Source organism: Indicator indicator, assembly GCF_027791375.1.
Source record: "Indicator indicator isolate 239-I01 chromosome W unlocalized genomic scaffold, UM_Iind_1.1 iindW_random_scaffold_140, whole genome shotgun sequence".
NCBI lineage: Eukaryota > Metazoa > Chordata > Aves > Piciformes > Indicatoridae > Indicator > Indicator indicator.
Window position 1 is genome coordinate 23,821 of NW_026539079.1, and position 67,180 is coordinate 91,000.

At 41.0% G+C, this 67,180-nt stretch overlaps 1 protein-coding gene across 1 annotated transcript; it reads left to right on the forward strand.

Annotated features, from left to right (window-relative positions):
• Nucleotides 1-6,913: 6,913 nt before the first annotated feature.
• LOC128979916 (nipped-B-like protein) lies at nucleotides 6,914-60,738 on the forward strand (the record flags this gene model as incomplete). Its single annotated transcript, XM_054398312.1, has 9 exons — nucleotides 6,914-6,977; nucleotides 10,082-10,247; nucleotides 11,404-11,534; nucleotides 16,025-16,124; nucleotides 17,771-17,922; nucleotides 19,658-19,818; nucleotides 24,079-24,172; nucleotides 33,328-33,960; nucleotides 59,236-60,738. Coding segments are annotated over exons 1-9 (3,004 nt in total), but the record flags the coding sequence as incomplete, so codon positions are not given.
• Nucleotides 60,739-67,180: the final 6,442 nt, after the last annotated feature.

Consider the following 67,180-nt stretch of genomic DNA (forward strand, 5'->3'; position numbering starts at 1 on the left):
CCACCCCTGGGGGAGACGATTCCATTGATATTGGACACCTCTCCAGGTGAAAGCAAACTCTGGCCTACATTCTTCTGCAATGGGAATGGAGAAGAAAGCATTAGCAATGTCTATTGTGGCATACCACTTGGCCACCTTCGATTCCAGTTCGTACTGGAGCTCCAACATGTCTGGCACAGCAACACTCATCGGAGGAGTTACTTCATTCAGGCCACGGTAGTCCACAGTCAATCTCCATTCCCCGTTTGCCTTCCGCACTGGCCATATTGGGCTGTTGAAGGGTGAATGAGCTTTGCTGATTACCTTCTGGCTCTCCAGTCATCGAATCAGTTGATGTATGGGATGCAGAGAGTCTCAGTTGGTCCTGTATTGCCTGCGATGCACTATGCGAGAAGCAATTGGTAACTTCAAATCCTGCACCTTATGGCTGCCAACTACGGAGGAGTCATCTGACAGCTCAGGCATGGCAGACAGCTGTTCCCTGTCTGCAGTCCCTACAGCTGCTACCCCAAATGCCCACTTGTGCCCCTTAGGGTCCTTAAAACATCCCTCCTGCAGAAAGTCAATGCCAAGAATGCAAGGTGCATCTGGACCAGTCACTATGGTGTGTTTTCCCCACTCATTCCCAGTCAGGCTTATCTCAGCCTGCAGTACAGTCAGATCTTGTGAGCCCTCTGTGATCCCTTGAATGGTTATGGGCTCGGTCCCTCTGTAGCTTGATGGTATTAGGGTGCATTGGGCCCCTGTGTCCACCAGAGCTCGGTACTTCAGGGCTTCTGAAGTGCCAGGCCATTTCACAAACACATCCCAGTACACTCTGTTGTCCCTGACCTCCACCTGGCTGGAGGCAGGGCACCTCTAATGCTGGCGGCGAAGCCCACATTTGTCACAGGGCCCTGTGTTACTGGGAGAAGGGTCTCTTGAACGGGAGGAACCACCCTGGGAAACTGGGGCTGCCCTTCTCCTGGGTGAGTTATTCCCATTGGGGCCACCTTGCAGTTGCCATACTCTGGCCCAGAGTGCAGAGGTGGGTTGGCCATCCCAGCGGTTCATGTTTTCCCCATGGTCACAGAGAATTCTCCTTAGAGACCCCCTCGACGTCCTCTGATTAGCTTGGGGTGATCTCCTAGGAGGAGGATGTTTATTCCTGATGTCTGAAACATGGATCCATTCTGAAGGAGAAGGTGAAGGGGGGAAAGAGGTGTCATCCCCCTTCTTCAATTCAGACATGGAGGCCTTAATCTCTTTGATGATGTCTTTAGTCATAGCCTCTATGGCTGAGATTACAGGCCTGTGACTGACACTGTCCTCATATTCCCTCAGGTCACTAGCAAACTCACCCACAGTTTTAGGACTTCCATCCTGTCCAGTCAGAAGCATCCCTCCTAGTGTGTGTGCATATCTTTGAGGGGCACCCTGGGTGAGTTTCTTTACTAAGGACCGTTTCATGGACACCTGATCTGGGTCCAAGGGGAGCTGGAATATAAACACAGTGTCAAGGAAAGATCTTGCAAAGTTCTTAGTTTGTGAGTAAGCCAAATATTTCTTCATAAAGTTTCTGTTGAGGTTTGTGCCAAACTGCCTGCTTGTGGGCTTGCTGGTCACCGACAATCACACACACACCCTCCCCTTTCTCTGCCTCTTTCCAAATTGATTTAGTTTCTAAATTTCTAGATCCCCTCAAGCTGTTCAAAGTGCCCAAATATATACATTCTGTAGAGATGGTTCTTCCAGGTGAATACTAGTACCTGTAAATATCAGCGGTAAATAACTTGTAGCATAGTTTGTACATAAATGAATTTAAAATCTCTATAAATATCTCTGCCATTCATTTCTTGGCCAAATCATTGAAAAACTGACCGAGTACATGATCAAGCTATGCCTTGAACCGACAGCAATAGCCGAGGAGAGGGTTGTTGCGATCGGGTCCTGCATAATGTGAGCACAAGATGAATTTATAGCGTTCAAGAAGGCCATTCCAGAACAGGTCAAACCAAAACAGACAGCAGAGGCAATCACGTGGCAGTATCTGGATAACTCTGCGTGATCAGTTTGGTGAGAACATGAACAGATGGGATGGTCAACCAACTTCTGATCTTTTCAGGAGGTTAACGGGAGCTGCAGAGGGGCAGATCCCGAGGTAGCAATACCAGGAGGGTAGCTGTCACTTCCTCAGTTTCCCAGAACAACTCTGATAGCTCCAACAGTGATCCTAATTCTGATGCTGGACGTTGTGCCAGCTGTACATGTGGAGGTAATCCCCACCATTAGGGGTGCTCTGCTTTTCTTCATCGCTGCCTGCCTGAAAGATCAGCAGTGGATCATGGTTCAAGGGCTGCACTAGGAAAGGAAGCTTTCTCCTCACATCACTAATCCAGGCCCCCAGGAGACAGCAGACTTCCCAAAGACATGGGTCTGGCCTGCATATCAGGCCTTGCACTCCCTTCAGAAGTGTCACCTATGACAATGACGCATATTTATTCTTTACTGAAGAGGTGTTGATGTGGGGTCTAGACTGACTAAACCTCGGCAGCTCCTCCAAGCCATCCATCACTCGTCATCATTCCCCCGTATCTGTTTTGCAAGGGCAGCTGGGAAGGTGAGGTAGTTACAGGGGGGACATCCTCATGGTGCCTATTGTGCTGAGCAGGAACCTGCTGCCATTACCTTTTGAGTCACTGAATTCAGCAAGGGGATGAGAGGACAGGGAGCTCTCCATAGCATGAGCTGTCAGCTTCTTGGGTTTCTGTCACCAGGGGGTGGGGTGGGGTGGGGTGGTGGTGGTGTCAGGGTGCCATGGGTTGAGTTGAACCTGCTGCTGTCACACCATGCTAGCTTCAAAAACGAAATTGCTAACTGAAGCAAAGTATTATGGGGCTTGAAGTTCAGATTGCAACATGGGAGGCTTCCTGCGCCGGTTGCTGCTTCTGGGTTCCAAGTTCTTGGCTCTTCCACAGGGATGGCAGCGAGATGAGTGGGAGTGGGATAGATCACTGGTTTTCTTTTATGCTTTTTTTCTTTTCCTGTATTTCACTGCACTTCTGCAAATATTATTAATTAGATTATTAGCTAAGGTAATTGTGCATTTATGTTATCTCATTTATTCAGTAAACTCTTCTCTCTTTATTTCAACCATGAGGTTTTGTGTGTTACTTTTCCCTCACATCTGTGTTGGGGGAATCAGGCGGGTTAACCCTTGTGTTAACCCATTACACCATGTAACTTAACTGTTAGACTATGTTTTGGGAACCATGTCTCCTTCCCTAGTATTTTTAAAAGTATATAAAAGCATTTCACTCTGAAAACTTTTAACGGAAGTGCTGTCATGTCAAACTGTAGCTCTGGTATGGAAATCGGAAATTTGCTGTCTTGTGAGTAAATTTGTATGATGTACTCAGTCACGGTATTTTATTTGAATGAGAACAAGAGGATATTAATTGATTCTCTTTTTGCCTCTCCCTCATTCTTTAAATGTTTTTGGTTTTTTAAAGGACAGTTTATGAAAGAAAAGTAGTTTATTGCAATATGTGGAAGTTTAAAACTGACTATCAGGCAAGGCTTCTTAAATTTATAGTTTGTCAATGCAATGCTATTCAACATATAAGAAATTAAAACCACTTAAAAATATGTTCATTCTAACTAAAGATTTAATAACATAAACTAAATAAAGCATAAGTGTATTTAAAGTATTCTATTTAATAGAATGCTTTAAAAAAACCCAATCTATAGAGACCTAATACCCTAGCCCTTCTTTAAAATTTAATTTTAATCCACCTAACTTTATCTCTAGTATTTTAAGAAATATATTGGGTTAGTCATATATAAGTTATTATTTAAATCTAAAGGTATAATAAGTTAAAGAATACCCTAGAGTATGGACAATGAAACATTTAAACATACATACCAAACTTCTGAATCTGAGGTGTGTTACTTATCTTTACATCACCACTGAGCTACTGTATTACTGCATATAAACGGATTATCTTTTTTCCCCCTTATTTTGTTTTCTACAATTCTCATGCACATGCATAGCTAAGCCATGGAAGAACTGGTATTTTTGTTGAGGAAACAATGTATTTCAACCAAAAGGAATGTTTCATAACTGCAGAGCTTGAACCTTTGTATGGTAGCTAGTTATCAGAGTCCTCTGGTCATTTTATTGATGGTCAGATTCTTTTTATTGGCTTTTTTTTGTGGGTGTATTTTTGTTTGACTTTTTTTTTTTTGTTGGTTTGTTTGTGTGGTGGTTTTGCTTGCTTGTTTTTCTTTCTTGGTTGTAGTCTATCTCTTCAGTGAATAGATTGTTCAGTTTATTTTCATCCTCTCTTCCTCCCTTAATTTTACCCATGTCTGTCCATTCTCTCTAAAGAGATTTTTTTTTCTTTGTATGTTAGTTTTCCACTCTACCATTAAGTCAGTACTGTGGTTAGAAACGCAGTATACATAGAGATGGAGGATCCATGCGATGTGGCCCAAACCTTGTGCCACTGAAGGCAGTCAGTATTTTCCATGTCCATATTATGGATTGTTTTACCAACCACATTGCCCTGGTTTTGGCTAGGATAAAGTAAATTTTCTTCCTAGTAGCTGGTACAGTGCTGTGTTTTGCATTTAGTGTGAGAATAATGTTGATAACACACTGATGGTTTAGTTGTTGCTGAGCAATGATTACGCTGTTAGGGACTTTGAGTTAATGAAAATCTCACCATGAGCCTACAATGGTCGCTTGCAGCCCAGAAGACAACCATGTCCTGGGCTGCATCTAAAGCAGTGAGCAGCAGGACAGGGAGGGGATTCTGCCCCTCTGTTCTGCTCTGATGAGACCCCACCTGCAGCACTGCCTCCAGCTCTGGGGCTCCCAACACAAGAAGGACATGGAACTGTTGGAGAGGGTCCAGGGGAGGTGATGAAGAGGGTTGGAGCACTTCCCCTATGGGGACAGGCTGAGACAGTTGGGGCTATTCAGCCTGGAGAAGAGAAGGCTCTGGGGAGACCTCAGAGCAGCCTTCCAGTACCTGAAGGGGACCTAACAAGAAAGCTGAGGAGGGACTTTTTACAAAGGCTTTGCAATGAAAACTTAAATTGTAAAAATTATGTTGGCTTTTGTGGATTTGCTGTTGCAGACTAATTGTGAGAAAAGTTAGGTGATTTTTATTTTTATTTTAGAATTGCTTTTTCATGGAACTAAGAAACCGTTGAAATTCTGTGTATATTAGTGTTTGTTTTAGGTAAAGAAGCTACAGAATCAAGTAGTATTTGAAACTGCTCTGGGAGTTCGAAGGCTGTTTTTTCCTGGATTAAAAAAGACCCTAAACACACAACCCACACAGCAGTTTCCTTAACTAGGTTTCTGCACCTGTAATGTACTATATTTTTAATGTAATTTAGTGGTGGGAACGAGCCTGTGGCAGGTGCAGCAAAGGAAGTCAATACATTATGAGTTCTGTTTAACCTCAGTGTTGGGTGAGGGTTGTTGTGTGTTGGTTGTGTTATCTCCATGATCCCCCACCCCCCTGAAGAATTCAGTTTTGTGTAGATAGGGACATTTTGAAAAGTTAGCTTCAGTGGTTCATGAATACTTTGAGCAGGAAAAAGAATTATAACATTCAGTTTCCTTGTCTTGCTTGGAATCTGTACATATATATTAACAATGGTGTCCTATATACTATTGTTGTAGCATGAGAAAGAATGAGATAAAAATTACTAAGGAAGTGACAGTGAAGTTTTGGGTTATGTGTATTGTATCTGTAATTTGAAAAAATGTTGGCTTGTAAAGTAAGCAAGCAAATCATGATTTTAAAATCTTTAGTAAACGTAAATGCTGACAGAAGAAATCTTTTTACTGTTTCACAAACTGTTAACACAGGAGGCTGTCTATAATAGGTAAATGTGTGTATATATATATCTCTATTTATATCTAAAGTTCCTTTCCTTTATTTTGTTTGTCTTCAGAAAATATTGTGCTCAATTTTTATCATTTCATTAGTATAACAATAGTAGATTTTAATGTCTCATCTTTGTATTTTTTTGTTGTTTTAGAACTGCAGTTAAAATTATTGTCGTCATCTTATTTGAGGGGGTTGCGGTGGTGTGTGGGCATTTTATTTGGTTTTAGTAGTGTGGACTTCCTTGCAATTGGGATTATTACAGTTAGTGAAAACTAGATGAACAAATTCCCTTTTAGAAGTTGAATATATAAACTGTACTGTTTTGCAGGAAATAAATGAGCTAGTTTAGTGGTGACTAAACCTTTTCTTTATGTAGAGGGGTGGAAACAGTTCCTTGTAGCAGTTTGACCAGAGTATTTAGTATTAGAAAGATATTTTTTCAGATCAATTTTGAAATAGCTACTGCTTTTAAAATATACTAAGATTTTGTATTTGTCACTCTTACTACCTGACTTTGCATCTGTAAACTATTCCATTCATTTTTGCTAGCTTCTTATATGAAAAATCTCTCCATCTCAAAAAAATTGAAAGTGAATATAGCAAATTGAACTGGTTATGGATTAAGTGCTGTCCACTGAAGTATGAACCAACAGAAGTTTTGTTACCAATTTTTGAGTTGTAACATCAATTTACTCAAGCTGACGAAATTTTCTTTTGATTGTCTTATCTTACATCTTTTTTGTATCTGAGACCAAAAGATTGCCTTTTGATTGCTTCATGCACCTTGGTATTTGTTTTATACATTGTTCTACCCACTTTTGACAAAATTTACTTAGTATGCAGCAGAGGTTATTGTCTGTGTTTCATTCATGTTATGGAATTTAAAAATATTTTAGGTAAAACAAGAATTTTAATTTTGTTTTGTGGTTTGTTTGTTTGTTTTAGTGTTTGGGACATGGGAAGTAATGATAGCCGGCACCTGAACTAATATATCTGTGTAGGCGCTACCATCCCAGAATTTCAGGATGAATGGGGATATGCCTCATGTTCCCATCACTACTCTTGCAGGGATTGCTAGCCTTACAGACCGTAAGTACTCTTAGGGTTTTTTAAAATTTTATTATATTCCCTTCTACTATTTCAAGGAAACACTTGCATTTTCAAAACACTAAAAATAGTTTTATTTTTAAAGTTCTTATAAGTAAATGTATTCAAAATCAGATTTGGTATTACAGAATCACAGAATCAACCAGGTTGGAAAAGACCTTCAAGATCATCTAGTCCAACCTATCACCCAACACCATCTAATCAACTAAACCATGGCACTAAGTCCCTCATCCAGTCTTGTCTTAAACACTTCCAGGGACAGTGACCACCACCTCCCTGGGCAGCTCATTCCCATGGCCAATCTCTCTTTCTGTGAAGAATTTCTTCCTAACACCCAGCCTAAACCTCCCCTGGCGCAGCTTGAGACTATGTCCTCTTGTTCTGGTGCTGGGTGCCTGGGGGAAGAGCCCAACCCCCTCCTGGCTACAACCTCCCTTCAGGTAGTTGTAGACAGCAATGAGGTCACCCCTGAGCCTCCTCTTCTCCAGGCTAAACAACCCCAGCTCCCTCAGCCTCTCCTCACAGGGCTGTGCTCCAGAGCCCTCCCCAGCTTTGTTGACCTTCTCTGGACACGTTTGAGCAACTCAACATCATTCTTGAATTGAGGAGCCCAGAACTGGACACAGTACTCAAGGTGTGGTCTAACCAGTGCTGAGTACAGGGGCACAATGACTTCCCTGCTCCTCCTGGCCACACTATTCCTGTTACAGGACAGGATGGCATTTGCCCTCCTGGCCACCTGGGCACACTGCTGGCTCATGTTCAGCCTACAGTCAACCAGTACCCCCAGGTCCCTTTCTGCCTGGCTGCTCTCCAGCCACTCTGACCCCAGCCTGTAGCTCTGCATGGGGTTGTTGTGGCCAAAGTGCAGCACCCGGCACTTGGATTTGTTGAATGCCATCCTGTTGGACTCTGCCCATCTCTCCAGCCTGTCAAGGTCCCTCTGCAGAGCCCTCCTACCCTCTAACAGATCAACACCTGCCCCCAGCTTGGTGTCATCTGCAAACTTACTGATGATGGACTCAATCCCCTCATCCAGATCATCAATAAAGATATTGAACAGGATGGGGCCCAGCACTGATCCCTGGGGGACACCACTAGTGACAGGCTGCCAGCTGGATGTGGCACCATTCACCACCACTCTCTGGGCTCGGCCCTCCAGCCAGTTCCTAACCCAGTGCAGAGTGCTGCTGTCCAAGCCACAGGCTGCCAGCTTGGCCAGGAGTTTGCTGTGGGGGACAGTGTCAAAGGCCTTGCTGAAGTCCAGGTAGACTACATCCACAGCCTTTCCTACGTCCACCAGGCTGGTCACCTGATCACAGAAGGAGATCAGGTTGGTCAGGCAGGACCTGCCCCTCCTAAATCTATTCCACCTGGGCTTGAATTAACATTAAAAATGTTAATTTTGTCATTGCTTAAATTAAAAAAATATTCAAATGAAATATAGTAATCTAAATGTGTAATGAAATGTAGTTTAAAAAAAAACCTTAAGTAAACCCAAAACATAAAATACAGGAATTAATTGTTTACTTGGAATATCATTCAGTAACATATCTGGGTATCCCACAAATAAACAAAAACATGTATGTTTATGGGTAGTTTATCATTTATCTTATTGTCTTCATTGAAGATAGAGAAAAGCTTAGATTCAAGCCAATCTAATGCAACTAATGAAAGCTAGATATTTTAGTCTATTATACACTTTTATTTAAATTACACTTTATTCTTAATAGAGTAATGAGATGCATTCTACAGGGGGAAAGCAATACTGGAATTCTGTCCTCCCTCCTCCCCTTATGTTTTTTTTTTAAGAATTTCAAAATGTGAGAGCACCAAAAGAGTCTATATTTCACAGTTGTGTTTTTTTTTTTTTTTTCCTGAAGCTATTTTTAATGTAATCAGTCTGGTAGATTGAAGTCAGCATCAGCTTGTTTTTGTGGACCCATGAAAGTGACTTTAGAAGATTGCTTACATAAAAATGAATACAGCAGAAGAATAAACTGAGAATTTAATTAGTGGCTTAAATTGGTTGTTGGGTTGCTTATTTTTTTTGGTTGGGTTTTTATTTGGTTGTTTTTTTTAATCTACCCTCACCATACAAAGTGGGAACGCTAATTAAATATGAAGGTCAGAATAAAACACAGTACTGCATGGAGTTACAAGGATTTTGCATTTTCTTCCTTCTCTTGATCCATGCTTTCACCTCCAATAGAAAACTGTCATAGCATTAAATAATATTCTGTAATATTTAAAAGTATGTTTTTATTCATAATATTTGACTTAGCACAGTTAAATATTTACAATAATATATTTTTGTAAATAATATAGTAGTATAATTTATGGACACTGTGTGTGTGTGCATGTTCATGATTAAATCAATTGTGGTGGTTTGGCCCTGGCCTGGAGGCCAGATGCTCACCAAAGCTGCTCTATCACTCCCCCTCTTAAATGGACAGGGGAGAGGGGAAAAAATATAATAAAAGCCAGTAATAAGATAGAAGTAATTTTAATAACAATAATAAGCAAAAAGCAATAGACTGCGCAGAAGCAAAAGGAGAGAGAGAGAGATGTTAGTCTCTACTTCCCATCAGCAGGACGATGGTCGGTCTCGGGAAGTAGGGCTCTCTAAGCTTGGTGGTTGCTTGGGAGGATAGACGCCATGGACAGATCCCCCCACTTCCTTCTTTTACTTCATTCTTATATCTGACCTGATGTCATATGGCATGGAATACCTCTCTGACCAGTCTGGGTCAGCTGGCTCAGCCATGTCCCCTCCCGAGATCTTGCCCACCCCTCAGTGTACTCTTGGGGCAGGGAAATGTTGAAAAAACACAGCCTGGATACTTATTCAACAGTAGCCAAAATACTGCTGTGTTATCAACTGCTGCTGCAAAACACAGCACTGGAAAGATTCCGTGAGGAGAATTAACTCCAGCTTGGCCAAACCTAATACATCAATCCAGAAATCTTTCCTATATTTCAAATGTAGTTGCCAAGTTTTCTTTCTTAATCACATGAGTAAGAAAGTGTCCATCTTTATATGCTCATGTTTAATGAAATAATTCTGAACTGTTTTCTTATAACAGTTTTGAACCAGCTGCCTCTTCCATCACCGTTACCTGCTACAACAACAAAAAGCCTGCTTTTCAATGGACGGATAGCTGAAGAGGTGAATTGCCTTCTGGCTTGCAGAGATGAAAATCTGGTTTCACAGCTTGTCCACAGTCTCAATCAGGTGTCAACAGATCACATGTATGTGTTTTGAACTTCAACTATATCAGATCACCATCATTGTTCCTTGAAATTAAAATTGAGAAGAGTGTTTGTGAGGATATGATATTCAGAATATGGAGGGTTTTTTATTAGGCTACTTTAGTGGATTACCACTGTAAATTGTTTCTGTCAATTGGTATGTTAGTAATTGTCAGACAACTATTATCCATAACTAATTTTATTATTTTTTAAAATATATAGGCTGCTTGTTGTGTTCTTGCTAGTTAGGAGTACAAACTGTGGTATTGATTGTACAATAGTAATTTGTGTTCCGCTTTTGTTAATAATGCACATAAAATATATACTCAGTATTACACAAAATGATACTTTTTTGGAGACACCTGTGTTAGTTCTGATTAGATATTGAATTTAAATATTTTAAGAATTGAACCAGCAAGTATGCTAATGAATTATCTTTTTGTTAATGTATTTTGGATTTTATCATTTTTCCCTCATGTCCTTTGAATTATCTTATGTTGACAGTCCTGTCTTTTTCCTACATGTTCCAATCAATTGATGGAAGTAGCTTTTAAAAGTCCTCAAAGCAAACAAGTGAAAGCACAGATTTATAGAAAATCCATTACATTTTTGATGGTTCAAAGGGAATCCTGTGATGTCAAAGATACGCCACTTTTCCTGTTTAAAAAAAAATAAATTCAAAGCATTGGGCTGCAACCTGAATGTTATACATTCGCACATATCTTATTTTCACTCCTACAGTAATACTTTCTTGATGTTATGCCAAAGTGTTCTTTTTTGGACAAGATCATGATACAAAAGTGGGCATAAGAAACTTTTAATATTATAGTCTGAAACTGACAGCCATATATATATAAGTGGTTATTAAGAGAAACTAATTCTGAATGCTAGTAGGAATGCCTGTTCTTCCATTCCTTAAAAAAAGAAACAGAGGCAGGGAACAGTGATTTTCATACTTAGTTTTTTCTATATTTTAATAGTAAATTGTCATCTTTTGTTTTGGGGTTTGGTGTGTGTGTGTTTGTGTATTTTTGTTTCTGTTATGTTTTTTTTGTTTGGTTGGGGTTTTTTGGTTGTTTTTTTATTTTACTTGACTCATGATTTCTTATAATTTGAAAATGTATTTGCTGCTATTTGCTTATTTCCACAATTACAGAGAATTGAAAGATAACCTTGGCAGTGATGATCCTGAGGGAGATATACCAGTCTTGCTGCAGGCTGTCCTGGCAAGGAATCCTAATGTTTTCAGGGAGAAAAGCATGCAAACCAGATATGGAGTACAAAGTGGTAAGAACTTTTGATTATTTATTGATTGTGTTTTATGTTGTTCTGTAAGTTTAGGGGACTGATACTAACCACAAATATATATGGTGCACAACTGTGATAGTTATGCCTTACCTTGTATTTGATAGTGATATAAATCTATGTATCTTGACATCTTCTAAGAGTGATTCTATTAGAATAAGCATGGAAATAAAATCTGTGTATTTTTGTAAAAAAATAATGTTTATTATCACTACAAAGTTCAATTTCTAGGATGAGTGATTGGATTTTATTTTAAAGTAAATTTTTATCTGAATTTCTTTATGGCTAAGTTCATATTTTTATCTTAGTAAATAGTTGAAGTTGGGAAAATATGCCTTGATCTTACTGAAAATCTGTTCAATTATAGTGTATCATCGTACTGGTATTTCTTAATAGTTCTGGGGCAATTTGTGGTGCCCTACAGATTTTCTTTTCTAAGGTTTAGCGGGATATACTGCTGAAAAACAAAGATGGAGGAAGAGACCAAGCTAAGGATTAATCAGACAGATTCTACTTGTAGATGTGAAAACTTTTTCATTTGAAACTGAAATATTTTCTTTAAATACTAAAAACTATGAAACAACTATAGGAGAATTTCCAGAGTTTTTGCAGTTTGAGGATAAAGCTTTTCTAGCTTTGTAGAGATACAGATAGAAGTGTTACTGGAGTCCATAGAGATAGAAAGTATAGGGTGTTTTTGGACAGTAAAAGTAATAAAATGAGATTATTAAATTTTTTCACCTAGGCTAGTTAGTAAAAAGCTATATGATATTTGAAAAGAACTTGCTAAGGACAGAACATGCAATGTTCCTTGAAAGAATGCAGAAATTTCCTGGAATGAAAACGTGAAAGGCAGTGCTATGTATTTAGTAGCTCATTGATACATATATCGTAAAATTCAAGCTGAAAACAGTCTCTAGATTCTGGGTTTGGTTGTAGTTATGGCAGAGCATGATTTTTCCAGCTGTGGGAAGAGTTGTGACTGTCCTGCCAGTTTTTGCAGAGTGGCAGAGTGGTTCCACAAAGAACATACTCTTGAATTGGTTTTCTACCAGGTTTGTAGAATAATTTTTTTTTTTTGCCAGTGCAAAAGGGGGACGTTGGTTTTGAAATTATTTGTTCCAACAGAGGCTTTTGAAAGAAAGAAGATAAAATGAGTTAATTTCTTTCTAATTTTTGCTAATTCTGTGCTTCAGAGGGGGAAACACTTTTGCAGCTTGGTTCAATAGGTTAAGAGTAAACTTTAATGAAATAAAAACACCTCTAGTAAATGTGCTTTGGCCTATGCTTGAAGGAAGGAACTAGTATAGAATTAAAAACAATTCAACATGAAACCTAAAAGAATAGTTGATGTTACTGCATTAAAGTGGTTTCAGAGAACCAGAAATGATCAGACTTACATAATTCTGAATGCTTTTACCAGTACAAACATTGCAATGTAAGTGTGAAATAAGAAAAACTGAAAGACAGGGAAGAGAGGAAAAGCATAGCTGTAGACCAAGTCTTTTGAGAGAAAGGCAGCCCTGGAATGAATATTTGGAAAAGCAGGGTAAAGTGTGACTTCATTTTTTATGGAAAAAGGCCACACTCTTACCTGGAAATAGGGGGAACTTTAAGGTAGATGCTGGCAAATTGTGGTAGCCTTATTAGTTGTCAATAGATCCCATTCAGATCTCCAAGGCCAAAGGAGGATATACTGATGTGTTCCAGAAGCAAAGCTTGGATTTTTTTCTGCTTTCTGAACAGATTTTATAATCTCTGTAGAGTCATGATTTGTAGAACAATTGGGGATTTGATAGAGATCTTCTGTAATACATTTTGACACCTAGAGGAATGAAATTTAGATATTTTTTAGTACTTCAAATTCATCTCTTCTGCTTCATCAGAAGATCATCCAGCCCCTGGACTTGAATCCTCTGGAAAACTTATTTGCTGGAAACTAGGTCATCAGCCCTAAACCTGTAACACAGCCTTCTCCATGTTTGTTGATACCAGCTCTCTATTCTCACTCTTCAGAGGGGGAACACTTTTTTAACCTTCCTTTGCTGGTTGATGTACCTGTAGAAGCCCTTCTTGTTATTCTTTGTGTCCCTTGCCAGGTTCAGCTCTAGCTGTGCTTTGGCCTTCCTGACCTCGTCCCTACACAACCAGGCAGTGTTACTATGCTCCTCTCAAGTTACCTGTCCCTGTTTCCACTGTCTGTGCAGTTCCCTCCTGCTCTTTATTTTCATCAGCAGGTCCCAATTCAGCTACACTGGTCTCTTCCCTTCCTTGCCTAATTTCTTACCCCTGGTGATTGAGAGGTCTTGAGCTCTATGGAAAGTGTCCTTAAAGGTTTGCCAGCTCTTTTCTGCTGCTGAGGATCATTTCCCAGGAGGCCCTACTATCCCATATCCCTTAGGACTGTGGACTCCATCAGTGCATGATCACTGCAGCCCAATCTGCCTCCAGTCTTGCCATCACTGATGAGTTCACTTGCATTTGTGACCATCAAGTCCAGTATCACATCCCCTAAGGTAGGGCTATCTATTATCTGGCTTAAGAAGTTATCCTTGAGGCACTGCAGGAGTCTCCTCAATTGCCTACAGCTTGCTGTGCTACTTTTCCAGCAGATGTTGGGGTGCTTGAAGTCCCTCAGCAGAATGAGAGCCTGTGAGTGTGAAGCCTCCTGTAGTTGGAGTAGGAAGGCTTCAGCAGGCTCCCCTTGGTCAGGCAGCCTGTAATAGATGCCAACCACAAGCTTCCCTTTGTTGCCTCTCTCTGATTCTTACCCATGAGCTCTCGACCTGTTCATGGCAGTTCTTCAGGGACAGTTCTTCACACTCTATCCATTTCCTGACATTGAGGGCAATGGCTCCACGCCTCCTTCTTTGCCTGTCTGTTCTGAACATCCCACCAAGTTTCAGTGATGGCTATCAGGTCACAGTTTTCTAGCCACACTGTAGCTTCCAACTCCTCCTGTTTGTTGCCCATACTGCATGTGTTCATGTAGAGGCTTCTGCTGGGCAGTTGGCTGCATCACTTTCTTAGCAGAGCTCCCCTTGATTCACTTGAGGTATTTCATGGGAGTTTCCTTGCTGGCTTCTACTGCCTCAAGAGCCCCCAGTGAGTTGATCCTGTTTATCACAGGCAAGTCTGATTTCTTCCCCCTTCACATCTAGTTTAAAGCCCTATCAATGAGTCCCACTAGTTCCTGAGCAAAGACCCTTCTTCCCCTTTGAGAAAGGTGGCTCCTATCTGGTGCCAGGTGACATGTATGCTGACCCATTATCAAAGAACCCAAACTTTCCATGCTGACACCAGTCATGGAGCCATGTATTAATGGAATGGATTTGCCTGCCCCTTCTGGTGTCTCTGCCCAGCACTGGAAGAAAGGAGGAAAAGATAACCTCTGCTCCAGATTCCCTCACTAGCTGTCATAGGGCCCTAAAGTCTCTTAATTGCCCTTGGGCTACATGTTACAGCTTCTTCACCACCCACATGGAAGAGCAGTAGTGGGTAGTAGTCTGAGGGTCTCACTAGGCTTGAGAGTTTCCTGGTGATATCTCTCATCTGGGCTCCTGTGAGGCAACAGACTTCCCTATGAGAAGGGTCTGCCAGGAAGATTGGACCCTCTGTTCCCTTCAAGAGGGAGTCTCCTATAACTGTAACTCTTCTTTGTGGAGGTGTTGGTAATAATACAGGAGGTAGTTCTTTCTGGTTTTAGTGACTCCTCCAGTGTGAATAAATTGACACCCACACCATTCACTGACTGGTCCTCTACCTCTAGAACCTCATATCTATTCTGCAGTGGCACCCAGGGAGGCACAGTGGGCAAAGATAGTAGTATTATTTATGTAATGCATTCTTTGGCATTTAGTAGTAATGATAAAATATATGTACATGTATGACTTTTTTTCCAAGCAGAAAAAAAATGTCAAGTCTTGGGAGTATGTATTAAGGAAACTCATTCTAGGAATGTTATTACTAGGATGATGTTTTCTCAAAACTGAACATTACCAACAATCAAAATAAATTTGCCTTTAAAAGAAATTCTTAAGTATTTTAAGGTATGGAAATGCACAGTAGAGCCACGAATCTTCTGCTCGGTGATATGTCAACAGTATAAAAAATGTGTGAAGATTCCAAATCTTTTACTTATTCACACAATGTGTACACACCAATCTGGGGCATGTAGTACACATCTTGTTATAAAATGTTTGTATTTTTGGCTAAGGAACAGAGGAAGGAACTACCATTGCGGTATTAATTCAATTTATAAACATCTTTAGGGAGCACTCTATATCATAATGTAAAATGGACATCTTACATGGAATTGATATATATTTTTTAATATTTTCTAACAGTTGTAGGTAGATGATGTTAATATCTGTAATATAATCTCTCTGTATAAAATAATTTCTGAAATGAGAGACATCATTCATTAAAAAGGAAATGTTTGTAAAGTAATGCTACTATCTTCTTCTTAACAGGAATGATGATGTCGCAGTTTAATATTTCTCAGAATTCCATGCGAGGTAGTCCTGCATCTTCCAATTATCAACAAACCACTATCTCACATAGCCCTTCCAGGTAATGCTTTCTTTTAAATGGGGTGGTATGGGCAGCAAACTGCTAATTATTCCTACAGTGGCAGTCAATTCTTGTTGCATGTATGTGAATGGAAAATGATCAGTGTCAAGACAAATTTTGCATGTCTGACAGCAGGGTGAGTTTCTTCAGTTGGCAAAGACAACATCTTAGTGAGTTAATTTTTGTATTCTGAGTAGTCATGATTCCCCATTCTCTCTCCTTCCCATAATTTTGGCAAACCTTCTTTCATGCTTAAGGAATCTCCCTGCTTCCTGCCACCCCTCCAGCTCTTCTCTACCTATGGCAGAGACTGAGACTGAGACTGGTGCAGGAGGATAAGAGAGAAGATGCTATGTGTTCTGGCATGTATTAACAGTACCAATGTGACAGAAGGGTGGGAAAGCAAGCTTGTAAAAGCATAGAGTGCTGCTCTAACAGCTATACAAAAGGCTGTTCAGAGGAGGGTAGGCCCAGTAGTTTGGCCAGTCTTCCAGCATCTTCCTCACCAACTTTCTTGTTCTTTTTCAAACTTTGAGTGTCAGCAAGTAGCATGTACCTATAATTCAGCCCTTTGTTAATATAATAAAGTACTCTGGACTAGAGGAAAGAGTTCTGCATGTAGTTTCAATCCAGTTACTGATCTTTAAAGGATTTCATCTCCAGTTATTAGATATCATTGTTAAAATAAACTTCTTTCACTTCAAGTTAGCATAATTGTTTTGGCAAACAAAATGCTCTGTATTTGCACAAAACACAGTATGAATTTTTACTTTTATATCTAAAAAGTGATCTCAAAGAGGTTTTTTGATTTGTGAATATTACAGTGTGCTAATTCTCAAAAACCTTGCAAAAGCCTTGTGTATATACTTTACTATTTCTTTCTGTGGACACTTGTCTTCGTAGAATTCCCATAGAGCTGAGGATTGCAAAAGCATGTATTGTACTTTCTGAAGTATTTATTTGATTTATTTTTATTTTTAAAAGTCCATATAAAAATGTAAGTTATAATATACCTGTTACTGTCACAAGCTTATTCTATTTTTATGACTTCCTGTCTTTAGCATGAGTCTAAGATAAAGCTAGTGAAAGAGTAAGTTGTATACAGTGGACTTTGGCTCAGGTCCTTACCTAACTGCCTATCATATACCTATCTCTTGGCAGTATAGTTATGTTAAATGTTTTTTGAAATTCTACTGGAAAAAAATGTATTTAAAGTAGATGGCTTCTTATTAATCCTAGCAAGCTAGTTTAATATGATAATTAAATCTTAGCTGTCACTTTCATTCAAACTTCTAGGACCAACTTTTGGAAATTGCATGTCTTGTATTAGTAAATGTGCAGATCTTATTTTAATAAATATTTGTGTTATAGCTTCATTTGCCTAGGTGGAGGTCTTATGAATGCTTTTTATTCTATGCTTTACTTTTACTAATGCAGTACCCAAACTGTGGCTCTTAAGTAATAATTGAAGTTGGGAAGGTATTGATAGCTTAAAATACAGATTTTAAAGGGGTTTCTTGGTTGCATTAGAATTTTGTCTCTTACAGAAGTTATAATGTTCCAAAGGTATAGTATTCTGAAAGAAATAATACATCTTGTCTATATTTCCTTTTCCAACTTTTAAAAACCGTTAATTTTATTTTTAGCCGGTTTGTGCCACCACAGACAAGCTCTGGTAACAGATTTTTGGCACAACAGAACAGTCCAGTGCCTAGTCCATATGCTCCTCAAAGTCCTGCAGGATACATGCCATATTCACATCCTTCTAGTTATACACCACATCCTCAGATGCAGCAAGGTAAGCCTGTAATGTTTGTTTGATTCTCCTATCTCACATCAGCTTTACCTTCATGTGTATGTTTCATGGCTCTCTAACTTCTTTGAAGGAGTCACATGCTTAATGAAAGTCTTTGAGTTGATAGGGTACGTTTTAGGTATCTTACTTTCCTGACTATACAGAGTTGCAGTATATACTTTTTTTTCCTTTTTTAAAGGAAATTGTAAAACACATGTTCATGTTACACTGCTCCTCCCTTATGCACATCCATTTTGCATAGTTGTCAGTTACGCTTGATAATAGAAATAACAAAACAAAAAATCTCCACTTTTATTCATTAGCTATGGCAATCATTGCTCTGTACTAGCAAAAACCTAATTTTGCCAGTGCAACATAAGTTTTGCTGCTAACATGTAGCTGTACCAAACCTTTGTAGTTTAGACTAAATTGGCTAGAATTATGCTCAAGTTATGCAGTAATTTGCAAAGATGACTTTCAGAATGAATGCATTTCTTTGTTTTTCCCTTTTCTTGAACAACATGAACATTAAGTATCTAGGCTTTTTTTTTTTTTTGTTATAAACAGAATTCTCTGAATTCTTTTAAATCATCCCTTCTTAAAGTTTAGTAGCATGCTTAGAATTTATATAGCTGTTCTGTATGCAATGTTGTGTGTTTAATGAATAGTATGGAAGTTTCTAAAGGTAGTAAATACAAATTATATCGAGGAAAATGAACTTTTCTATAACCTATAAGAATATGATACTGACTCTAGGATAGATGTGGAGTGAACCTTGGCTAATCTGTACATGGAATTTAGTTCTAAGTCCTCTTGAAAATTCAAACTGTAGATATCTAATTTTATTCAAGATATCTGTGGCAAAAGGATTCAATTAAGAAAGTTGAATTCTTGTTCAGATTCTAGACCTCTTGCATGCAACTCATTAATATCCACTTGTCAAGGGTTAGTGCTGGGCTGGGCCACCACTAAATGGGTGACAGATGCTCTCTATGAACCCCTATGCCTTCCTAAAGGGGAAGAGAAAGGGAATGAGTCTGATGAATTGGAAAACTAAAGCCAGTTTAATGAAAATAATAACAATAAAATGAAATAGATGCAAATAGATACAAAACCAATATTGAACCCAATCTCCTTGATGGCAATTACACCACCATCATTACTAATGCTGTGGGCAGGCACTGGGGAAGTCCCAGACTGGACTCAGTGGCAGATGGAAGCTGAATTCAGGAACTGGATTCAGGAACTAGATTCAGGAACTTATGGATTGGGATCGAAGACAGAATGGACAGAGTCCTCTTCTTTAAGAGGAGAGCTTGGCTTTTGTGATCCCTCGGCTTTATGCTGAATATGATGCATATGGAATGGAATCCCTTCTTGGTCAGTTTAGGGTCACCTGTCCTGTCCACTCCTCCCTGCATGTGTGGCCTTTTACTTATGGCACCCCAATGTGGGGCACAAGACTTAGCATTGACCTTGGCCTGCACGCCAGTCCTTGGTACTAACATTGAGAGTTATCACTGCTAGAAGCAGCACTGTCTGTGCAAACATGCTGTTAACTGCAGAAAGTGGTTATTGAGAAGAGATTGAGCTGAAAAGTAAAAATCACTGAACAGAATTAGTTCTGTTCTAGCTCAAACCAGGACACCACTATTATGATATTTTCTGTGAAATTTTTGCAAGTTAATGACTGTGTGACTATATCAGTATAGTTAGTTATAATTTTTTTGTATTTCAGCTTCAGTATCCAGTCCCATTGTCACAGCTGGGATGAGGACTCTCCATGAAAATAAAGTTTCAAGTCAACTGTCTGGAAATTCAGCTAATCATCATGCTGATAATTCTAGACATGGCTCAAATGATGACTATCTACAGATGGTGCATAGGCTAAGTAGTGATGTATGTTACCTAGATCACTTTATTATAATAAAGAATATACTTACTATGATAAAACAAGTATGTGTTTAGCTGCCTTAAGTCAGATATGTTATGATGTTATTATTGATGAATAAAACCACTAAAAATGTAATTCAGTTTTAGATGTGTCCACTCAACTCTGCAACTTTAATGTGCAAGTTTTAATTGTTTTCTAGCTCTCTCTTTCCTTTGGAACAGTTTGTAACATTGATGAAATTAGGGAAATTAAAAAATCTTATTGATGTGAGTTTGTTTTAAAGAAATGGTAGAGAGTCTCTGCAATTATTGTAGCAATATGTTGATGCAAACAATACTGGATTCTAAATAGGTGTAGAGTTAACTTTGCTTTCAGAAGAATCCCTTAACTGTCAATTAGACTTGATGTATTTAACCTATTGGGTAATATAGTAGTGTTGTCAAAGGCAAGAATTCCTTTTGACACTTTTTCCTTACTGGTCTGTTGTGGGCTTTTATGTTCTCTCTTTTTTTTTAATAAGATATTTTCCCATAGTGATTTCAGTTCATGTGGGAAAGATTCTTGCTGAAATTTTGAATCTAAAGGAAAAAACGCAGCAACTTTCTCCCTCAGTGCTGTGAATTTCTTAATAAGCATCTTAAGAGCACTTAAGGAGAAAGCACTTAAGTTTTATTTTTATTTTTTGACTGTAGCTCTTTGAACAGTGTGGTCATAATGATGCCTACAACAATAAGCATAACAGTAGTTAAAAAATTTCATCAAAACTTGGTGGCAAGTGGGCCTTTTCTTTTCTTTTTTCTTTTTAATGTATGTATATGTTTTATTGAGCTTACAGAAACTGTGGACAACTCTTGTCTTCCTAAATTAGCTTGTGGAAGCAAAAAAACAAGAAAGCATTGTATTCAACAAGTGTACTATTAACACCAACCTCCCTAAATCCCTTACCAGGATTAATACAGTAGAACTCCAAGTTATTAGATTTATTAGTTTGGGTTTTTTTAATGCAATAATTATGCTGATTAAAAATATTAAATAGGAAGTAGTATCTTAAGAGAGTTTTGTAATGAAGGAATCTATCAAAATACACAGTCATCATATGTTTTTCTCAGTCTGTACTCCACCAATGGAAATTCTTCAAAATAAGAAGCTGTTCTTGGTATTAAGTGTAGATGCACCCCCCCAACTATGTTAAAGGTACACTTTCAATAGAATCTTGGTTTTGTTAAAACAAGATTTTTGGACAACTTTAATATTAGGAGAATTTATTTCACAGTGTTTAATGAGGAAGCAATGCAACCACATCCTAGTTCATGAAAACTTAGAAATGAAACTCATTCAAAACTGGCATACTATGAAAACAAAGTATACCATCATTGTTTGGTTTAATTGGAGAAGTACTAAAGGCACAATGTAAATATACCTTTAAAAGAAGATTTTTAGAAGCTATCATGTAAAAAGCAGTTTGAAGAATTTGGAGTAATAAGCTTAATTAGAAGGGACCTTAATAATTTTGTAGCTTTTCAGAAGCAGTGTGACCTTTGGCACAGATAATTATGAATGAAGATTCTTCAATCATAAAACTTGAAAACTTTACTCATTGTTTAGTGTTTATCTTAGGATTTTTTTTATCTTTAAAAATTATGGATAGTTAGAGGATATTGTGTATTTGCAATATTATAATTTTACAAAATCAGCGAATATACTCTGGACATCTCACTGCATGTATACTCAATTTAAGGACCATTTGTTTATAAACTCAACAACATTCCTAGATTACAATTTTGTACTAATATTTCTCCATTTGATGAAGTTCTGAACTAGGAAACAGTAAACAAGCTCAAAAAACTTGTCAGCTCTGGTAGGAATGGCATGTGTATCTGAAAGGTCATCTACCTAGTTATTCTGTTTAGTTAATTTTATAAAAGGCACCTTTGCCTGTGTTCTTGGCAGTCACGGGTACAGGACCTCTTCTGTCTTAATAAAACATATTTTAAAAAAGTTACTAAGTTTCCCCCCTCCCAAGTATTGGAAGGATTTTGAGATTTATTACATTTCAAAGGATCAGTCAGCATGGATTTACCAAGGGGAAATCCTACTTGACTAATGTATCATTCTATGATGTCGTAACTGAATGGGTAGTTGCAGGGAGAGCAGTGGATGTAGTCTACCCTGACCTTAGTAAGGCTTTTGACGCTGCCTCCCATAACATCCTTGTGAGTAAGCTCAGGAGGTGTGGGACAGAAGAGCAGACAGTGAGATGGATTAGGAACTGGTTACAAAATAGAGTGCAAAGAGTGGTGGTCAATGGTGCCAAGTTCAGCTGGAGAGCTGTAACTAATGGAGTCCCCCAGGGATCAGTGCTGGGTGCAGTCCTGTTCAACATCTTCATCAATGCCATTGATGAGGGTCAGACAGACAGACAGACAGAGTCTGCTCTGCAGGTTTGCTGATGATACCAAACTGGAAGGCTTGACTGAGACACCTGAAGGCTGTGCAGCCATTCAGTGAGACCTGGACAGACTGAGAGCTGGGCAGAGAGGAACCTAAGGAAGTTCAGCAAGGATAAGTGCAGAGTCCTGCACCTGGGAAGGAAGAATAAACTGCACCAGTACAGGTTAGGAGTCGATCTGCTGGAGAGCAGCTTTGTGGAGAAGGACCTGGGAGTCCTGGTGGATAACAAGTTATCCATGGGACAGCAATGTGCCCTGGGGGCCAAGAAGGCCAATGGGGTCCTGGGGTGCATTCAGAGGAGGGTGTCCAGCAGATCAAGGGAGGTTCTCCTCCCCCTCTACACTGCCCTGGTGAGACCTCACCTGGAATATTGTGTCCAGTTTTGGGCTCCCCAGTTCAAGAGGGACAGGGATCTGCTGGAGAGAGTCCAACAGAGAGCTACCAGGATGATTGAGGGACTGGAGCACTGCCTGGGGAGGAGAGGCTGAGAGCCCTGGGGCTTTGTAGTCTGGAGAGGAGAAGACTGAGAGGGGATTTAATAAATGTTTATAAATATCTGAGGGCTGGGGGTCACGAAGGAAGGGACAGGGACAGGCTCTGCTCAGTTGCATCTTGTTCCTGTGTGACCTGTGCTGGATTCTATGGTCCTGATCTGGCAGGGGGGGTTGAACTCAATGATCCTTAGAGGCCCCTTCCAATCCCTAACATCCTGTGAGCCTGTGAGCCTGTGAAAGATAAGCCAGTTTTGAAAAATTTTGCTCTGTAATTTCAATGTATTAAATAAACAATTGACTTATACATCCAGAAATTAATTCATTTTGACTTGCTATAAAACACATGTACCTTTAAGATATATTTACTTTTATTGTATCAAATATTACTATTAGATTTCTGTGCACGTAAAACTCTACTCATGTGAGGCAACAAATCTTGCAAGCATTGTTGCTTTGCAACAATAAGTATAATTAATAGCACGGCATGAGTTTTAGATTAATTTTGCTGTGGGAGGGAGGAAGAAAAAGGTAATAGAACTTTTTTGTAAGTGTCCATGGATGGTGAAACTGATGAAATCTGGTATCTTACAGATTTATATTCTTTACCTTGTAAGCACCTTCATTCCATAAATGTCAAACGTTTTTTTCCCTTTCCCTAAGCAGAGTGAACTATGCCTTCACAAGTTGTAATGTGTAGAGTAGGTAGTCTACTGCTATGCATATGGAAATTGGCTGTTTGGCCATTGTCAGAGGGAGTGTGTAGCTACTATATCTCTCAGATGCTGCAATGGGAGTGCTACAAATTTTGTTCAGTCCTGATGTATGCTGGAGGTTGTAAATGCAAAGTGCTAGTTTGCTTAACTGAAAAAGTAATAAGGCATTCTAATAAACTTTAAGGGGTATGTTAAGTGAAAAAATAGTGAGTTCATTTTACAAAAAATACTCCGTTTCTTTCAGTTGATATTGTGTAGATTTAATCTTTTTGCTTTTCAGTTCTTTAACTATGAGTGTATGTAACAAAAAAATTCTAAATGGAATCTTAATTTCAACCAAAAGTGCTTATTTAGCTAGAAGACATATACATGTTTATTTCCATGTGCATAATCTGGTTCTAGATTCTTCATAAAACTGTGCTCTGGAATGTTGCCTATATAGTAGTCTAATAGCAGTCTAAATTGCAAAGATTTTTATATAAATATTTTTCTAATATTTGTTGTGTACTTTTTCATCCAATCCATTTTATCAGTATGTGTACTAATTTCAGTCTTTATTTTATCAAGTGATCATGTTCATAATATTTTTTCATCATTGTCACTTTAGGATGGAGATCCTTCAATAAGGAATGCTGCATCTTTTTCCTTGAGGTCACCACAGTCAGTCTGCTCTCCAGCTGGAAGTGATGGAACCCTTAAAGGTAGTCATATATATCAATGTATTTTTTCCCCTCAATTTTAAAGAACAGACATTTTAAAGAGATATTTAATGAGTTCTCCTGAATTCTTTATTTCAATAGTGCTAAAGAGTATGTCATTGAGTTTTGGATACAAAATTATTTTGATCCCAAATCCAGAAGAAATTTCTGTAGGTCCAAAAATTGACAAATAATACTTCAAAACAAAGCTCAAATTCGTGGAGGATAGAAGAATTTTGAATTCTTTTTAATATGAGGATTAAATTCTTTATAAGAATGATTTCAGTTGCTCTACATAAGAAATGGTTTAAAGGCAGCATTACGAGTATTGAACTCTTCACTAGCTCAAAAGTGTTTTAACATGCAGTGCTTGTCTTGATCGTGATCATCAGAACATGAAATTAAAAGCAGATCAATGAACACAATATAGCATAAATGAAGGCTGAAAGCCTTAGTTGTGGAGAAGGAATAGGGTGAACTGGCAGCTAAGAAAATAATTCATTAGAATCATAGAATGGTCTGTGCTGGAAAGGACCTCCAAAGGTCATCCAGTCCAACTGCCCCGCAGTCAGCAGGGACATCCCCAACTAGATCAGGCTGCCCAGGGCCTCGTCGAGCCTCACCTTGACTATCTCCAGGGATGGGGCCTCAACCACCTCCCTGGGCAACCTGTTCCAGTGTTCCACTACCCTCATAGTAAAGGACTTGTTCCTAACATCCAGTCTAAATCTGCTCTTCTCCAGCTTAAAGCCATTGCCCCTTGTCCTGTCACTGCAGGCCTTTGTAAACAGACAGGTACTGGCAGGCTGCTATTAGCTCTCCAAGGAGCCTCCTCTTTTCCAGGCTGAACACCCCCAGTTCCCTCAGCCTGTCCTCATAGCAGAGCTGCTCCAACCCCTTGATCATTCTCATGGCCTTCCTCTGGACCCGCTCCATCAGGTCCGTGTCCTTCCTATATTGAGGGCTCCAGACCTGTACACAGTACTCCAGGTGAGGTCTCACCAGAGCAGGGTGGCAGAATCACCTCTCTGGATCTGCTGGCAATGCTGCTTTGGATGCAGCCCAGGATGTGATTTGCCTTCTAGGCTGCAAGCACACACATTCCCGCTGCTTCGAGCATGAGGATTGATTGAAGACCACCCAAGGTCCCTTCTTAACTGAATTATCCTATGATCCTGTGACTGATAAATGATCTCTGTGGTTCATCTTCTGTAGGCATATACTGTGTTGAACAGTGATAGAAGAAGCGTGGCTCAAACGCAAGTGAGAAGTACTTGTATAGCATGCCAGCAGCATCAGTATTTTAGGAGGTCTTTTGCTAAAGGACATGTAAGACTTGTGTAAATGGCAAAGAATAAAGGTGGTGGTTGTTTTTTAACTTGGCACACAAAATACATTGTGAATCTGAGCTACTTCCACTCATATATATGATTACCACTCAGCCAGAAGAATATTTCTTTTTGTTTTGGTTTTTTTTCTTTTTTTGTTCAAGTTGCTGTTGTTTCAATTGATTGAACCTGTTTTGAAGGGGATACCTTTTCAGATTATTTCTGAAAACATTCTGATTTTACAGTTCAGATTATAACATTTCAGTGTTAGAGGAACTGAAATATGAGGAGATTATTGATTTATTTCCCTGTATGTTAGCTTTACTTTTCTCATTGATAAAGCACACAACTGAAATGCTGTTACTAATGGTGATACCATTTTGCCTTCTTGGAGATTAATGAACCCTGATTGAGAGAACCAGTTCTTGATGCTGCAAAAATCTTGCCAGACATTTACTTCCTCTAATTTTGCATTTCAGAAATGCATTAAAGAGAAGCGCATAATTACGGTGTTACTTAGAATATGTGATCCCTGACAGTGAGTTTTTGGCCTGGCATATGGAGGGAAAGCAAGTAGTTATGCTGATAAAATTTCCAGTGATAAACAAACAGCAAGTATCTACACTCAGTAGTCTTTGAAAGTTTGGTTGACAAGTCACAAACTTTGATAAAGAAAATTAGCAAAATATTTAATCATTTGCTTGGGAGGACAAAAATAATGGCAATAGACATCATCAGTCCAGAGAAAGATCACTGGAAGGAATGTTATAATATCTAAGCTTTCTTACATAACATAGAAATGTGAGGCAATTATCAAAGGTACAGACTGCATTTCTGTACTTTTTATATGGAAGTAGCAAGGACTTCTGCAGACTTGGAGAGTGCAATTGTACAGCCTTGAATTACTTTAAGACTAAATGATAGCTGTCTGATTGACAGAATCTAAATGAGGAATAAATCTTTTTTTGCAACTGAGGCAAATATTTGAGAGATGGCAGAAGTTGTATTTGTTCTTTTGGCTGGTGATTCAATTAATGAAGTAAAATTTCTCTGTTACAGAAATTTTTGCCTCACTTTTGCTTCAGTAAAGTTATCAGAGCAGCTCAAGTTTTATCCAGAAGTTCTAGATTGGTCTTTATCCATTCTTTTTAATGTAAATTTTATATTTCTAGATATGTAAACCAAATATTGGCTCTGCTTTCATCTTATCATCTGCTTTAATAGAAAACTCATTTCCATGTATGAAGAATTAACATGAAATATTTTCCTTCTGTTGAGCTCATTAAATATTCTGTGGGATCCATTACCCAAGATCAATTCCTCATCAAAATCCTTTATCCATTCATTCTACATTCCCATTTCTCTAGAATCTTAGAATAAAAAAGCCATCCACAAATCCATTGCTTTACAAAGAGAAGAGTTCATACATTTACTGTCCTGTTTCCATACAGTTTCCTAAATTCCTGGGAGAAATATCTGTAAGGAATAATAACAACCCTTGTGAAACTATGTAATTTGGCACTCTTTTTCCAAAAATAACTTTTATTCCCTCCAGAAATGGTTAATAGGAACCTCATTTTCTGAATAAATTGGAAAGATTAAATCCCTAAGAAAATAAAAGTATAGGACTTCTCCAGAGAGATTCTTCTGCACTTTGCCTTTGAATGTATAGTGGAGGTGGCAAGAAGAATTAGGAAGCTTCTCAAATCTGTAGTACAGACTTCAGTATTCTCAAAAGAACTTGTTAAAAATAATTATCACCTTGCCCTCTTCCCTTAAAAAAAAAAGGTAGAAGAAATTTATTCAAAGACATCACAGAATACATCTGTCTGGGAGAGACCTCAAAGATCATCCAGTCCAACCCTTCACCCAGCACTGAAGGGTCAACAATAAACCGTGTCCCTAAGTGCCAGATCCACAAACTGCATGAAGACCCCCAGGGATGGTGACTCCATCATACCTTGGGCAGCCCATTCCAATGTTTGAGAACCTTCTCTGTGAAGAAATATTTCCTAACATCCAGCCTGAACCTCCCCTGGTGCAGCTTGGAACCATTTCCTCTGGTCCTGTCGCTTGACACCAAGGAAGAGAGGCTGGACCCCTCCTCGCTCCAACTTCCTTTCAGGTAGTTGTAGAGAGCAATGAGGTCTCCTCTCAGCCTCCTCTTCTCCAGACTGAACACCCCCAGCTCCCTCAGGCACTCCTCGTAGGCCAGGTGCTCCAGGCCCTTCACCAGCCTCGTTGCCCTTCTCTGGACATGTTCCAGCCCCTCAATGTCTTTCCTACAGTGAGGGGCCCAGAACTGAACACAATAGTCAAGGTGTGTCTTCACCAGTGCTGAGTACAGGGGGATGATCACCTCCCTGTTCCTGCTGGCCACGGTGTTTCTAATCCAAGCCAGGATGCCATTGGCTTTCTTGGCTACCTGGGCACTGCTGACTCATGTTCAGTTGACTGCCAACCAACACCCCCAGGTCCCTCTCCGAGTCGCAGCTTTCCAACCACACATCCCCAAGTCTGTAGCTTACCATGGGGTGGTTGTGACCCAGTTGTAGGACCTGGCACTTGGCCTTGTTGAACTTCATACAATTAACCTCAGCCCATCCGTCTAACCTGTCTGGATCCCACTGTAAGGCTTCCCTACCCTCTAAGGGATCGACACAGCCACCCAGCTTGGTGTTATCTGCAAACATACTGAGAGTGCACTCAATCCCCTCATCCAGATCATGGATAAAGATATTAAAGAGGACAGGCCCCAGTACTGAACCCTGGGGGACACCACTGGTGACTGGGTGCCAGCCAGATTTAGCTCCATTCACCACCACTCTTTGGGCACAGCCATCCAGCCAGCTTTTTACCCAGTGCAGAGGTCACTGATCCAAGCCTTGTGCCATGAGTTTCTGAAGGAGAATGCTGTGGGAGACAGTGTCAAAGGCTTTACTAAAGTCCAGGTAGACAATGTCCACGGCCCTTCCCTCATCCACTATGTGGGTCACCTTATTGTCGAAGGAGATCAGGTTAGTCAGGCAGCAACTGCCTTTCATAAACCCCTGCTGACTGGGCCAAAACAAACATTCATTATTGTTTCTTTCTTTAAGTCTTAACTTTTTATATGATGAATCTTCTGAATACATCAATTCTATGATGGAACAGCCAAAGCTGAGGTTTTTCATGATAGTTTGAAGACATTACCCTCATCCTGTAACTCCTGTCACTACAAAGCCTACCCTCTTTCAGCTTAAAGCCACTACTCCTCATCCTCGCACTACATGCCTTTGTGAAAAGTCCCTCTCCAGCAATCCTTTAGGCCACCTTCAAATACTGGAAGGATGCTATAAGGTCTCCCCAGATCCTTCTCTTTTCCAGTCTGAACGATCCCAGCTTTCTCCCCCTGTCTTCATAAGAAAGATGCTCCAGCCCTCAGATCATCTTTGTGGCTTCCTCTGGACCTGCACCATGTTCTTCCTGTGTTGGGGGCTTCAGAGCTGGACACAATACTCCGGGTGAGGTGTCACCAGAGTGGAGCAGAGAAGAATCCCCTCCCTCAAACTGCTGGCCATACTTCTTTTGATGCAGCCCAGGATACGGTTGGCTTTCTGGGCTGTAAATCCAAAAATGCCACACGAATGTGTGTTTTTCTTTGTCTCCTATGCTATCCAATTAAGTTTGAAGTTTAAATTATGCCAATATAGTCTCTTAATCAAAATAAGTAATAATTTCTTTAGTACAAAACTTGGAAAGATTTCCAGAGGAAGATTCTGTGATTTTTGGAGAATACAGAAGGAAAGGTCTTGAGGGCTTCCTATCTTCTTTCTCTCATGTAGGATGAGCTGTGCCAGTATAACTCCCAATAACTTCCATCTATTTTTTTTGTTGTTATTAAAATGTCAGTAATGGAGTTTCCTTACTCTTGCCATGCAACCTGTTCAAATTGCTAGTGCTCGAAAGCTTTTCTTCTAATACTTAGCCTGAATAATTTTTATTGCTTGATACTTCTTGACTTCTTTTCCATGAGCAAGGAAAACCAATTCATATCCTTTTATTTATTTTTTTAAAAAGGAAATCCTATATCAAAGAATGTTACTGTATCTTGCACTAATCGAATCTTCTACAGACTGAACGGCACAGGTTCTTTATATTTTTACATAAGTAATAATTTTTGATCTTTTAATTATCTTTTTTTTAAAACTGAATTGTTATAGGTCTGCATTTATCTTGATGTTGTACTGTACTAAATTATAGATACAACTCTATCTGAAGATTTAAAAGCAGTCAGAAAAGTACTGTAGATGTGCTTGTATGTTACTGCTGTCATATATGAATGTAGCTGCTCTTTGGTGATAATAGATTCACGTTGCCAGTTTATAAACCATACCCAGGGCCTCTTACCTATTCTGTAAAGGTATCTTAGAGGGTAAGGAGGGGTTTCTCTTATGGCTTCATGCAGAGTATTGTGGCATAATTAGAAAGTGTGCAGACAGCAACTAGTAAGTTTTAGATGTTAGTAATGTGTGCAGTGTCCTGGACAGAAGTTTGTGGTGGTTACCCAAGTTACTGATGTACAATGAACAAGTGAAGCTGTTCCATGGTAAACAAACAAGAAGTGTTTTTGAAACTTTACATTTTTAAGAAGGCTAAGTTACTGTCAATGTGATGCATGTTATAGCTGCTTGCATTGTAAAGGATATGATAAGAAGTTGGTAAGAGTCACAGGAAAAAATGGTGTTTACAAATTGGTATGGTAGACAGTAGCTGATAAAATGTTTTTCATACTGAGTGCCATCTATCACTAGGAATCAGTAAGAAAACTATTTACTATGGATAACAAGTCCCAAAATTATCATGAGTGGTCAGGATCACTGTTACTGAAAGATTACGGAGTGTATTTGTTCTCTGTAGCGGCCTGCCTTGCTATGATTTTACCTGCTTCACAGCTACATTTGGCATTATCTGGATGGCCATCAGTATTTCCTGTTCAGTAGTGATACAGTGACCTTCCAAAATCAGTGGCAAATCTCTTTTTATCTCACAAGTTTTACATATTCCTGCCATACAAAATGAGTTTGGACAAAGTTTTTTTACTGATATTATAGAAAATCAACTGCAGAAAATCAGTTATTTTTTCCTGAATTACTGCATAGACTTAGATTTACACTCAAAATCTGTCTACATATTTCTCTGTTCAAAAAATATTCTGAAATTTCATTCATTTTGAAAGATAATTTCCAAAGATCATTGTGCAACTTACTATGTTGACAGCATATTGTAGAACAGACCTTTTCAACCATGGAATCTCTACAGGTTCAGCAAATGGGATCAAACCTGTCTGTGTCTGTGTTTTATCCATAAAAATGTTTCTTCTGTTATCAGCAAGTCTTCTAAGAGCTTTGTTCTTGGATGTATGATGGCTCAAGCCTTCTCCCATAGGAAATATTTCAGACTGACTCCAGCAGTAGTAGGCACAACTCTCTGTATCATGGGTAATGTTTTGTCTGAAGTCTAAGCGCCCAACAGAATGTGGTATATGTTCAAAACTGTTATGTCTGTAGTAGAACAGAACTGTTATAGAATGCTTCATCTTTTTCAATTTATTTTCACCTCAGTACATAGATATTGTAGCTTCTAAGCCCCTTTGTTGCCAGAGGCTTAGCCATCATTAGCCATATAGGAAACGTGAAATTATTGCCAGAAGATGTACTATTAAAATGCAACTTATATGCTCTACTATCAACAGTTTTCAGGAATTTCCTTCAGGAGGAGGATACTTTTGAATAGCTATTTGTAGTGCTGCTTAGGAGAAGGAAAGCTACTTTTTTTTTTTTCATTTACTTGATTCTAAGTATATTCAATGGAATGCACTTGAAATCCTTCTGACTTCCTGAAGTCTACCTAAAGATAGAAAGAACCACCTTATCTGATGCTGCACTCTTATTTTTCATCATGAAAAACAATGAATACAAATCACAACAATCTTGTCAAATTTACTTAAAAGTTTAGGATAAAGGAGAATCAAATCTGTGTTCTGTATTCGAAGTGTAACTGAAAAACAGCAAATGTTCCATTGTTGCAAGTTTAGAAGTATTTATTTAAGAGATAATTCAAGAGTAAAATGTCAGTAAGATCTCTTTAAAAAGTTTTGAGCTGCCTCTAATATATGTAGAAATAAAAATGCAGCCAGTATTTCCAGTGAGTGGTATTTATTACCTTAAAAGAAATTAGTAGCTAACCGTTTCTGCTATATGTTACAGTGAGACAATCTTGTGAATTATTGTCTAAAGAGGCAGTGATTAGAAGTATGTGTGGAGGGGGCATCACAAGAATAGGAATCTGGTGGAAGGCAAGTAAAAGATCTTCATAGGGTGTAGACAGGTCTTCAGTACTAGTTGATTGAGTGTGGTGTCTAATTTTATGAGGAGAAATGGAATAGTGAAAAGATCTCGAGAATCAGGATGAGTCAAAACAGAGCTTCCCAATATTGTGGATTTTATTGGCAGAATATAAAGCTGTTGCTGATGATCAAGAATGAGTAAGATAAACCCATTTTATACCCCACTCTACATACATAAGATTTTTCACAGTATGTACTAGGGAGAGAAAATAAGTACAGTAGTCTGTGCAAAGAAGTCATTGGTAAAGGTTCATCTTTCGTGTGCACTGAAGCTTTGCTAGAGGTATCCATTCTTTTTTTCATCTACAGGTCAGTACATTGCTTAATGGTTCTTAATATTTCTGAAAATGTGTAATAGAAATTTAAGTTTCAGAATAAAGTTGCTTTCTTGTTTAGTGGTGTATCTTGAATGAAGCACATGGAGGCTTGTATTCTAATTAGTTTTTCAGTGTTGTTAGAAGTATTGACCTACGATGACCTAAACCAGAATGACTAAAAATCTCAGTCACTGCTTTCTGAAGATCAGCATTCCCCAGTGGATGAATGGGATCAGATAAACGTTTACTTTAACAAAAGGAGTCTGGCTGTATTGTTCCAGCAACAGGCTTAGAAATACTCCCGGGGGGGGGGGGGGGGGGGGGGGGAGCAAAAATTATAGCTCAAAATTATAATTGGGACAAGTTGAAAAGTTTTATTTTTCAAAGCTTTTCATGGGCTAAGAGTTATGGGAAGCCAGTTTAATTTTAGGAACAAAAAATTCATGTAATTAATTGGAGAATGTTTTTAATAAAAATGTCCTCTTTTGAAAATGTATCTAGATATATTCAAAGCCTGAAATTGGGTGCATGTAGAAGTAAAAATTTATGTTTAAAAAAAGGGGGGGGGAGAGATAAGGCAGGGAATGATAGAAAAATGCTATAAGATAATTAGTGGGTGTTAGTAATGAGTGGGGGAAGTTGGAATCAGTTCACCTAAGATTTAAAAAAAAAAATAAAAATTGAAAATGCACTGATAGGATCAAACATAAGGAGGCTAATACCTGTACGCTGATCACTAAGTCCCTGGACTGTATTAAGAATCTTTTTGATAGTTCCTTTTTCTATAGTCAACTTATATTCATTGACTGTTTTCTAATAGTTGGTATTCTGAACCTGCAGGTACTATTTTTTGTTTTGTTTTTTTTTTTAATGGCTGTTCTATTCCATTTTCTCTGAAATGATTCCTTCTCTACCTGTAGTGCATGGCTAAAATTCCTGGGAAATACACTGCAACTATCCAGATTACATCTTGATCTAGGAATGATGTGCTTCCTGCCAATCTCACTTTATGAACACAGATATATGTACAAATACATATTAAAGTTATGCAGGTTATATTTAGTGTGTTTTTTATATAAATGTGGAACAACATAACTGTTCAGTTTTTCTGAATTATTATTCTAGGATCAAGACAACCTTTAATCCAACAATCTCAGCCTCCACCTTATTCATCACCTAGAGATGTTCCCCCAGACATATTGTTAGATTCTCCAGAAAGAAAGCAAAAGAAACAAAAGAAAATGAAGTTAGGCAAGGATGAAAAAGACCAGACTGAAAAAGCTGCAATGTATGATATCATTAGTTCTCCTTCCAAGGACTCCACTAAGCTTACATTAAGACTCTCTCGTGTAAGATCTTCGGATACGGACCAGCACGATGATATGCTTTCTGTTTTGGAAAACAGCAGCGTGTCAGAGGGTGATATTCCTTTTAATGTGCAGTACCCAGGACAGACTTCTAAAATACCCATTACTCCACAGGACGTCAACCGCTCACTAAACGCTGCTCAGTGTTTGCCGCAGCATGAGCAAACAGCTTTCCTTCAGGCACAACAAGTGCCTGTTTTACAACAGAACGCTTCAGTTACTGCAAAACAACCTCAAACTCCTGTGGTACAGACACAGCAACAGGTTTCGCAACAAGGAACTATAACGTCATATGATGAAGTAGAATTGGATGCATTGGCTGAAATTGAGCGGATAGAACGTGAATCAGCTATTGAAAGGGAGCGATTTTCAAAAGAAGTGCAAGATAAAGGTAAAAGGATTGTGTGTATACACTATATATTATATAAATATGTATATATGCTTATAAATCCTATGGATATATAAAAAACCTTCCTGTCATTGTCATGTAGTTCAGTTCTATTTATTTAGTGTAGGTGGTTCTACAAGATTCATCTCCATTACCCTCCAACAAAGAACTGTGATCTGTCATATATATGCATATTTTAAATATCTGATATTCTTTATTTGTGATCTTAATGGATGGAAAGTGAAGTTTTTATTTTTCAAAATTCTTTTTAAGCTACTCTTATTTTGAAATGTGAGATTGAATGAAGTACAATTAATGTTGTTTATTGTTTCTGAAATCTCAGTGGTACCATAAGTAAATTTTTTTAATACATTGCCTAATTTAAGAAAAGCCATTTCTATTCATATCCCAAATTGAACCTAATGTGAAGGAGGTGTTAGACTAAAATCACATCTATATTTTTTAAGGCAATGTAATGATTGGGTAATATGTATTGCTTTATCATCTCCAAAGTTTGTTCAACTGGATATTCATTACTATGTGGACATTACAAATTTTAGAGAACTACCAAATATCTATAAGGTCTCTAGCACAGTACCAGATGAGCCTCTGAAATGTTTGCTCTTTAAGAGTAGCTGTACTGGTGGTCTTAACTGATTTCATTCAATATATGCTCTTTGATTTTTATCTATTTATTTATTCTCTCTCCCCCTTTCTTTTTTTCTTTCCCCATTTCTTTTTTTTCTGGAAGACAGTGCAGATTCTGGTTTTGGAAGTTCATGGGGAAAATGGTCAATTTTGAATATACCTGCATGGAGACAATTAAATTTACCTGTAGTTTGGGTCTTTAACCAGCAGAGAGCGCACAAGTTTTCTCCCTATTCAAAGATTAATTTTTGTTTTCTGTTTTTAAAGATGCCTGGACTGAGAGAAAAAGTTGTGTTTGTGTGTGTGTGATTGTTCTTGTTGCAATTACAAAAAGGTTTAACTTTTTAGGTATTTCTTATTTGGTATCTAAATCAAGTCTTCTTAGAAAACATTGTGAATATATAGAGAAAATAGGTGCTCATCTCAAAAGAGGTCCCTGCTGTCTTTAATTTTGATTTAATGGAATTGCAGAATTTGTTACTTTGCTTAAGTCTCTTCTACTAATTTTAAATTTAATTATGAAGAGCTTGTCTTTTGTCTCCTACTACTTAAAAAGCTACTTTTATATCCTCACACCGAGTAGATTCTCCAGCACATTTTAACTGAGGGGCAGCATTTTTGATGGCATACAGCAGTCATCAAGCACTTAGAGCAAGAGTAAAACACTCCTTCTCTTTTGTTCTGGCTTTCAGGAGATGTTGAACATAACTTGTGAAGTTTGTTTACCGTAATTACATAGCCATGGGCAGACTCCAATTTGTTTCTTTTAGGGAAAGGAATGATTTTTATAGAACGCGATCTCTCCCTTTAATCACTGCTCAATAACTGTCTTATCAAATAAGCTTTCCAAACTTATGCTTCCCTGTATCTTCTGCCAGATCTCAGTCCTACCTGATTTCTTGAGATTGCTATGGATCAGGTGTAAGAGTTGCTGTCTTATTTTGGGACAAATGATCACCATTTATTCACTGGTGGTAAATTGCCCTTATGCTGGACAGCAGCTCTTTTCACTTTAGCTGCTAAGGTTTCAGCCTAAGGAGCCTAAGGAGTGAGGTAAGGAAAACTGACAGTGAAGTGTCTGGATGATTACAGATTTATTAATTACATGTTCATGCAGATGACTTTGATCATATAGTGACTCTTAAGACAGGCAAGGCAATTACCTAGTACATGCCAGAGAGAGAGAAGAATGGAGAGAGAAGTGAAGTAAGATCAGAGGTAAGAGGAGAAAAGTATCACCACTGAGTTCCAGTGGCATCCCACCCACCTAGGGGCTGTTGGTAGAGGTGGTCCCATAACAGGGTGGATCATGCACTGCTTGTGTGATGGCACAGGCACATTGGGACTCCAGTTAAGTTGAGTCATTCTTGGGGCATCTGTGCATAGCATTGTGGCGGTCACAGAACAGAAAGTGCCCCCAGTATTCTGGGTGACTGCTGCTGCACCTCTGTGCAGGCTCAGTTGTGAGGCTGGTATCTACAGCCTTGAGATGGCACAGGTGTGGGCACCCAAGTGGTCTCTGAACTGCAACGTACTGTTGCAGGAGCAGACTGTCACTGAAAGGGGAGTAGAGCAGCATCTGTGTGAGACAAACTTCTATGGCAACACATCTTCCACAAGCCATGAATGAATAGTATTGAGTAGAAGGATTTGTAGCAGTCTTGGGACAGATTTCCAGAAAAGTTATCACGTTAGAGAAATATGATTCCTATTATTTGGTAACTCTTTTGCCATTGCTTGTAAGTTTGTCTATAAGTTGATACACTGGGATTTTTCTACTTGTTGCCTTTTGACTGCAGGAGGAAGCTTCCTCTATTGTTCTTATGGGAATATTTCTGTTAGAAATATATCCAGTGACTCCAAAATATGTGATTCTTTTTTTTTTTTGTGCAGTTGCTTACTGCATTTATGCAAAAGCCTGGCATTTGTGCATTTTAGTGCATATACTGCAACTTCAATTCACATTATGGCAAGAAAATAGTGTGATTGTAGTGTGTACTGGGTCTAATTAGAACAGGAACATACAGTGCTACCTGATGCTGTACATAGCAAGCATCCCTCTAGTAATTTACTCTAGATACTAATGCATGCTAAAATTGCATGAAAGCATCTTTGCTGCTTATGTAATTGAGGCATGGGAATGTATATTACAGTTGCTCTACATTTTCTGTGTAGGCAAGTGTTGTTGCCTTCCATAAATTACTTTGAGTAGAATTGTACTCGCAAGTTTTGATAGAAAACTAGTGATCTCTTCTGTCCTTTTAGACATGAAATCTCTACAGTACTATGCTTCCTCAGGGATTTTCAGATGCTTCTTTTTTAACAGTAAGGCTTTGGATGAATATGGCATGTTTTTTCTGAGGTTGGGAACCAGTAGTGCAGTGAAACTGTTTATTCCAGAGGAGAGGCAGAGATGTTTTTTGGGGAGATTCTTGCTAAAAATGATACAACTACTACACTTACCTAAGGCAATGTCCAGGTATTTTTTTTTTTTTATGCCAAGGTTCCTTTATATTATTTGGCACAGGTGAGAAATAGAGATTGGAGTTCTTTGGAATTTATATTACTTTCTGTAATAAATTCCTAATTCTAACAAAACTGTTAAACAATAACTGTTAAAATAGCTTCCACCAAATATAGTCTCCCTTCCAGAGGTGGAACTAACACAGGGTTCTGCAGAAGTGCTGCCTTCTTTGAAAAGCAGCATATCTTTCTGGAACCTGATTGTCATGCTTTTGCTTTTTGAAAAAGGAATTCTTAGTGCAAAGACCTGGCAGATTTGACCTAATATATATCAGATATACATAAGGAGAGATTTTATTATATAGACCTTTTGCCTTCATATCTGAGTGTTTTTCAGAGCTCTACTTTTATATTTCTATCCTTTTGGTCTATTTCAACAAAGTCAGTTTCATCTTTGTTCTCTGTGTTGCAAGGATGAGAGTCCATCATCTATCTACTTTTCCTACCTTTTCCATCAAGAAAGCCTCTCTGTATTGATTAATTTTGCAAGTAATTTGTCTGTATCTGTTAATGAAAGGAATAATTGGAGATCAAGGGAGGTCAAGGGAGGTGATTCTCCCCCTCTACTCAGCTCTGGGGAGACCCCACCTGGAGTACTGCATCCAGTTCTGGAGCCCCTATTACAAGAGGGATATGGACATGCTGGAAGGTGTCCAGAGAAGGGCCACCAGGATGAGCAGAGGGCTGGAGCACCTCTCCTATGAGGACAGACTGAAAGAGTTGGGGCTGTTCAACCTGGAGAAGAGAAGGCTTCAAGGTGACCTTCTTGTGGCCTTCCAGTATCTGAAGGGGGCTACAGGAAAGCTGGGGAGGGACTTTTTAGGCTATCAGGTAGTGACAGGACTGGGGGGAATGGAATAAAGCTGGAAGTGGGGAGATTCAGGCTGGAAGTGAGGAAGAAGTTCTTCCCCATGAGAGTGGTGAGAGCCTGGAATGGGTTGTCCAGGGAGGTGGTTGAGGCCCCATCCCTGGAGGTGTTTAAGGCCAGGCTGGATGAGGCTCTGGCCAGCCTGATCTAGTGTGAGGTGTCCCTGCCCATGGCAGGGGGGTTGGAACTAGATGATCCTTGTGGTCCCTTCCAACCCTGACTGATTCGATGATTCTATGATTCTATGATTCTATTTTGGAGATCAAGGCACTCAGTACTGAAAGTTACATTCTAATGCATCTATTATGTTTAATGGTCTTAGAATAAACAAGTCCATGGAACGTGAAGAGCTTCAGGTTTTCCATTCCCATTGCCTGCCTCACAATGGCCTCTAAATCCTCTTCAGATAAAAGTTGTCAACCAATGCTAGAACATACTGTCTTTTTTGAAAGGATGTGTAATATTGCAGATAGATCCAGATATTGTTTATCAAGACTCAGACTGAATGGAAAAAGAGTGATTCAGATGGGTTAATACAGAAAGGGATTATCTTTTTCCACAAGTCAGCAACAAGTGAACCATCCTCTGTTTAGGTACATCAGGATACCTTTCTGAAGAAATGAGAAATAATGAAACTTCACATATACTGTCTTCTAATCACTGTCAGCAGTCACATTTCCTGTACTACTTGGTGTCCTTAAATGCTTTTGAAACAAGCAGAGGTCCATATTCTGAACCTATTTTGTTCACTTAACTGGAGGTGTATTTACTTCATGTTCTGAAGTAGACTATGATTACTCCAAGAAATGACAGGAAATTTCTGGGTTTAAAAATTTAGTTTTATAAATTTTCAGTTCTAGAAAAATATGTCCCAGGAATTTCTGTTCTGGGGAATCTTTTTTTCCCATGGTAGTAGAGGTGTTGAGGGAGAAATTTCATTTTGGTAACTTCAGTTCTTTGCCGTAACTCATGTGTCATGTCGTGTTGATATATAAGATATTAATGTTAAACGGAGCTCTGAGTCTTCTACAAAGGGGAAAAGGGAAGATAGCCTTGAAAATTAATTGAAAAAGCAGAAAGCAACCCTTTTATTTTTTCAGAGACTCTTTTCAAATTGCTTTAGCTTTTTATTTTATTCAGATTTGCTAAATTTTAATTCAAGCTCCTCCATGCATAGACTGCTTAGATTTTAGACTACTTCAAAGGCGCTTCTATAATGCACATATATTTTTAACAGTGTAACAGTGTGAGAGCTGAAATCCCTGTCCCACACTGACAATAACCAGGCTAGCTCAGTCTGGAAGCAAATGCAAGCTGTATTTACAAGCAAATCTGCAAGCTATGATGAAATGCAATGAATATGTACAAATATACACTATTCACAACATTTACAAATATGTACAATCAACAGAAAAGCACAACCAAGCCCCCTGGCTTCCCCCGAAGGGGCCTTCCCCAAGGGGCCTCCCCCCAGCCAGAATGACTCCCCCCCCATACCCCCCTGGCAGAAGGCAGAGAGTCAAGAAGCAAAGAGGTTGTTAGACTTAGCTTGTCAAGGTCAGTATGCGGGTGGGGGGGGGGGTGTGAGTGTTATCTTCCAAAGGCAGAAGGAGAAGCAGAAAGAAGCCGAGCAAGCTGAGACCAATGACTTTGTTTTGAATAGTGATTCTTAAACATTTCTCTCTCTCCAATGGAAGTGTTTAGAATAATCATTACTTTGCTTTCTTACACCCAATAGTGATTTATTTACATTCTTTCACTTTCTCTGCTCGAACTTTGTGAAGAAAAATTAAAAAGACAGTCTTAAAACCATCACAAACAGATTAAAGTGTTCTACTTTTACTTGTAAAAGGTACTATGCTCTGGACTTTGTGAGAAGAGTCATGAAATCATTAATCACTAACTGTTTCATTAGGAGGTTAATTGTCAATTTTTTTTTAAACATAAAAGCTTTATAAAGATTTTTTAAATAAGAGAAACCTGCTAATTTCTGTGATTTTTCCTTCCCGTATATACTTAGTCTCTGAGGAGTCATTTTACCCACTTTAGAATCTTACTGTAGATTCTTTGAATGAGAAAGAAGTGAAGCTGTAATAACTTTATTTCCAATAATTGGATCAGTTAGGGGGCATTTGGATGCTGTGGGCCTTTTTTGAAAAAAAAGTTCATTACAAGACCACAGCAGCAGACACACACATCCCAAGAGTGTGAATCTGCCAGAGCAAAACTCAAAACTACAGTTATAGGTAAGTAAACTTTTTCTTACCCTTTAAGTTCAAGATCAGAGCATTCCAACAAGTAGGCAATTGAGAAAGGGAGCCAGGTTAAGTAGGGAACTGCTAAGCAAACTCAGGTGGAAGAAGAGAGTCTACAGATCATGGAAGGAGGAGGTGGCCACATGGGAGGAGTATAAGACAGTTGTCAGAGGATGTAGGGAGGCAACTAGGAAGGCTAAGGCCTCTTTGAAATTCAACCTTGCAAAGGAGGTCAAGGACAACAGAAAGGGCTTCTTCAACTACATTGCAGGAAAAACTAACACTGGAGGCAATGTAGGCCCAGTGCTGAATGAGGTGGGTGCCTTGGTGACAGAGGATACAAAGAAAGCCGAGTTACTAAATGCCTTCTTTGTCTCCATCTATACTGCTGAAGACTGTCCTCAGCACCCCCAGACCCCTGAGGCCCCAGAGGAAGACATAACAAAGCAGGAGTTTAGCTTGGTTGATGAGGACGGGGTTAGGAAACAGTTAAGCAATCAGAACATCCATAAATCCATGGGTCCTGATGGGATGCACCCACAGGTGCTGAGGAAGCTGGCAGAGGTCATTATGAGACCACTCTCCATCATCTTTGGCAAGTCATGGAGGACAGAAGAGGTGCCTGGGGACGGGAGGAGGGCAAATATCACTCCAGTCTTCAAAACGTGTAAGAAGGAGGACCCAGGTAACTATAGACCGGTCAGCTTCACCTCCGTCCCTGGAAAAATAATGAAGCAACATGCCCTTGGCACTGTCCTTAGGCATATCAAGGACAAGAGGGTCATTAGGAGCAGTCAACATGGTTTTACCAAGGGGAAGTCATGTCTGACCAAACTAATAGCCTTTCATGAGGACATAACCAGGTGGATAGATGATGGCAGAGCAGTAGTTGTGGTTTATCTTGATTTCAGTAAAGCATTTGACACCGTCTCCCACAGCATCCTTGCAGCTAAACTGAACCAGTGTGGTCTGGATGAACAGGTAGTAAGGTGGACTGAGAACTGGTTGAAGGAAAGAAGTCAGAGAGTTGTGGTCAATGGGATGGAGTCTAGTTGGAGGCCTGTGTCTAGTGGAGTCCCTCAGGGGTCAGTACTGGGACCAGTACTATTTGATATATTCATCAATGACCTGGATGAGGGCACAGAGTGCACTGTCAGCAAGTTTGCTGTTGACACAAAACTGGGCACAGTGGCTGACACACCAGAAAATTGTGCTGCCGTTCAGTGAGACTTAGACAGGCTGGAGAGTTGGTCAGGGAGAAAGTTCAACAAGGGCAAGTGTAGAGTCCTGCACCTGGGAAAGAACACCCCCATGGATCAGTATAGGTTGGGGATTGAGCTGTTGGAGAGCAGTGAAGGGGAAAAGGCCCTGGGGGTCCTAGTGGATGGAAGGTTGGTCATGAGCCAGCAATGTGCTCTTGTGGCCAAGGTGGCCAATGCTATTATGAGGTGCATTAGAAGGGGTGTAGTTAGTAGGTCGAGAGAGGTTGTCCTTCCCCTCTACTCTGCCCTTGTGAGGCTGCATCTGGAATATTGTGTCCTGTTCTGGGCCCCTCAGTTCAAGAAGGACCTAAGGGAACTGCTTGAAAGAGTCCAGTGCAGAGCCACAAAAATGATTAAAGGAGAGGAACATCTTCCTTATGAGGAGAGACAGAAGGAGCTGAGTCTGTATAGTTTGGAGAGGAGGAGCCTGAGGGGTGACCTCATTAATGTTTATAAATATGTAAAGGGTGAGTGCCAAGAGGATGGAGTCAGGCTCTGCTTGGTGATGCCCAGTGACAGGGCAATGGGACAATGGTGGAAGCTGAGTCATAGGAAGTCCCATGGGAACATGAGGAATAAATGTTTTCCCTGTGAGGGTGACAGAACACTGGAACAGGCTGCCCAGGGGGGTTGTGGAGTCTCCCTCTCTGGAGATATTCAAGATCCACCTGGATGTGTTCCTGTGTGATCTTGTGCCTAGAACTACCACAGATCTGCTCTAAGTGATCCTGCTCTGGCAGGGGGGTTGGACTGGATGAGCTTTCGAGGTCCTTTCTAACCCCTAACATTCTGTGATTCTTTGAAGTTGTTATCCAGCTTCTCTTCATTTCTCCTCCTCCCAAAAGTCTCCCAAAGAGGAGACTAACACAAGAAGACTATTAAGAATTAATAATTTGTATATAAACAGATATAATCTGATTTCATTGCAGGCAATGAATGAAATGACAGAATGTGTAATTTATAACCATTGCATTAACATTCATTTAAGAATGTGTTATAGAAGTTTTATTTACTTAAAAATGGAGATATGAGTATAGTAATTTGTATTGTAATCTTGCAGAAGATTACAGTCATTATACCAAAAGATTAAATGAGACAGTGTGAAATATAAATTATTCCATGTCTATGTAGTAGGACAGTGTGAGAATCAGGTATCATGTATTTTGTGTATACAAACTTTCATTAGGTCTACTTTTTGTAGTGTTATGTAGCGGATGAAACTGGCACCTCATTCATAAGATCATATTTCATTCTCCAGTTAAGCTGATTTCTGTCATATGTAAGGAAACAAGCAGAACTTTATCAAAATGAAGATTCTGAATTCTTTTACACCCTAAGCCATGTCAGGGACTCCTGTGGACTTTTGGAGTTTTTGTTTGAGTTAGGGTTTGGTTTGTTTATTTTCCTGAAAGAGTTTGGACATCCCACCTGATGTGCTTTCTTTTTTGCATAGTGACCAGAAGTTTCATAAAGTCTCTTGACACATTGCTAAAAATTAGCAAACGTTTCTGTTCAGATTCTCAGAAATTCCTTCCTCTGAATTGCAGTAGCTTGAAGCCCTCTGCTCTGTGCTTTGGAGCCTTTGGAATTATGTTCTGTTCTACAAAGCTTTCTATACCAGGATTTTGTCTGTACTTTCTTAGTTTCTTCTGTAAGGGAGCAAGCAGTGAGACTAAAATTTTTTACTTTTATTTGCTGAGTCTCTCCTTCAAGAGAAGGAGCTAGTGTTGTGGGAGTCCCTTCTACTGATCGGAAAGAGACCCTGGTTGTTTATTTCCTTGCTTGTTGGAATATAATTTTGCAGGAACGTCAGGTGGGAATAAATTCTCATAGCCAGTAATGCTGAATGTTCATGAAAGAGTAGAAAGATAAGAATGGATATTTGCCCTCACTTCATTGATAGGTCATCCATCAGTACTATAAATGTAATTTTACATCTTTCTCGTATCCAGATTATATTGATTGGTTTAGAGTCTTGTGGTCTACTCAACACTCAGGGTGCTTGGACAGCTTTGAATAGATCTGTGGAAAAGAAAATGATTGTTAGTAAACAGATTTGTTATTGAGACATATGGTTACGTATTATTTGTACAAAATTCCCAGTCTTGACTGTTAGCTTAAATAAGATAGGCTTGTCAGTGGCCACTGGCTGACCTGTTTTTGTTAAAAAGTGGAAGGTTTGACAATAAGTAAAAACAAAAAATAAGTATAAATTTTTTCAGTGCTGATTTAAATAATGCAAATAAGTGGCATTTCAAATAGATGGAGGCATATCCCAATAATATCTGAAGAATTTTAGAGCTTTAAAATATTGAATTCTTAATTGTTCTGCTTTAAAAAAGTTTGGTCTGGAGTCATCAAAATGGTTCATCCAGAATTCAGCAGTAGAGGATCAATCTACTTTGTGTTCTGAAGGAGTATATTCACATTTAATCATCATGGATATAAAGGCGTAAATGAGGACGTGATAATTTATCTGTTGTCTTCAAGATCATTTAAGATCATTCAGAAATCTCTGAATCTTGAAGTTTACTAAACAGTATTAATAAAACAGAGTGTTACCATTCTGCTAAAACAAAGCTCAGCAACTATGAATGTGGTTCTTATTTAGACTTGTTACTTTTTCACAATTATTTGCAAAAGGCCCATTTCAGTTTGCTAGAACAAGCAATTCTAGAAGTTTTTAGGATATGATCCTATTATACTCATTTGTTGAAAGAGTTTAATCTGGGACTTGAGACAATCATTGGGTTTGCAAGAAAACAGTAACATTGTAGACTTCAGCACTAGTGGTTTCTGGCTGCTGCTTTGGAATGATTTCAGATTAAGCAGAAGAATGGAGATACTTCTGTAATACAGATCCCCTCATCCACCTGCTGTCCCTAATACTTGCTCAACTTCCAGATACATCCATTTTCAGGATGGAGAGTCTTCAAATTCCAATTGACTTGCAGTTTCATCAGAAACGTTTCCAAAGGCATCTGTGGTTATTCCAGTGCAATGTGGTTTTGCACAAAGGTTCTGCAGTAATTAATTTCTACATCTGAAAGTACTCATTGTTTTGACATGCAGATATTTGCAAAGATGAAGGCCACAACCTGTCTCTAGGAATACTATTCATAACAGGACAGGTGAGACATAACTGCTTGGAAATCCAGCTAACCTTTTTACTATTTCAAACTTGTGGTTCCTGTAATATTTTGTTCATTTCACCACAGTGATCCACAGGACAACTCTGCTATCTTTTAGAATAAGGTAGCTTATGATCTTACTTTGAGTACCAAGCTACTGCCTTTTGGTGAGCATGCAGCTTTGCCAAGCCAAAAGGAGAATAACTGGGATTAGACTATACTCTGAACTTGTATCAGTGTGAGAGCTGAAGTCTCCCCCACCAACAATAACCAGGCTAGCTCAGTCTGGAAGCAAATGAGAGCTGTATTTACAAGCAAATCTACGATCTATGAAGAAATGCAATGAATATGTACAAATATACAAAATTCACAACATTTACAAATATATACAATCAACAGAAAAGCACAACCAAGCTTCCTTTGCTTCCCCCCCAAAGGGGCCTTTCCCAAGGGGCCTCCCCCCCCCAGAACCCCCTGGCATTGGCAGAAAATTAAAAAGCATAGAGGCTGTTAACTTAGCTCGCCAAGGTCAATGTGTTATCTTCAGCCAGAAGAGAAGAAGCAGCAGCCAGACAGCCCAGCAAGCAAGACGAGAGCTCCCACTGCAACTGGCCCAACTTTGTTTTGAGTAGTGGTTCTTAAACATTTCTATCTATCCAATGGAAGTGTTTAGAACAATCATTATTTTGCTTTCTTTCACCCAATAGTGACTTATTTACACTCTTTAGCTTTCTCTGCTTGAACTTTGCAAAGAAAAATTAAAGAGACAGTTTTAAACCATCACAGAACTGTCATAAATTTGTTCAAGGAATTGAACAAAATATAGATACATTTTGGATGTATGTACATTCTTGGGGGGGAGGATAATGTTTCCAAAAAGGAAAGAAAACAACAAACTTGGATACTAGATCTTTAATATAGTCATAAAGCTCTTCTGTGGCTTACTACATATTCCTTTTATTATGAAGAGTGAAGCAAAATGATCCTGATCACACTTTCTTGGCCTCAAGAGCTTGTGACCCTATTTGTTCAGAACTGTATCAAGCTTTGAAGCTAGGTCTGCAGGATTTGAAAGAAAAATATTAATCTGATGTTTTGGCAAAGTCCTAGATCCTGATAATAAAAAGAAATTCTGCTATCTATGGAATGATGTAGACAAAGCATGGATATTAATGCCTTGAAACATATGTATATTAGATTGGATATTGTGAAAGTTCCAAAGTTCATCTGTTTGTTAAGACCCTAAGGGGTCTTGGGACTTATTCCTTAACAAGACAGGTTTATGCAAACTTGCATATATTTGATTGCAAAAGAATACCTGAAGACATCCGTTTCAGAGGTTAATTACTCTCTCCTCACTTCACTGATACTCTATTTATTATTCTCATGTAGCTCAAAGTGAGTTCAAGATTTGATAAAACACTTGAAGCCTAATGGCTTTTTTCAATTTTCATACTTCTGCAGCAATGATGGCAATCCAAAAAGTTTTTGTGCTAATGGAGTTTTTCCATTATGCCCAGTATAGATAATGATACTATGTACTCATCCTACCTTTAATGACCTAGTTCAACCTGATATTCTCATATTCTTGGCCCAACTTTTTTTTTTTTTTAACCTAGATACAGAAATCTCATAGGGGCAAAATTATAATGATGAAGTCCAGATCTGATACACTGGTGTGGTGATTAAGGAGGAGAGGATGATGGTTATTAATTATGAATTATGAAATATGAATTATGAAAATTATTGTTTATTAATAACCTATTAAACACCTTATATATTGATTCAAATGCACGGTTGTAAAAATATAGACCATAACTGGTTTAGTATATACAATTTGGTCCAATTATAATATTTACAGAATCGATTTCTAATTAAGGGAACAGAAGGGTGCAGTTCTGCTGCTTGTCCACTAGATGGAGACTCGACAAGACACTTGGCAGCTTGCAACTATGTACAGAGATATTTATAATGTTATCACAAGGCAAGTCAAGCTAGAAATATCATGTGGCTACGTGCGGGCGCTTTGAATAGAAGGCTACTGAATGTTGCACACATGGAAAGATGCATTCTGTCTTTCTGTGTAGCAAGGCAAGTTGCTGGGTTACGCTGGCTACTTGCTGCTGCCGGCTGGCTATCGGCTGCCGGTCTGCCCGGGGCTGGTCCCATCCAGGCAGTGCCCTTCTTTCTCCTCCCACCTCCGCGGGTGGGGTACAAGGCTTGCTTTCTCCTCCCGTAGCTGTGGAGGGGTGAGGTTTTCCCTTAGCAGGGTTGGAGTGGCTCCCTGAACAGAGAGTCGGCCCAGCAGGGCCGGTCCGAAGGAGTGGTCTTACGAGATGAGGTGACAGTTCCCAGTAGGCGGGGTCAGCCACCTCCGATCCTGGAGACGGGTTTCGGAGGAGGGGTGCGGTGAAGCGGCGCTTCCCCTGAGTCTCGGCTCGAGCTGACAATGCCGAATCTCGGCGACTGCTCCCATTAATGTGATAATGCAGTCTTTGACTTGATCTCAAAGGAGAGGATGTTTTCTCTCTCTCTTTCTCTCTCGGGGAAATCCCGGGTGCTTTGCCCTGATGACACAGGGCTGTGGAGCGGCGAAAGTGGGCGGCTCCTTTTCTCTCCCTCAAACGGCAGGGGTCACGCAAGATGCATTTCTGCTTATGGCTGCTTATGACTGCAGCAGATCTGGACTGCCTGGCTCGGGCTTAGTCCCTCCCCTTCTGGGCTAAAGCTTACCCTCAGGGCTGTTCCTCAGTCCTCTCGACTGGGCTTACGACTCTGGCTATCTGTAGCTCAAGTGAAGGGATCATCCTTTGCTGGTTCTTCGAGCAGCTCAGTGGCCTGGCTTCTTTCCGTATCGCAGAGGCTTCTAGTACGCTTGCATGTGGGAGTGAGAAGGCTTACAGCTTATGCAGCGCGAGCTTACATAGCGAGTGAAGGCAAAAGGAGAGAGCAGGAAAAGGAACAAAGGGGACAGGACCTTGCCTGTCTGGTAAACAAGATGCCCATCTGGGGTCAGAGCACGTAAGCTTCCCCAGATACGAGGTCCTGGCCTCTGCCTTTTATGGTCATAGCCTGGCACTTTCCATTGGGCGGCTACATGTTAGCTTTAGTGCCCCATTGGATCAAGTGACCTCTGGCATTTTGTATATATACAAGTGGCTAGGTAGCCTAGGGGGCCTTGCTCAGATCCACCTTGCTCAGATCTGCCTTGCTCAAGCCTCGCTCAAGCCTTGCTCACATCTGCTGAAGCCTCGCCTCACTTCAAGCCTTGTCGTCTCGAGTGTCCTGCTTTGCTTCGAGTGCCTGGTCCAGAGCCCTGGGATAAAGCCTGAGCCTCGAATTGGATTACAAACTGGCAGTTTCTGGAGCCTGTCAGCAGAGAGAGCGAGCTAGGGACCATCTCCAAATTTGTACTCTAATCCTCGTGAGTAAACCCGGCCTGCTCATATTTTCCTAAGGGTTATTGGTGGGTGAAGCTATTTGTGTCATAGCTTTTTCCAGTCTCTGAACTCTCAAAATTGTGTCAAAAATTGCCATAAGCATCCTGGAAGAATTCACAACCGAATAGAACCTGTAAATAATTCTATCAGTTTTGTACAGAGTTTTGGGAAAATAATAACTATATTTTATAATTCCCGCCTCGTTAATTTAACCCAAGCTAATACAGACTCTGAAAGGTGAGTTTTGGTTGATACAGCTACAACAGTTTAAAGTATCACAGCTCCTGGATGTTTGCCTTGCTTCTATAATAGAGATACCAGAAGGAAACATTTGCTTGGCTCTTACCTGACTTGTTCAGTCTGGTAGGTTAATGCAAGCCATCCTCTTTAGTTCTTTAAGCTGATGCACTGGACAATGAAATGCACTTGTGGAAATGTGAGCCTTCTGCAAAACAGGGCAGATAACTAGTAACAGTAATGTCTTAAACCATCAGAGCTTTATAGGACCTGTTCAGTGTGGCTGACATTTCTGGGTTAAAATGAAAAAAACTGACTTTTTCCTAAGAACATAAGTTTCTCAATTTGTGTTTCAAAAATTAAAGAGGTTTAATTGAGAAATAAGGTAGCAATATATGTGTGTGTTTAAGTAAGTATATTAATGTATATATAAAAAAATATTTGAAATCTTAATCTGGAAGCTTCTACTTCATGACCATGCCTAATACCTGCCATGAGCTGCTTAGTCAGAGGGAGAAAAAGTATTTCTGTCACTGCATGAAGGTTTCAAAAAAACATTAAAAAAAAAATAGTGCAGGGAAGCTATTCTATATTAGCTCTCATATAAATGCAACAGTAGCTGCTGTTATTCTACAAAAAAAGCAAAAAATCACTATGCTAAATTTATATTGCTTCACGTGTCTACTGTAAAGTTTGTAAGCTTTATATGATGGAGAGGTTATTAATTATGATTTATGAAATTTGAATTATGACAATTATTTTTTTATTAATTATTAAAATTATTAATAACCGATTAATCACTATTCCTACGCTGTAGCCTTTTGTAGCTGTCAGCAAAGGGTTCTCCTGCTTTAGCCTATAGAAAGCGTGAAGCTAGAATTATGCCCTTACTTGGCAGGAGCATGAGCATCCCATGCAGTGGGTGCATGTAGTTGTTTGGAAGAGGGAACGTGCCTACACATGTTGGGACAAGTTTTACAGTATTTGGGGCATAATTCTAGGCATATGATGCCTTCACCACATTACCACCCCCTTGCCCATGGGCAAGTATAGGCCTCGAGTATTGGTTACCCTTGGTAAGGTTTATCCCGTGTGGGTTAAGTTATCTTGTACCCTCTTAGTGGGTTACACTTTCGAACTTGTACTCTGAACAGTGTGCTGACTTAGCAGTGTGCAGTAGCATTTGCTCTGAGCCCAGTATTGCTACTCTTAATTATCTTTCCACCACCCCCTTGAAAAAGTGATGGGGTTTGGCTCCCATGTGACACTGAAGCTTTCGAAGTATCTGTGGAGTTTTGTCAATTTCCCACCCCCTTGATGGAGATGGGCCCTGTCGCTGTGACAGGACTTCCTCAACATTGAGGAGGCGAGGAAGGATTCCTCTCCCTTTCTGACTGGATCAGTAAAGCGATTGCAGTTCACACTGTTTCCTTTCTCTGCCACGGTGGCATGGGCAATGCGGCTTGGGCGGGGAACCTCATGTTGATGAGTAGCTTGAACCACGGGTCTGGCGAGTCAGTGTTTCCAGTAGCTCTGTGTGTTTCCTTTACCTCTGCTGAGACTTCAGGAACCTTGCAGGTGTCCTCTTCCGGTGCAGTGCCTGTGTCTGCCAGGGTTGGTAGAAGGGGATGCTTGAGAGCATTGCTCTTCCCTTCTCTGGCTGTGCAGTGTCACGTTACAGCCGGCAGTGCGGGTTCCTTTCACTGGCGTTCCTCCCTGTTGGGTCTTTGGTTCCCATTGGAACTCTCCCGCTTGGAGGCTTTTTTGAATTTGGTGTTTGCAGCCTTTTCCCCGGGCTTTCCTCTCAGGTTGCTGGGTTTAGCCTTGTTGGCTTCTGTAGCAGCTTGGCTTTTCTGCAGCTTGAGGCGACGCTGCGGTGGGCTCAAGTCACGTCCCGAGTCTGAGCCTGAAGTGATGTTCCCTGTGCCTTTAAGGTCACAGTGAATTCCCTTACTGGGATGCTGTGCGAGTTGCCGAGCCGAATTGGCACCTTTGTTGGAGGAGCTTTTGTTTTCCTGTTTGCCTCTAGGGCTGCTCTGCTGAGGGACACTTGGTCCTCTGTTGGCTTGGGGGTTGCCTAGCAATGCTGGCTCCAATCTCGCCTTTCTTAGGGAGATTCGCTGCTAATTGAAGTTAATGGCTTCTTTGTTGCCCCGGGGGTGTGGAGCCTGGTCTGGATTGCAGAACCGATTTGTCAGCTACTGGCCCTCCTGGTGGGGGTGAGCTGATGTTGTTCGCAGGATGGTACTGGGTGGCTGCTGAATTAAGATCAGCTGGCCTCTGCTTGTCAGTTTGATCAAGCAGAATGTGAAAGTATGGCTCTCGTGGATGGTGTATCCTGAATGTTTTGCAGTTGGCATTTGGTCGCCATTGTGCCTTGAAGGCGGACATGGTTTCTTTTATGTGCAGCTCAAATAGGTCGCAGAGTGTCTGGCTCTGTGCCTCTGACTTTGCCAGTTCCTTTTCCAATTGGAAAACCTTTTGATAAAAAAAATTTATTTCCTCTTGCATCTGTATGATACAAGATGCCATGAGGATAGCGTGTTTGCTGCTGGGATCACTTAGCTTTGCGAAAATGCAGTCTGGATTTTTGCAATTTTGTTTTGCCCACTCCGAGTCTGGAGCTGTAATATTTTACCCCAAATTATGGAAATATTTCACTGCTGTGCACCCTGCTTGCTGCGCCATGATATGATGGAGAGGTTATTCATTATGATTAATCAAATTTGAATTATGAAAGTTAATTTTATTAATTATTAAAAATTATTAATAACCTATCAATCACTATTTTCTATACAGATTCTAGTGCACGGTTGTGAAATATACCACATAACTGGTTTAGTATGTACAATTTGGACCCAATTAGAATATTTACAGAATTAATTTTGATTAAAGGAACGAAGGGTGCAATTCCGTCACTTGATGGCGAATCGACAAGACGCTTGGCAGCTTTAACTGTACACAGAGAAAGATTTACAATGTGTCAGAGGCAATTCAAGCTAGAATGTCATGTGGCTAGGCATGGGTGCTTTGAACTAAATGTTAGGGGATGCTGCACACGTGAAACTGAAAAGATACCCTGTGTCTTGGGTTTGTAGCAAAGCAAGTTGCTAGGCTACGCTAGCTGGCTGCTGCCTGCTTGGTGTCTGTACGGGCCTGGCCTGGGGCTGGTCTGTTCCGGGAGGGGGCTGGCTCCCAGGGCTGAGGTTGCGGCAGAGCCACTGGAGGGCCGTGGGGGGAGCTTCTCTCCAGATGGTGATGGTGGCTTTCCTTCTCCTCCCACCTCTGTGGGAGGGGCGAGACTTTTGCCGGTCAGTGGGTCCCCTTAGCAGGGCGGCAGGTGGTCCCTCAGCGTGGCTGCAGGTGCCAGGTGCTGGTCCCTGCTGGGGTCGGTGAGGCTGGGCCGGGCCATTTGGGGTCGGCCCTTGCAGAGTTGGTCTGCACTGTGGGACAGGACGATGGTTCCTGGTAGGCGGGGTTGGACGTCTCTGATTCTATGTCACAACAGGCGAAGCTGGGGTTGGCCCTCATGCAATGACAGTCTTCAGGGCCGGCGGGAGTAGCAGCCTCTTCTTCCAATCCAGTGGGACTGGGCTTTCGACGCTGTAGCCTTCTGTAGCTGTCAGCGAAGGGTTCTCCTTTGCAGATTCCTCAGGTAAACTGAGGCACAGCAGCCTTCCTGGGGTGCTGGTTTCTTCTCCATACTGCAGAAGCTGCTAGTTTGCTTGCATGTAGGAGTGAGAAGACTTACTGGCAATGGCCATGGAGCTTAGCACCAAAGGCTTAGCTCTTAGGCAATGAGCTTACAAGCTCAGGCAAAGGGAGAGTGCAAAAGGAGAGCAACTTGTTTACAAGTCGGGGTAATACTTATAAGTTTCTCAAGACTGGATTTGGAACTAGATGATCTTTATGGTCCCTTCCAACCCAAACCATTCTGTGAATCTATGAATTGACCATGTTGCTACTTGTTACTTTGTTCTAATGCTAATTTTGGAGATGATTCTTCAAAGTTTTAGTTCTGAATAACAATCTTCTGCAAGTATAGAAGAAATTAGAAGTCGTGTTATAATTCTAGTTTACATCTTGAGAGGTTTGGCTTTTTTTCCTTAGAGTTTAGTTCCCTTTGCCTTGATTGCATCCTCCTTACCCTTCTTCCCCTGCTCCCCAAACAAGAGCTGGGTCCTTGGATCTGATGATAAGGCACCACAAATATGGTCACAAAATAAATTATTTTTCTTATTGTGTTTGTGGTCCAGATGTTTTGACAATAGATTTACAACAGGGCAGCTTTCCAGCCATTGTGTCCCAAGCCCGTAATTTTGCATGGGGTTGTTGTGACCCAAGTGCAGCACTTGACCTTATTGAATCCCATACTGTTGGTCTCAGCCCATTGATTCAGCCTGTCCAGATTTCTCTGCAAAATGATTGTTGAGAAATAAGAATATGAACCTTAGTGCAGGCACAGGTTTTGAATTTCATGGCAGAAATCATTTTTAGAATAGAATCATAGACTGGTTTGGGTTGGAAGGGACCTTTAATGCTCATCTAGTCCAACCCCCCTGCAGTCAGCAGGGACATCTTCAACTAGAGCAGGTTGCTCAGAGCCCCAACCAACCTCACCTGGAATGGTTCCAGGGATGGGGCATCTATCACTTCCGGGCAACCTATTCCACTGTTTCACAACCCTCATTGTAAAACATTTCTTTCTTATATCTCATCTAAATCTCCCCTCTTTCAGTTCAAACCATCACCCTTTGTCCTGTCACAACAGGCCCTGCTAAAAAGTCTGTCCCCAGCTTTCTGATCAGCCCCCTTTAAGCACTGAAAGGCCACTAGAAGGTCTTCCTGGAGACTTCTAGAAGGAGGAGACTTCTAGAAGGAGTTCCCTTCCAACCTAAACCATTCTCTTCTCCAGGCTGAACAACCCTAACTCTCTCAGCCTGGCCTCATAGCAGAGGGCTTCCAGCCCTGCCAGCATTGCTGTGGCCTCCTTTGGCCTCACTCCAATAGGTTTCTGTCTGTGCTATGCTGAGTACTCCAGAGCTGGCCCCAGCACTGCATGGGGGATCTCAGCACAGTGGAACAGAGGGGCAGAATCCCCTCCCTCCAGCTTCTGCCCATGCTGCTGGGGTTCAGCCCAGGATACAGTTGACTCTCTGGGCTGCAAGTGCACACTGCCAGCTCATGTCCAGCTTTTCACCTACCAGTATCCCCAAGTCCTCCACAGGGCTGCTCTCAGTCTCATCTTCCCCCAGCCTGGATTGATACTGAGGATTGCTTGACCCAGCTACAGGACCTTGTACTTGACCTTGTTGAATCTAATGAGGTTCAACCTCATGCTACCTCATGTACCTCAGTACCATGTTGATAATATAGTGAGAAGAGGCTATCCCTTCCTTCTTGACACCCAGCCCTCAGATATTTATAAACATTCACAGGATCACAGGCTGACAGGATGTTAGGGTTGGAAGGGACCTCCAGAGATCATTGAGTCTAACCCCCATCAGAGCAGGACCATAGAACCCAGAACAGGTCACATATGAATGCATCCAGATGGATCTTGAAAGTCTCCAGAGAAGGAGACTCCACAACCTCTCTGGGGAGCCTGTTCCAGTGCTCTGTGACCCTCACAGTAAAGACATTCCCCCTCATGTTGAGGTGGAACCTCCTGTGCTGTAGTTTATATCCATTACCCCTTGTCCTATCACAAGATGCAACTGAGCAGAGCCTGTCCCTGTCCCCTCCTTCGTGACCCCCAGCCCTCAGATATTTATAAACATTTATTAAATCCCCTCTCAGTCTTCTCCTCTCCAGACTACACAGCCCCAGGGCTCTCAGCCTCTCCTCCCCAGGCAGTGCTCCAGTCCCTCAATCATCCTGGTAGCTCTCTGTTGGACTCTCTCCAGCAGATCCCTGTCCCTCTTGAACTGGGGAGCCCAAAACTGGACACAATATTCCAGGTGAGGTCTCACCAGGGCAGTGTAGAGGGGGAGGAGAACCTCCCTTGATCTGCTGGACACCCTCCTCTTAATGCACCCCAGGACCCCATTGGCCTTCTTGGCCCCCAGGGCACATTGCTGTCCCATGGATAACTTGTTATCCACCAGCACTCCCAGGTCCTTCTCCACAAAGCTGCTCTCCAGCAGATCGACTCCTAACCTGTACTGGTGCAGTTTATTCTTCCTTCCCAGGTGCAGGACTCTGCACTTATCCTTGCTGAACTTCCTTAGGTTCCTCTCTGCCCAGCTCTCAGTCTGTCCAGGTCTCACTGAATGGCTGCACAGCCTTCAGGTGTCTCAGTCAAGCCTTCCAGTTTGGTATCATCAGCAAACCTGCAGAGCAGACTCTGTCTGTCTGTCTGTCTGACCCTCATCAATGGCATTGATGAAGATGTTGAACAGGACTGCACCCAGCACTGATCCCTGGGGGACTCCATTAGTTACAGCTCTCCAGCTGAACTTGGCACCATTGACCACCACTCTTTGCACTCTATTTTGTAACCAGTTCCTAATCCATCTCACTGTCTGCTCTTCTGTCCCACACCTCCTGAGCTTACTCACAAGGATGTTATGGGAGACAGTGTCAAAAGCCTTACTAAGGTCAGGGTAGACTACATCCACTGCTCTCCCTGCAACTACCCATTCAGTTACGACATCATAGAATGATACATTAGTCAAGTAGGATTTCCCCTTGGTAAATCCACGCTGACTGCTCCTGATCATCTTCTTCTCCTCCAAGTGCCTAGAGATGACCTTTAGAATGAGTCGCTCCATCATTTTTCCAGGGATGGAGGTGAGGCTGTGTGGTCTGTAGTTTCCTGGAACCTCTTTCCTGCCCTTTTTGAAGACTGGAGTGACATTGGCTTTCCTCCAGTCCTCAGGCACCTCTCCTGTCTGCCAGGATTTTGCAAAAATGATGGAGAGTGGCAGAGCAACAACGTCAGGCAGCTCTCAACACTCTTGGGTGCATCTCATCAGGCCCCATGGACTTGTGAATATTCGGTTTATGTAACTGATCCCTAACTCAGTCTTCATTGACTAGTGAAAAGTCCTCCCCTCCTCCAGTCATCTTCTCCTTCATCTAGGGTCTGGACTTCGTAGGGGAGTTCAGTCTTAGGAGTAAAGACTGAAGCAAAGGCAGCATTCAGCAACTCTGCCTTCCCTGCATCCTCAGTTATCAGGGCTGCCTCCTCGTTCAGCAGTGGGCCCACACATTCCCTATTCTTCACTTTCCTACTGACAGATTTGAAGAAGCCCTTCTTGTTCTCTTTTACTTCCTTTGCCAGTTTCAGTTCTAAGGTGGCTTTGGCCTTCCTTGTTGCCTTCTTACATGCCCTGACAGCTACTCTATAGTTCTCCCATGTGACAAGTCCCTTCCTCCATGAACTGTAAGTATCTTTCTTCCATGAGATCTCCTTCAGAAGCTCCTTGCTAACCCATGCAGGTTTCCTGGCACATCTACCCCATTTTTTACTCAAGGGAACACACCTATCTTGGGCTTGGAGGAAGTGGCATTTAAAAATTGTCCAACTTTCTTGGGCTCCTTTACCCTCCAGAGTCATAGCCCATGGGATTCCTGCAAATATATCTCTGAGGAGTAAAAAGTTAGCCCTGCGGATGTCCAGGGTCAAAACTTCTTCCTAACATCTAATCTAAATCTACCCTCTTCTAGCTTGGATCCATTCCCCCTAGTCCTATCAATAGTCGACATCCTAAAAAGTCCCTCACCATCTTTCTTGTAGGCCCCCTTCAGATACTGGAATGTCACAATAAGGTCTCCTTCTCTTTTCCATACTGAACAACCCCAACTTGCTCAGCCTGTCCTCATAGGAGAGGTGCTCCAGCCCTCTGATATCATCCTTGTGGCCTTTCTCTGGACAGGTTCCAGCACATTCATATCTTTCTTGTAATTGGGGCTCTAGAACTGGACACAGTACTCCATGTGGGGTCTCACGAGAGTGGTGTAGAGGGGAAGAATTACCTCCTTCGACCTGCTGGCCACACTTCTCTTGATGCAACCCAGGATCTGGTTGGCTTTCTGGGCTGCAAGTGCACACTGGTGGCTCATATTGAACTTCTCATCCACCAGCACCCCCAAGTCCTTTTCTTCAGGGTTGCTCTCAAGCCAGTCCCTGCCCAGCCTATATCAGTGCCTGGGATTGCCCTGACCCAAGATGCAGGACCTCGCACTTGGTCTTGCTGAACCTCATGAGGTTGTCATGGGCCCATCTCTCCAGCCTGTCAAGGTCCCTCTGGATGGATCCCTTCCCTCCAGCCTGTCTGCTGCACCACACAGCTTGGTGTTGTGGACGAAATTGCTGAGGGTGCACTCGATGCCACTGTCCATGTTGCCAATGAAGATGTTAAACAAGACTGGTCCCAGTAACGATCCCTGAGGGACTCCACTTGTCACTGGCCTCCACTTGGACTTCGACCCATTGACAGCCACTCTTTGGGTGCAGCCGTCAAGCCAGTTCTTTATCCACTGAGTGGCCATCCATCAAACCCATATTTTACCATCTCGGAGACCAGGATGTTGTGCAGGACAGTTTTGAAGGATTTGCTCAGGTTCAGATAAATGTTTATTATGATTGCAAAGGGAAAATACTCAAACTTTTAAGTGTGTAAGTAGCCCCCTATCTAATACCTGTGTGTTATGGTGTATATTTCAGCTATATACTCCTTGCTTCACAGAGAAGCATGGAGTGTTGGAGTTATTTTAATCATTTTTTGTTGTTCATGTGTTCCCTGGCTACAGTAAATGTGAAGTCTGAACTGATGTTCTGATCTAAGTAGGGAGAACCTCTGTTTTATCATTGCAGGTCCTTGCTTAGTTCATGTATAATGAAGCAAACTGAATCTGCAGAAGAGAATCTTTTATAGTAGTTGTGATGGTAGTTATTATGGCTATTAATTTATGAAATTATGAACATTAATAATAATATTTCATTATGTATTAATATAAAAGTTATTAATAACCTTTAATCAATATATAGATGCAGATCCTAGTGCACAGTTGTCAATGTATCCCATAAACCGGTACAGTATAACAATCTTGAACCAAATTAGAAAAATACAAAACAGTTATTCAATTAAGACAACTGGGTGCAATTCTGCTGCTTGTCCACCAGATGGCAAGATGCTTGGCAGCTGCTAAACAGCTAGGAGAGACAGAGGGCATACAATTAAAGAACCTTTTAAAGAGACTTAAATCAATTTTTCCTTGTGAATTATAACTGGGCATTCCTGGGGAAGGCTGCTTATAAACCATCAGTCACAATACCATGCAAGTTAAAGTTTGGGGATTTTAAACAGAACCAAAACTGGTGTTAAACACGTTGCTATGCAGGTTGCTACCGAGGCTGGCTGCCGAGGCTAAGGGACCCGGCAGGGGCTGTGGCTCCTGTGGCTGGCATCGAGGCTCGCAGGGAACTGGCGGGGTTGTAGCTGGTCACTGCTGAGGCTGGCTCTGGGGGTGGCCCCTTCTGGACACGGTGGAGGCAAGCCTTCTCCCACTGCTGCAGGGGTGGGGCATTGACTTCTGCCGACAGGCAAGTTCACCTGGACAGGCTCTTGGGCGCTTCCTGTTGCTGGCAGTGCTGCGGAGTCTGCAGGACGTGAGGGGGGAGCAGTTCCCCTCCTGAAGCAGCTTGGGAGCATGGGGGGTGGCGCAGAGCAGAATGGTTTTCCCCTGGCTCATCTCAAAAGGTGAGTGAGCGCTCCGGGGCACTCACAGGTGGTCCTGGCAGAGCATGGGCAGTGCTCTGAATCACGTGGAGCTTAACTCACAGGGCTGTGGAGCAGCAGGTGTCATCTCCTTCTGCTGCGGCTGAGCAGCCAGCATACAGGGGCTTCTAGTTGCAGTCCTTGCTTTGCGAGCGGGCACATGAAGGCTATAGCTCACAGGTCTGTGGCTTGTACTCGTGGCAGACACTGTTAGAACAGCCAAAAGATTCAGACTAGTTCTGCCAGCTGGCTAGGCTTACCAGTGGGGTCTCAGTCCCTTTAAGATGCAGTGGCAGCTTCTTCCTAGCGGCAGGACTTCAGATACGATGCTAAGCTGTAGTGAAGGACTCTGCTGGTTTCTGGGTAAACTGAGGCACGATGGTGCTTCCCAGGTAGAAGGCCTCTCTCCAGACTGCAGACAAATGCAGAACATGTGCACAGAGCAATACCAGAAACAATAGCAAAAGCAGAACAGCACAAAAGAGCAAAAGCAAAAGAGCAACTTGTTTACAATTTTGGGTAATATTTATAATTTACTCAAGGCTTGGATTTAACCAATAGTCAAACTTGGTAAACACTATTAGCCAATAGCATAGCATATGGTCAGAATTATGCCCAAACTTGGAAGAAGCATGAGTATCCCACAAGCATCCCATAAGGTGAGTGTGTGATCTTGTTTACCCCAAAGAAGGCAGGTTGGGTTATTTACCCCGGCTTGCTGACGCCTGGCCCTTTGTTTACTCAGCTCTGGCTGAGCCCACTCCGGAAGGAAGGGGAATGGGGGGGGTTGAGCAAAACATGTAGGGACAAGTTTTGGCAATATTTGGGGCATAATTCTGGGCATAGGCACCCTTCGCCACAGTAGCAGTATTCCTCAGATCTTGCTTCGAGTGTAAATTGATTTTGTTGTTGTTGTTATGTATTGCAGTTGCTTTATTAGATGGTCCTCTTGGCAATTTTACAGGTACTTCGATTTCATATGTTTTGAGTGTGTTTTTACTAATTGGCAATAGCCTGAATACATTAAAAGGTATTAGTTAGGAAAGTTCTATTCTTGCTTCAATGGGTTTTGTTGTGTGTGCACATACATGCTGAGAATTAATTGGTGGGAGTGGAGGGGAATGGACATTTTTGCCCGAACGTTTACTTGTTTCTATATAGCATTTATGATTTTTCTCTTAATTTGCAGATAAGCCTCTAAAGAAGCGAAAACAGGAAAACAAACCGCAGGAGCCTGGAGGTACTACTGGAGGAAATAGAGCAGCTTCTCAGGAGACAGGTTCTGCAGGAAATGGGGCGAGGCCAGCATTGATGGTTAGTATTGATCTGCAGCAAGCAGGAAGAGCAGACTCTCAGGCAACAGTAACTCAGGATTTGGACGCCATGAGAAAACCTGAAGAAATTAAGCAGTATAATGATGGATTTGTGTGTGTTCCCCAAGAAGATGCTGTTGGAGTTCTTCAATTTAAACCTGAAAACCATCCTGAGATTTTTATGAAAACGTCAGACTTCGAGGGTCAGAAGACAGATATCCAGCAAAATGAAAAAAGACAAATGGAATTTCAGCAAAATTTGAGCGGGGGATTGGAAAGTAAACACAGTGAGAACAAACAGATACAAGCTAAACATGAAAGCAAGCATGAAAGCAGACATATAGAAGTGAAGCACAATGAGAACAGACAGATAGAATCAAAACAAAATGAGAGCAGGCAAATGGAGATGAAACAAAATGAGGGTAAACAAAATAATGGCAAGCAGGAAATAAGGCAGAGGCCTGAAATGCCAAAACAGAAGAGTGAAGGCAGGCCTGAAACACCAAAACATAGACATGATAACAGGAGAGACTCCAGTAAAGCATTGTCAGATAAAAAATTTGAAATATCTAGGCATAAACTAGATATGAAATCTGATCTTTCAAGGATAAAATCTGAAAGTAGATCTGATCTAACAAAACAAAGGCCTGATGGACGTTCAGTTTCTGATACACCGAGGTGTGACTATGATAGCCTTAAACAAAGATCTGAGGACAGGGAGGAGTCGGAGAGATACAGAGGAGATCCATCCAAGATTAGAAGGCCTGAATATTTGAGATCCTCAAACAAAAATGAACATGATTCTAAGCATGGTATTAAATCTGCTGGTTCAAAAGTTGAGAAATTTGAAAGGAAACACAGGCACGAGTCTGCTGAATCAAGGGAAAGGTTTTCTTCTGGAGATCAGAAATCAAGATCTGACAGCCCTCGCATTAAACAGGAAGGTAAAGGAGATTCTAGTAAACCAAGACCTGATAAACCTGCTTTTAAATCACCCAACAGCAAGGATGAACGAAGGACAGATGGTAATAAGAGTAAAGTAGATAGTAATAAAGCACATGCTGACAATAAAGCAGAGTTTCCCAGTTATTTGTTGGGAGCAAGATCTGGCACACTGAAACATTTTGTCATTCCAAAAATCAAACGTGATAAAGATGGCAATGTCACTCAGGAGTCAAGGAAAACTGAATTTAAAGGTGAACAGAAGGACAAAATAGAGAAGATTGGGCTAGCTGAAGATCTAAATAAAGGAGCTAAGCCTGTAGTTGTCCTTCAAAAACTTTCATTGGATGATGTGCAGAAATTTATTAAGGATAGAGATGATAAATCAAGAGGCTCTTTTAAACCTAACAAGAACAAATCATCCAAATCTAATAAAGGTAAGAATTTTAATGTTAATTGCATTATATCTTGTACACTCCTGTTCATTTAGCTTTGCTACTCTTGTGGTTAGAAATTAAGCACAAATATTTGATAGTTAGTTTATATGCTTGCTTATATGGTGATTTTGGAGAACAAAGTGAAACTTGTCTTACAGAATTGTTGTTATTGGAAATCTTGCTACAGTATAATTGAAATTATTTCTTTACTCCAATGCAAGTTCCTAATGTGGGAAAACTTAGTCTTCAACTGTACTTAAGCTACATTAGTTTAATCTGGTAATTTATCTAGTTAAACATAACTGCTATATGACTGTTTTAAATTCGTTTAAGTGTACCCATATAAGGGACTAGTGCTGCTATAACTAAATCAGTATAGCTGGAGTGGTAGGAAATACGATGTATACAAGTCCTAAGATTCTTTTGTATTTTTAAATGGAGTTGAAATGTGTTCTTTTTCAAGGAATGTTTTGATGTGATGAAATAAGGTAATTACAAAGTCCCATTTGCCTCTTTTAAACACACTATAAATGCAACTCTGTTGAGAAGCCTTCATACTTTAGACTTTGTGACAATAAGCTTAGAAAAAGGTTTTGTCTTTAGGAGAATTCAGATATTGTTGTCTCTGTGGTCCAGTGTATGCAGAAAGGAAGTGATAAACAGTGAACTGGCATTTTCGAATTAGTAATATGAACAGGAAATTATTCAGAATAGTTTGTAGGTAGGTTTGATATTAGATTCTCTCTTCTGCAGATATAACACTTCTTAAAATACAATTGCTTTTCTTGGTGATATAATTTTGGCTTCATTGGTTTCAGACTGAAGTAGATCAATTCACATAGTGAAATAAATGTTACTAACTGGTGAGAGTTTCCTTTTAAGTGTTTAGCATTTAAAGCATTTAAATTTCTTACATAGCTATGTTTATAGAGCTATCATCTCTCAAAAATAGACAAAGTGGCAGGGGAAAGAATTTCAGCTGTATACAGGATTATTTATGAATGCAGTTCCAGGTATATTGTTGCTCGTGAATTTGAGATTAAAATGTTTTTTTTACAAAGTTGATCCAATAAGAAATGATTTAGAAAACATATTTGTGAATATATAACTCTGTTGATGTGCATGTGTACAGAGCTGACATCTGTATAATGAATTTATTGTGCTATGTCTGTTCTTTGTCTACTAACCTGATTGTATTGACTCTTAAAGACTTAGTAATTCAGGATGAGTATTACTTATTTGTAAAATATTAGCCTCCTTGTTAAATACTTTCTCTTTATCCTGGAAATATGAGCATTTTCCCTTTTCTGAGGTTCAGAACAGGTAAAAATTCCATTTCTAACAATAATAGGTATTTAAAGTCGAACATAAAATTATGACATCTTTGTCAGTTTAGTCTAAAGATTTCAGATAAAACATGTTCTTGATGGGGAATACTGAAATCTATTTGGATTAATTCAGCTCTAGTCTCAAGGATAGGCATTGAATTCAAACAATTCTATGTGCAGAAAATTAGAAATTTTTAGAGTCCTCGGTGCCATATACAGTGCATGTATCCTTTCTAAAATGTTTCTGAAATACTTTTTTTTGGTCTGTATTGTATGTGGTTATTTATATACTATATTTTACTAATGCATCAAGGTTTTAATGACTCTTACCCGATTGCCATGACTAGTATTGTTGTCACACATGAGCAATGCATTCATTTTAAAGTCAGGTTTATAACTTTTCTGCAATGTTTTTGTGTATTTTCACAAACTGATCTTTACAAATACAGAACAGGAGTTGACTCTTAGTGGGGCAGAGGATTCAATATCCTCTCATCAGCAAGCCCCCCAGCCCTTCTGCAGTAACTGTAGTAACTCACATGTGCAGGGCCAATGGGAACAGGTAGCTACCCGACAAAACAAACAATACAAATGGAGCAAATGTGCTCCTTCAAGAAGCGCACCACCCACAGTGCCCTTGCAGAACAGGTACAAGGCTTTGCAGGAGGAACTGGTTGTGAGCAAGGACAAGGGCTCACAAAGGCCAAAAGGGCCACAAGGGCCAGAAGTGCCACCAAGGCTGACTTGCCTCAGGCCAGCCATAAAAACTGACCCTGAAAAAAATCGAAGGGTCATTGTTGTAGGTGACTCCCTGCTGAGGGGGGCAGAGGGCCCGATATGCAGACCAGACCCACTTCACAGAGAGGTCTGGTGTCCAGGTGAAGGAGGTAGTAGGTAAACTTCCCACCCTTGTGAGTCCTTCAGACTATTACCCCCTTCAGGTTTTTCAGGTAGGTAGTGATGATGCAGCAGTGAGAGGCTCACAATCAATTAAGAGAGACTTAAGGATCTTGGGGCAACTGCTAAAGGGATCAGGAGCTCAAGTTGTGTTCCCCTCTATCCCTCTGACATCGGTGATGGACGAGGGAACATTTAGGAAGAGCCAAGAGGTCAATTCATGGCTCCAGGACTGCAGGACTGTTGTCATCAACAGGGGTTTGGATTTTATGATCACAGCTCAGTTTACAGGGCACCACAGCTGCAAGCAGCCAATGGGATGAACCTGTCCCAGAGGGGGAAAAGGATCCTAGGGCAGAAATTAGCAGGGCTCACTGATAGGGCTTTAAACTAGGTTGGAAGGGGGAAGGGGTTGTTAATCTCATGCTTGCCTGTGACACACATCAGGCCAGCTCACCAGAGGCAGAGGGATGGATGCTACCAAGGGCGCTCGACTTGTTGCCCTGAGGCAAGCCAAGGACAAAGCACTGGGACACCCCAAGGGAATCAAGGGGGATTCACCCAAGACGGTGCTAGGGCCAGCCCAGCTGAAGTGCCTCTATGCAAATGCACGCAGCTTGGGCAACAAACAGGACAAATTAAGGGCACTCTGCTGCTGGGATGCTATGACATAGTGGCTGTTACTGACACTTGGTGGGATGATTCCCATGACTGGAATGTAGGGATAGACAGGTACAAGCTCTCTAGGAAGGACAGGCAGGGTAGGAGGGGAGGTGTTGCTCTCTATATCAGTGAGCAGCTGGAATCAGTGGAGCTCCACCTTGTGAAGGCTGAGGAGCTGGTTGACAGCATATGGGTGAAGATTAAAGGCAAGAGAGGGGAAGGTGATGTTACTGTAGGGGTTTGCTACAGGCCACCTGACCAGCAGAACCAAGCAGATGAGGCCCTCCACAGGTAAATAGAAGTGGCTTTGTGTTCACAAGCCCTGGTCCTCGTGGGGGATTTCAAACACCCTGACATCTGCTGGAGGGACAACACAGCAAGGCACCAGCAATCCAGGATGTTCCTGGAATGCATAGATGACAACTTCCTCCTTCAAATGGTAGAGGAACCAACAAGAAAAGGTGCTATGCTGGACCTTGTTCTCACCAATAGGGAAGGGCTGGTGACCAATGTGAGGCTCAAGGATCACCTTCTCTGTGCCCAGGAGCAAAATATACACACAAAGAGGAAAGCAGGAAGGAATGCTAGGAGACCTGCCTGGATGGGCAAGGAGCTCCTGGACACACTGTCACACAAAAAGAAACTCTACAAGGAGTGGAAGAAAGGACAGCTGGAATGGGGAGTATATAAGGAAGCTGCCCAAGCAGCAAGAGACCTGGTTAGAAAATCTAAAGCTCAGTTAGAATTCAATCTCTCCAGGGAGATCAAGGGGAATAGTAAAAATTTCTACAGGTATATTAATGGTAAAAAGAAGACTAGGGAAGGTGTGGGTCTCCTCAGAAAAGAAACAGGTGAACTGATGACAAGTGATATGGAAAAGGCTGAGGTTCTCAATGACTTCTTTACCTCAGTCTTCACTGGCAAGGGCTCCAGCCACACTCCTGGAATCACGCAAGACAATGGCAGGGACTGGAAGAAGGAACTGCCCATTGTGAGTGAAGATCAGGTTTGTGACCATCTGAGGAACCTGAAAGTGTTCAAGTCCATGGGACCTGATGAGATACACCCAGGGGTGCTGAGGGAACTGGGGAGGAGGTTGGTAAACTGCTCTCTATTATATTCCTGTGGTGGTTTAAGCTCTGACTGGAGTTTAGGAGCTCAAATGATAACAGATTGAGATTCCTCCCTGCCCCCCTCCCCTTTCTCCTGGCAAGGTGGAGAGGGTGGAAGGAAAGGTAGGGTAGAAAAGGGTAGGGGAGAGGAGAAGTAAATTCTGAAAGAAATAGTCTGGAATCAGTTTGGAAGTAGAAGAGGTAAATTTTTTTTTACAAAAAAATATAAATATATATGTGTGTGTGTGTATATATATATATCAGTAACAGGGAGGGTTCACAGAGGTGAGGGATGAGGGTAAATGGGAAAATATACAAAACCAAGCCTGGATGGCCTTGTATTCCCCTGGATGTGAGTGGATTCAGTTGGAAGAAGTAGGCCCTGGCCACGTGGTCAGTGCAGAAGGCAGCAGCAGCAGCAATGTTCTTTTGAGCGGACGAGGTAGGAAAAGAGCAAGCAGCTAGATGTCTGCTCTTTTATAGGCTTGCTGGACAGGAATAGACCACCTTTGAGCCAGGGGACCCCTTCTCCTGGCAGGGGAGGAGCCAAGTCCCACCTGGATTAAGTTTCTTTTGTCCACCTGGGGGCTGGGTTCTTTCAGCCCCATCCAGGATGGGTGTAACCCAGCACAATTCCAAAAGTCCTGGCAGTCCAGGGAGGTCCCCACTGACTGGAAAAGGGGAAACATAAACTCCCATTTTCAAAAAGGGAAAGAAGGATGACCCAGGGAACTCCAGGCCAGTCAGTCTCACCTCTGTGCCTGGTAAGATCATGGAGCAGATCCTCCTGGAGACACTGCTGAGACAGAAGAATAATGAAGAAGTTATTGGGTACAATCGGCACGGCTTCACCATGGGCAAATCCTGCCTGACAAACCTGGTGGCCTTCTATGACAAGGTCACAACATTAATAGATGAAGGCTGAGCAACTGATGTCATTTACCTGGACCTGAGCAAAGCCTTTGACACTGTCCTGCACCATATCCTGGTCTCCAAGATGGTAAAGTCTGGGTTTGATGGATGGATCATTCAGTGGATATAGAACTGGTTTGATGGCTGCACCCAAAGAGTGGCTGTCAATGGCTCCATGTCCCAGTGGAGGCCAGTGACAAGTGGAGTCCCTCAGGGATTAGTACTGGGACCAGGCTTGTTCAACATCTTTGTTGGCGACATGGACAGTGGCATTGAGTGCACCCTCAGCAAGTTTGCTGATGACACCAAGCTGTGTGGTGCAGCAGACACCTGGAGGGAAGGGATGCCATCCAGAGGGACCTGGACAGGCTGGAGAGGTGGGCCCATGTCAACCTCATGAGGTTCAACAAGACCAAATGCAAGGTCTTGGGGTGCTGGTGGATGAGAAGCTCAACATGAGCCACCAGTGTGCACTTGCAGCCCAGAAGGCAAATCACATCCTGGGCTGCATCAAGAGAAGCATAGCCAGCAGGTTTACGGAGATGATTCTCCCCCTCTACTCTGCTCTGGTGAGACCCCACCTGGAGTACTGCATCCAGTTCTGGAGCTCCTATTACAGGAAAGATTTGGTTGTGCTGGAACGTGCCCAGAGAAGGGCCACCAGGATGATCAGAGGGCTGGAGCACCTCTCCTATGAGGACAGACTGAAAGAGTTGGGGCTGTTCAGTCTGGAGAAGAGAAGGCTCCGAGGTGACCTTATTGTGGCCTTCCAGTATCTGAAGGGGCCCTACAAGAAAGCTGGGGAGGGACTTTTTATGGTGTCAGGTAGTGATAGGACTGGAGGAAAAGGGAAAAAAAATATAAATGGGTAGATTCAGATTGGATGTTAGGAAGAAGTTTTACACCATGAGGGTGGTGAGACACTGGAACAGGTTGCCCAGGGAGGTGGTAGAAGCCTCATCCCTGGAGGTTTTTTAAGGCCAGACTGGATGAGGCTCTGGGCATCCTGATCTAGTGTGAGGTGTTCCTGCCCATGGCAGGGGGGCTGGAACTAAATAATCCTTGAGGTCCCTTCCAACCCTAACAATTCTATGATTCCATGATTTTTGCATTTTCTGAAGTCATATATTTCTTACATATTCTGAAATAACATGGGACATTTTTTTCCAAGGGGGGAAAAAAATGTTTCAATCTGATATCAGTCTCTTTACTATTGCATCTAGAATAAGTTTCTTACAGTGATACTCGAAATAAGTTTCTTGGAAAGAAAAATGTTGTAATTATGTTTGTCTTATAAATCAAGTTTTGGGTGTTCATCCAGGTAGATTTTGGAGAAAGTCTTTGAACTTCAGATTTTTACCATGTATTTCTAGTTTAACTTTTTTTCCCCAACTTCCTGGTAACCTACTTCCTAGGATACACTATGCTAAATAATTAGATGAACTCCAGTCTTTTAAGAGGTTCATAAGCCAAAGTCTTTTGTCAGCAATTCACTCATATAGAAGAATATTCATGTCAGGGAAATGGCTG